General features: G+C 37.6%; 5 protein-coding genes across 5 annotated transcripts; 2 read left to right on the top strand and 3 right to left on the bottom strand.

Annotated features, from left to right (window-relative positions):
• Positions 1 to 1,577: 1,577 nt before the first annotated feature.
• LOC146164771 (terminal uridylyltransferase 4-like) lies at positions 1,578 to 37,457 on the bottom strand. The gene is made up of 31 exons (XM_083380822.1): positions 37,421 to 37,457; positions 37,270 to 37,332; positions 36,409 to 36,519; positions 35,686 to 35,883; positions 34,016 to 34,134; positions 33,130 to 33,258; positions 29,782 to 29,950; positions 28,491 to 28,634; positions 27,488 to 27,654; positions 26,348 to 26,485; positions 25,422 to 25,578; positions 23,881 to 24,092; positions 23,611 to 23,733; positions 22,286 to 22,508; positions 21,714 to 21,787; positions 21,585 to 21,640; positions 20,529 to 20,722; positions 19,826 to 20,016; positions 18,845 to 19,006; positions 18,118 to 18,321; positions 17,456 to 17,530; positions 16,478 to 16,624; positions 15,571 to 15,738; positions 14,895 to 15,036; positions 13,812 to 13,892; positions 13,372 to 13,498; positions 13,077 to 13,122; positions 12,559 to 12,602; positions 11,428 to 11,634; positions 10,550 to 10,752; positions 1,578 to 3,283 (listed from the first exon to the last, which is right to left on the bottom strand). Exons 1-31 carry the CDS (start codon positions 37,455 to 37,457, stop codon positions 2,946 to 2,948), a joined length of 4,449 nt encoding a protein of 1,482 aa, XP_083236948.1. The 3' UTR covers positions 1,578 to 2,945.
• A 161-nt stretch (positions 37,458 to 37,618) lies between these two features.
• LOC146164770 (uncharacterized) lies at positions 37,619 to 40,132 on the bottom strand. The gene is made up of 5 exons (XM_083382818.1): positions 39,840 to 40,132; positions 39,489 to 39,610; positions 38,887 to 39,099; positions 38,211 to 38,265; positions 37,619 to 38,052 (listed from the first exon to the last, which is right to left on the bottom strand). Exons 1-5 carry the CDS (start codon positions 39,995 to 39,997, stop codon positions 37,887 to 37,889), a joined length of 714 nt encoding a protein of 237 aa, XP_083238944.1. The 5' UTR covers positions 39,998 to 40,132; the 3' UTR covers positions 37,619 to 37,886.
• Positions 40,133 to 40,592: 460 nt separating this feature from the next.
• Positions 40,593 to 48,012, top strand: LOC146164769 (zinc metalloproteinase nas-7-like). Its single transcript, XM_083380821.1, has 6 exons — positions 40,593 to 40,611; positions 44,333 to 44,419; positions 45,130 to 45,264; positions 46,462 to 46,622; positions 47,294 to 47,456; positions 47,885 to 48,012. The coding sequence occupies exons 1-6, from the start codon at positions 40,593 to 40,595 to the stop codon at positions 48,010 to 48,012; spliced, it is 693 nt and encodes a 230-aa protein (XP_083236947.1).
• A 3,790-nt stretch (positions 48,013 to 51,802) lies between these two features.
• Positions 51,803 to 55,933, top strand: LOC146164768 (hematopoietic prostaglandin D synthase-like). Its single transcript, XM_083380820.1, has 4 exons — positions 51,803 to 52,031; positions 52,645 to 52,847; positions 55,125 to 55,226; positions 55,751 to 55,933. The coding sequence occupies exons 1-4, from the start codon at positions 51,896 to 51,898 to the stop codon at positions 55,931 to 55,933; spliced, it is 624 nt and encodes a 207-aa protein (XP_083236946.1). The 5' UTR covers positions 51,803 to 51,895.
• Positions 55,934 to 57,701: 1,768 nt separating this feature from the next.
• LOC146164767 (hematopoietic prostaglandin D synthase-like) lies at positions 57,702 to 58,459 on the bottom strand. Its single transcript, XM_083380819.1, has 2 exons — positions 58,324 to 58,459; positions 57,702 to 57,955 (listed from the first exon to the last, which is right to left on the bottom strand). Exons 1-2 carry the CDS (start codon positions 58,457 to 58,459, stop codon positions 57,702 to 57,704), a joined length of 390 nt encoding a protein of 129 aa, XP_083236945.1.
• Between the last annotated feature and the right edge of the window lie 1,095 nt (positions 58,460 to 59,554).

The following is a 59,554-nucleotide window of genomic DNA, read 5'->3' as shown; positions in this document are numbered from 1 at the left end:
ACTTGGCTAAGCATGTCATCTTTTAAGTAACGAAAACCCTTGACATTTGTCAATTGACAAAAACTCTCAAACGTAAACCTTCAGGTTGTAGCAGCAATTTGTTTAGACTTGCTTCATAGCGTGATATTTAAGCAAATACGTAATCCCGGTGCTAAACTGCGTCAAACGTAAGAAATCCTCATTGAAAAAAACTAATGCTTTCTGTTAAACTGCTGCAATGAACGCAATATTTCGCGACCTCTGCCAAGTATTGCGTGGTTAAACCCATTGTAAAAAGTCATTAGACTTTGGCCTCAATCACCATCACAACATTGCTGGAAGGCTGTTTTTTTTTAAAGTATGTTTAGTATACGACCCGTGTGGTAGCAGTATTTGACGTCCAACGAAAGAAAACCTTGTTTGAAAAGTAAATCTCCTTAGTGTTCAAAGTGCGACAACAAATTCGATGTTTTACGAACTCTGTCTAAATTTTGCGTGGTTAAATATAGCCTGCTAAAAGTTTTAAACTCAAGTCTTTACTTGGAACGTTGCACACGTTCGGTTACAATAAATTTCATAACATGTTATGTTTTTTTGCCTTGGGCCTATTGTGTAGACCAAAGCGCTGGTCGTCCCTTGACTTATAAGGATTGAAATTAATTTACTCTTTTCACACGATTTTTTATACACAGCAACAAAATATGTAGCGACATTTATCGTTCCAGAATTGCTAACAAACGCCTTAAAAATTAAAGTTGCTCACCCGTGACCGGTTTGCGACGGCGCTCGCTTGAGATGCGAGACTTTCTCTTATAGAAAGAAACAAGTTTTTTTCTGTCTGGGAGCACACGAGTTTCTTTCTATTTCTCCCACTTGCTCGGCGACTCGCTTAAAAGGGAGCAGAATGAGCGACGTTGCTCTGTCTGTGTCTCCCAAAAAAAGCGAACACGCAGCCGACTGTCGACTCACAAACTTTCCTTTTTATTATGTTAAATTTACATCGTCAGCCTATATATAATTTTACGCCAAACCAAGAAGGTAATATATTTTTTTAATTATTATCTACTTATTACTTGTAACAAATAAGGATGTCAAATGATATCGGATCTGGTCGCCACTTGCCCTATACTATACGGTGGTAGCGGTAACCATCTGATACCAATTTAATTCAGGAATTTTACCCATGTTTTGCCACCTAATGAAAAAATTTTAAAACTTTTCCAATATTTTACGTTTCAAAATTAGTAGGTTAACAACTTAATAACTAAACTTCTTAACGCGAAAGTAAATATTGGCTGGATAACCTTTCAACATTTCAGGCACATCTATTCTGCATATTTGAAGATATGTAATGCGGTAGTCTAGCGATACTTTTTGTCCAAAATCGTGTGTCAGAATACAAAGTCAATCATCGTAGAACCCTACATGCAAATTTAAAATAAATATATAACTTAAATAATTATGCATAGCTAGGGAAACACCGTTCCAAACTGTATTGCTATTGTATCGTGACCTTTTGCAAAACGCGTTTAACACAGATTTAAATACTGGCGGCCAAAATACATTTTAACAAAAAGAGAACACACAACACTTTGCACCGTAAAACCAAGTTTTTATTTCCCAACGAAACATCGCCGCGCTCGCGCGCACGCACAGGTTTAGAAGAAACGCATAAAAACCGACCTAAATTGTGTAGAAAAACGACCGCGACTTGAAAGGAGTGAACCCGGAGAGGCAGCAACCACGCAATACTGCTACCGCACTGCCAACTTCCGTTAAGTTTACTTCGTTTCCGACGCATAGCTGTGCAACGCACCGGGCCCGCTTAGATTATCAAAGATTTTCTCCAAGGCTTGATGTACCTGGTTGTTTCACCTGTCGCAGGAAACTAAAGACACCAACAACTTGTAGCACTGCGGTTAGACCGCATGATTGGGCCTGGTATATTGCCCCACAGAGGTGTCGTGCGAAGGCAATCTTGCTTTTTTGCCAATGCTGTTTCCATACCAACTCTCCACCAACCAGCGGAAAACGGCGAGGAAAAGTAAAAGAATCACTGCAAGGAGCAGATAAGAGAACGTTTTGATAATGAATTACGCCATGCCAAAGTTAGGTCCTTCTTTACTGGCAAAAAAAGTCTTGACTGGCAAATTCTCGTTTCGAGGTCGGAATAGACAATTTATAATTTTATCAATTGGCGGGCTCTGGCGCCGTTATTACATGTACCACCTTTGAAAATGGTGATTAAAATTAAATTGGGTACTGCGTATCCGTTTATTAAGGGACCGCAAAAATTGACGCGCACTCGTTGTCGCGAAACGTAAAAACTAAAATCCGGCCAGCAAAAAGCGGACGTAAAAATTAAAATCCGTTTCGTTAAAAAAGCAGGGCTGGGCAAGAAAAAAAGGGAAGTTTTTTAATCACGTCGAGCGCGTTTTCGACAGCTTCAACGAACAGGTTTCGCGTTTGCACTTGTTTTTACTTTTGCACGGGTATTTAACTTTTTACCTACCTACGCTTATTACGCTACGGATAAAGCAAGCTGACGGACAAAAACGTGGCGACTCGTCTATCTATCCCGCTGTCTAAAGGACCTTTGTCTGTTTTGCGCCTGAATTTAGCGGACGTGAGACAGACTTGTCAACATACGACGAAAAGCAGAATAAAATTTTGATGAAAACGCAGCCAAATGGTCCATCGCGTTATTTCGTTGGCGTTTCCGCTAAAAAAAGGTTAATTTCCGGGTAAAAAAGAAGCGGTACTATCGAGCGGGCCAAAATAACGAACGTTAAAACCGCAAACAATCACTATTTAGAGTCCCCCACCCCCTGTTGACAGCAAACGTTGCGTCAACTACGCGTTTTCGTGATAGAAGGGACTCGGGCCAAGGTAACGAACTTTAAAACCGCCAACAATCAGAATGCAATGACCCCCCTCCCCCCTTTGGACAGCGAACGTTGCCTCAACTACGCGTTTCCGTGGTAGAAGGCACTCCACTGCGTGTTTCGCGGACTCTGCTGATGTCCGTAGCCGAGCGGGAAATGAATAGACGAGTGCTGCTGCGGGGAACCCCCGTCGGGACTACGGCCGTACGGAAAAGGGGGAACCAGCCCGGGTGAGAACGGGGACGGCGGCGTGTGCTGACTGTGGTGGGGGTGATGATGGGGGTAACTGGGGCCACCGGCGGCCGGAATACGCAGCCCCAGGCCTAGGATTGGGGCGGCGGGGACCACGGCGATGGAGGGTGAGTGTTGTGGGCCGAAGTGGCTGCGCGGCGAAGGCGGCTCCGAGTTGCTGCCGCTCTCTGTGAAAATATATTTAAAAATAAAGAATTGATGCAGCTTACCATGAAAAACAAAATATTTCTGTTGAAAAATAACTATGTTAAAGTTGACGTGGCAAAAAATAAGAAAAAAACTTGCAGATTTATAAAAAAAAAATAATTGATGCAGCCTTCCATAGAAAAATTAAAAAAAATGTTGCGGCTTTCTACAGAAAAATTAAAATAATTGTTTCCAAAAAATATTAAAAAAAAATTGTTGCGGCTTACCGTAAAAAAAATGTTGAAGCTTGCTGTTAAAAAAAATATTGACGCGGCTTTCTGTTGAAAAATATTAAAAACTGTTTTGTCAGAAAAAAACGACAAAAACTTTGCAGCTTTCTGCGAAAAAATACTGGAGGAAAAATTTTTGCTGTTACAATCTGTGGAAAAGTTTTGTGAAAATCAGTGTTCCCGACAAGCTCTTTTTTTCACGGAAGTACGCAAGCAAAAAAAAATATTAAAAGTTTTTTTTTGCTTGAATTCGACCTCTAGTCGTCTCCTGAAGCCCAGTTTGTACCTATTTTGCAAAGATTAGCACATATAATACCTTATGTACCCCATTTTTGCTTAATGAAAGTTTCAAAAAAGTGCCCAAATTAGTTTTTTTCGAGCTACGTGCGGACAAAAAAGTGCCCAAATTAGTTTTTTTTAAGCTACGTACGACCAAAAGTGCCTAAATTAGTTTTTTTTGAGCTACGTACGACCAAAAGTGCCCAAATTAGTTTTATTTGAGATACGTACGGACAAAAAAGTGCCCAAATTAGTTTTTTTTGAGATACGTACGACCAAAAAGTGCCCAAATTAGTTTTATTCGGCTACGTACGGACAAAAAATTGGCCAAATTTATTTTATTTGAGCTATACACGGCTAAAAAAAGTGCCCAAAATAGTTTTATATGAGCTACGTACGACCAAAAAAGTGCCCAAATTAGTTTTATCCGAGCTACGTACGGACAAAAAAGTGCCCAAATTAGTTTTATCCGAGCTACGTACGGACAAAAAAGTGCCCAAATTAGTTTTATCCGAGCTACGTACGGACAAAAAAGTGCCCAAATTAGTTTTATCCGAGCTACGTACGGACAAAAAAGTGCCCAAATTAGTTTTATCCGAGCTACGTACGGACAAAAAAGTGCCCAAATTAGTTTTATCCGAGCTACGTACGGACAAAAAAGTACCCAAATTAGTTTTATCCGAGCTACGTACGGACAAAAAAGTACCCAAATTAGTTTTATCCGAGCTACGTACGGACAAAAAGTGCCCAAATTAGTTTTATCCGAGCTACGTACGGACAAAAAAGTGCCCAAATTAGTTTTATCCGAGCTACGTACGGACAAAAAAGTGCCCAAATTAGTTTTATCCGAGCTACGTACGGACAAAAAAGTGCCCAAATTAGTTTTATCCGAGCTACGTACGGACAAAAAAGTGCCCAAATTAGTTTTATCCGAGCTACGTACGGACAAAAAAGTGCCCAAATTAGTTTTATCCGAGCTACGTACGGACAAAAAAGTGCCCAAATTAGTTTTATCCGAGCTACGTACGGACAAAAAAGTACCCAAATTAGTTTTATCCGAGCTACGTACGGACAAAAAAGTACCCAAATTAGTTTTATCCGAGCTACGTACGGACAAAAAAGTGCCCAAATTAGTTTTATCCGAGCTACGTACGGACAAAAAAGTACCCAAATTAGTTTTATCCGAGCTACGTACAAGCAAAAAACTGTTCTAATTAGTTTGCTTTAAAAAGTTGTTCCTAACTAGGGGAGGCGCTCCCCCTAAACAGAGCGCCGGCAATTTCTCAGGGCGTCGCAAGTACTGCTATAAATATTTTATTTTATGTGCAGTAATGTTAATGGTTATATGTTACGTCTGGTGTGATTTCTGCCTATATTGGTGTCTTGTGTTTTACTTTGAAATTACACGCATGTGCAGTTTCACCCGATCCGTCAGGAATTATTGCAGTTATAAGCTGTTTTTAACGCTTAAATGCTGTTTTTAACGCTTAAAAGAGGTCGACAACCTACGGCCCGCGGGACAGATCCGCCAATATAATTCATCAGGCCAGCCGCCTCTTTGACAAACTATTCACGAGTCCATTTCATATACTTTTCGACTATTTTAACTATACGTGAATGCAAAAATTTGATCTTTGTACTTCCGATTCGTGGAAGGCTGCCAAGTGCGTCGAGGACAAACGGAAAACGTATTAACAAATATTGGACATATCTTTTTTAACATTTTTTTTTATTTTCAGCAAAGTAATAAAAACTTGAAATTTAAAAGAAATGCCAGTATACCAAAAAAATAGCGCTCGCTTCGCTCGCCTTCTACTTCAAGGTTAATACACACTCAACTAGATAAATTATTAAGGTTATCGCGTTTCTTTAAAGTAGTTTTATTACACTTTTCATTAGTAGTATGGACGACGACATGTGGACTCGAATAAAAACCAAACAAGCGCTATTTTTTCGCGCTTTGCGCCAACACTTTGCTGCCTCCTTGAATGTAATTAAACACTTTTTTTTAAGTGCCAAAAAAGATCCAAGGCCCGTCTGATTCACAGTGTTGTTCTAACATTTTAATAACACGTTTTCTCATTTTGTGTGGCCCGCATAGACCTTGCTGGGTTTGGGTTTGGCCCGCGACTTGAAAAAGGTTGCCGACCCCTGGCTTAAAAAGGTTAGGACTTCCTGAAGATAAAACTTTTAGGCTCATTGTTTTCGTAAAACAGTGTACAATGCAAATTATAATATATCCCCAAAAAGCAAAGTTGCGTGTTGTGTCAACTAAAGGAGTAGGTTAAATTTATGTCAATATAAACAGGAAAGACGCGAAGGCGAATTTTTTTTTAAATTAAAGTTATCAACTTTAGAAAAATGCGTAACCCGTTTAAAACTTAAAAATGCTTACTGATAAAACCGCTGCACCAGGCGCGATAATTAACTTGGCCATTAGGCGGTCACACCGCGCTACGCTTGACTAAGTCCAAGCGAAATCACGTCAAGCGAGCGCAGTTCTCCAAATAAAGCGATATGTGTGGGAGAAATTAATTAGGATGATTGCGACGCCTCTCGTGCTCTCCCGCGCATATTGCTGCTCTCCATTTCAACGAAAACATCCGTCCGATGGACAAAGCAAGTAAAAAATAATTAATTCAAGAGCTAATAAAAAACGCAGTTGCGCGGATATTAACAGACTAAAAATAGTAAAGACCAAAAAAAAAAGGTCTATCGCGTATCCAATTTGGGCACTTTTTTTGTTGGAAATTTTGGGCACTTATTTTCGGTTTGTGCCGAGAATTTTGGGCACCTGCGCACATGGTAAAAAAATAGAGGGAACACTGGTGAAAATCATGCTGGCAAGTTTAAAAAAAAACTACAAAAGTTGCTGCTACATTCTTAGAAAGATATAAAAAGTTGCTGCCACGGTTTGTAAAAAAGCTGATAAATAAAGTTGCTGTAGAACTGTTAACAACAACAAAAAAAAGTCAAACGTCACCGCCTGTAGAAAGGGTGATAATAAAGTCGGCGCCCCTTCGTGTATTAAGAGTATATAGCGGTTCTGCCTCTGCAGCTGACCGGCGTCGCGAAAAGGTGAGAACTATGCTTTATCGCAAATGCAGCTGCCTGGTTCTACAAGTAGCACTATAGTCATTGGTGGTCATACTAGCTAGCAACATATGGGGTCTGGAGAAAATCAACAGTGACGTTGATAGGCGTACTGGAAGGCAGACGGACTCAGAAGCCGAACAGGCGAAGATAAAATGAGTGTATATTTAAAGTTCAGATAAAGATAAGTGGTGGAGATGTTATAGGCAAGTTTAATTTGATTGTTGTCTACAAATATCGCTATATGCAAGAATGCTATATGGCAAGAGGAGCCCTGGAATTTGTTCGAAAATATTAAATAATAAGTTTAAAACCCTTTGAAGCTTTGAAATTGACATTTGCAGTACAGTTCACTACACTGTTTTAAAAGCATGAAAAGCAAACCTGTGCCTGTCTAATGAACCCATTTTTTTTACAGAAACGTAAAAACCGCAGCAAGATTAGCACAAAATGTTGCGAGGCGACCAAAAAACTATTGATAATAACACTAGCAACATTCCTTCCAACATCCTACAATACATCGACAGCTTTGACCTTACTGATTCGACCTTCAGCTCGAACGTCCTGACCAACCAGGCCGAGATCCGGGTCACCCTGGTCTGGAAGCATCCCGAGCGCTGGGGTGGCGCGGGGCAGCCCCCAAATAGAGAAGCTCAAACAAGGCTACTTGAGCGAAGACCTCGGTTGAGGTTAGCGCGCGGAATACCTAGGAATGATTTTCTAAACATGGCAACAGCGCCGGGTGGCGGCGAAACTGCAAGAATACGTTGCCCGCTGTCGGGCGATCAAGAGCTGGCTTTTTTTGAAGGCGGGGGAGCGGAAATACGCGGGCAAAGGACGGACGGATGCGGCGACTACGATTGCCCGACGGAAATGGAAAGCCACAGCGGCGACGAGTCGACCGTGTCGGTTTCATCGCTCGACAGCGCCGCTGGAGCTCAACGAGCAACACGCGAAAGCGCGATTCCAGAGAAAAGCGACCGAAGCGACGCCGCCGTCGTTGAGGAAACGTCGGGCGACAAAATCGACCAAGTTATGCGATCTTTGAGTCCCATTCAAGAGGCGATCACTTCCAACGCCGAGACGGAATACAGCTCCGACACGACCTACGAGAACGCCTACGACGTCGCCCCACGTGACCCGCCTGACTTTGTGGATGACGTCACGCCTCCTGCGAAGGTTACGTCACGGGCTGACGTCACAGCGGGGTCGCCGAGTAACGAGCGGCGGGTGTCGACCGGTTTCGTGATGCTGAAGCCGAAAAAGACCGAAAAGGAAGATTTGCCTTCTTCAATTACAGGTAAAAGTAAAAAAAAAGTAAAAAGTATTGCAAGTTATTAAATAAGGAGTGGAGTAATTTTGGGTAAAAGTAAAAAAAATATGAAAAGCATTGGAAAGTTATAAGAATTTTAAAGTATATATAAAATGTAGCATTTTAAACATTTCAAATATATCTTTATTCATTTTTAACATTGGAGTAATCAAATAATCAAGAAGTGACGTAAGCTTTAAAAACCTAAATATTCACAAGATATTCAACTTTGATCCAAGTAAAGCAGGCATGAGATTCCCACATGCCAGAAAAAAATGATTGACAAACAGATTTTTGTTCAAAATAATAACGCGCGAGGTTTGAACATTTTTTCAGTGGCCAAACGTTGCTCCGACATCCTAAACTCCGGCAGGTCAAGTGTGATGTCACAAAGCCAAGGGGGAGAGTTCACGTTTGATCGAGCGAACGAAAAACAACTGGTGGAATTGTACGAGGTCGGTTTGGATATGTAAAGAAATCTAAATATTTATTTTACTTTAATACAAACATTGGGCCTTTTGAGCGGCAAATTCTAGTTTGGCGACTTTGTATCAAAAAATGCGAAAAAGAGAAATTGTGCTTGGATTTAGTACATCTTTGAAACACATAGGATTATTCATGAAAAACTCGAAGACTTTAAACTAATTTAAAAAAGTGGCAATATTTCGAAATTATACAGCCTCGGTCATAAATCGAACTTCTCTTATTTTGTCCAGAACCACATGGATCGTCTCGTGGTGGTGCGAGCCTCAAAGTTCAGAATGTCGCAAGGAAAGCTGCAAGAAGCATTATTCAAATCTGGGACAATCGACCTTTGTGACGTAACGGACGTGTTTTATGACGAAGTGGTCATGACCAGACCGGCCTACGTCATTCAGGTAAATTAAATTCCAGAAGGTCTTAGATTTTGTTTAGTTTCGCATTTATAAGTTTGTACTAAATATAAGGTTGAAGAACAAAAGATTTATAAATTGCAGTATATGAAAACGAAAGCTAACTTCTTACGAAAAAATATAATGCAATTTTGGTCCTTTTCAATTTACCATAGTTATCTTACTTTTCTCAGTAATCAACCAAAACTAGCATCTCCTAAAAATGGCGATCCTCAGGTGTTATTTAATTAGAAATCAAACACTTCCCTGAAATACCGAAAAAAACTCTTGAAACAGCTTAACTCAGTTTCAGGCAGAATCTGTTATTCGAAAGAAAATCCTGATCAATAGCCCAAGTATTGCGCAATACGTTCAACTTTAGCAAACTTTATGGAAAAAAAATTGAATCCTGCAATTTAATATTTTGCATCTGGTGAGTTTCAAACCACCTCGTAAACGTTCGCCCCTCTAATGCAACTTTCACCTCGCAGTTCAAAGCAGGGCGAGAAGAAACGGTTGCAAAACTCACGTCGACCGATACGGCGGGCGGATATCGAAGCCTGAACCCGGGTGACAATAAAGAAGATGACGTCAAGATGTCGCGGCCCCAAGTGAAGATGATGGAAGTAAAGTGGAGAAAGCAATTCGTGTTTCAATGAAATCACAAGAGTAGCGCAAAGCGGGATTTGAAGATGAAGTTAGAGGTCGGACAGTGAAATGAAGCCGGCTCGGAGTTTGATTAGGCGAACGAGGTTTAAGTGTTGATTTTATCGCCTGCTCGTGTTGTCTGGTGTATATTCGCACACCCTGTCCTCTTGAGATTTGCAGTCATAGTTTGAACATATAACTTTACGTACGTCTGTTTTAGTTTATCACAGTCGGCCAGGTTAGCTCGTAAACTCGTGTCGTATGTTGAGATTGTATGCTAATTTCTTGCGCTATCCATAATGAAGTTTAACAAAGCAAGATAAATAGGTAATGGATATTTTTGCTATTGTCAGTATGTAACTGTGTTTCCGCTGTTTATAACTTCTTCAGTTTGCATCAAATAATAGTTTAGTGCGTAATTCGTAAACAGGTCAAATGATTTGATGTTTTTTAACGATCGAATAACAAAACTTGGAAATCTAGGGCAAGACAAAATGAATGCAAACCTGAGCGGATAAATAAGGAGTATTTAAAATATTAACTGAAACATCCTAAGAAAAATACGATAATAAAAATATTTCGCCTGATAAACCGACGAAACTACAATTTGAGAGGAGAAATGAAACTGAAAATAAAGCTGAAGGATGTCTTTAAAATAAATTCCGACTATTCAAATATTAAAAACAAACATAGGGTTTTTCAAAGACTTTTCAATAACGTAAATCAAATCAAATACCTTCAAAGACTCAAAGACTTTGTGGCAGATCTGAAACTAGGCAGAACAATCAACATTTAAACCGCGTTTCTCCTTACCGGACAATTTGCGCGCCCTTTCCTGTGCCGAGTTGTGGAAAATCTGAGACTCGACCTGCGACAGGGTGCTTATCTTTTGGGGGGAACTCCCAACGGCGGGGTAGCGCTGGGGCCTCGCTTGGTTCCTCATATGGGGGCCAGGGGGTCCGTTAAGGCGCATCGGCTGGGGCGAGAAGGGAGACCATTGGCCGGCAGACACGGGCCTGAAGTTTAAATATAACAATCTTTTTTAAAAATGCTTAGAAGTACTATGGCGTTATTACGTCACAATACCCAACTCCTAACTGAGCTGACAAATATATTTAACACGAGGATAGCCAACAGAATGTTAAAAAACCAATATATGCAGGGCCCAGTCAGAACAGGAAACTTGTGTACTTTATTGAATTTTACATTCCAGAAAGATTGTTCACTGTTGTAATGTCGATGGTTATAATATAATGAATGAGACCTACTATATATTTTGACGTATATACTGTTTCATTCGTTTGTTTTTAGTTAAAATGTATGCCAAAACTGTACATGTGTGTCCAAATCAAAATTCAAAATTCATTACTGTAAACAAAATCAGACTTATTTAGATTTATTTGTAACACTAGTTTGGTATGTGGTATGTAACTTGCTACTTATAAAAAAAGTAAGTTTAATGGTAGATATTAACATGCTTCAGGAATTAGATTGAAATTGGAATCACAAGGATGCCGCCGGAAAAAACAGGATTAGACCAAAAAGATTCAAAACAAAGACATATAATAAGACATATATCAGAATAAGGCCTATACCCCTTAGTGCCATGAAACGATTTAAACGTCACTTACTCCACCCTTGAAATCGCATGTATATATTGCTGCTTAAAGGTGATTTCCAACATTACCAACCTCGATTGCACGTTATTTCTGGGCGGAGTTGCAATGTTCGAGTCTGGCGATTCCGGCACGCGAAAACCTATACTGGGCGACGGCTGCTTCTGTTGGTTGGGCGTCGAAGGTCCGCTGGAATTTTTGCGGGACCTCGACTTTCTGGCGGCGTCTTCGCGGGCTTGAGAGTCCTGAATTCCGGCGGCCGAAGACTGATTCGGCTCGAGTCTATATGGATGAGAAAAGACAAGCAGTGTTGTAGTGACTTTTGACTTAATTGACTGGTTTCGATGACTGGACTCGATTTTACTTCAGCGCACTTTAAAAACTGCTTTTAAATGAATTGAATTGAATTGACGGGTATTTTAGGTAAAATGACTTTTATTGAATTGACTTGACGGGTATTTTAGGTAAAATGACTACTTGACTTGACTTGACTCGAGTATTTTAGGGAAAATGATTTTACTTGAATTGAATTGATTTGAGTATTTGACGTAAAATGACTTTACTTTGACATAAGTATTTTGGATAAATGACTTTACTTTCACTCAAGTCATTTCGATAAATTACTTGTATTAATCTTAAGTGTTTTAATTTGAAAACATTTTTCGTGAATAATTACAGTTTATTTACCACAAATTTTAGAAGTAAAAGTTACGTGCAATTAATTTCGTTTGATGTGTTTACCCCAAAAAATATTGCTTGGAATGGATTTATTTTTTCTTACTAAACTAAAATGTTAAAGTTTAACATTTCTTTAAATTGCTAACGACTTAAAACTGCTATGACAACAACTTTGAATTTGGATTTGGACTAGGACTTGACTTGGTAATTGTTGCAACTGACATAAATATCGCTAAGGCGCACACTTATTGGAGAGACAAAAGAGATAGATGAGATCTAAAATCTAATTGGAAAATTTTAAAACTGTGTGATATCAGTGCAAAATTATACAAATCGAGGTTTAACTTAACTCAACGATTTAACTTCACTGGACGCTGATTTAAAAAAAAAGATTTTTTCGTTAAGAAAATTTGGAGGGTGAAAAAAGAACAGCATACCGTAAAACTAGCAAGCTGCAAAAAGTACTGCTTCTTACTACTGAAAATATAGGTTTGTTAAAGGCATTTTGTATCGCAACATTGAACTCACACAAGACGTTTGTTGACTCTTCCGTTCTTATGCTCCGCTGGACTCTGCGAAAAACAGAAGAAAAAAACAGTCAAAAACTGCGGCAGAAGTACAAAGATAATCAAGATTTTCGATGAAACATAGCCGTGATAGCCCACTGCACAAACCCACAAGAGCAACGTAATGGCAAAGGGCCGAAAGAGGCAAACTGTGTGAGATGACGGCCACCTCACACCTAAAATTCCGTTTCCACACGAACTGCCCAAAATTAGGTTGACTCGTTATAATATTTGAGGGACAGTCAGAGGTTTAGTTCGTGAACGTAAAAAAGTAAAAATAAAATAATAACACTGCTTATCAGGATCAGGTAGATTTAACTCGCCAATTGTACAATTTGCCATAAGACGGCAGACGGATTTTTAAACCCAAATTAATATTTTTAAACCTAATTTATAACTTCCAGTGCGGTCTTAGTCAAAATGTTTAGCATTGAAATACCCACTTCAAGTAAATAATGTTAAGCAAAATGCTGTACTAACCTGTGCAGTTGATTGATCCGAAGACCCGTTTCGTCTGTTTTCCATTCTGCAACCAACAAATAACATTATAATAAATTGTTATAGATGATAAAAACAAAGATTTTTTCCTAAAAGCGCAAACTGCATTATCGCCCGTTTCTAATGCAATTTCCGTGGGGAAAAGGTTAAAAGCTAAAAAAGGGTGGAGAAAAAAACTGTAACTTGCAAACGTTACGATAACAGTTTCGTTTTTAAGCCTTTCGTATTTCAATCAACTTTCAATTCACTAACTTTGGTTTATAGAGCTATCTCTTACCTCCCAGGAGTGTGTTGTTGCCTTCTCGGCATCGGGGAATTCCGGTTGTTGCCACCGCGCATTCCCATTTGGGGGGAGTCCGAATTCATGTTCATGTGACGGCGGTTCGGAGTTCTCTGGTTATTACCTGCCAGGATGGACGGAGCTTTTTTTTTAGTGCAGTCCTTAGCATTTAATTGTATAACAGCTATATAACTTTTCGTCGTCGTGATAAACGTCAAGTTTGGGTGTTCAAGGGCATTAAGACGCTAGAAAAACTAAATCGCGTGTATAGTGTTAAAATTCAGCAGATACTTCTTGTAGTTAAGCGTAAAATTCTGACAATATATCAGAACCAAAACTGTGCCAAGCAAGAATAACCGAGCACTAAATAAGATTATTTATCGGCGATCAACTGCAGGCAATAATCAGCAAACAGACAAAACATCTAGGTTACTCACCGCCGCTGAGCACCGGACAGTCCTTCTTGATGTGGCCCCTTTCTCCACAGTAAAAGCAAGTTACGTCGTTCATCGGGTCTTCTGCAAATTTCAATTAATTAATATTATTAAAATAAGTGAAAAAAAACTTTAGTAAATCAAAGACGGATTTTGATCGCAGTAAGAATGGAAAATCACGCCATTTACCGGGCATGAAACTGTTTTTTGGTAAATCTTTAACAAATTATTACCTTCATCGAAATTAGTAAAAACACAGACAAGTTACACTGGATGACTTCGAAAAAGCTTACCAAAAACAGTTAGTTGTTTCAGGACAAAAGTGGAAGCAAGGCTAGGCTAGAAAAACAATTCTAGCTTGTGGTGAGGGTCGAACTCACGGCCTCCGGCCAAGCGGGACCGTCGCTCTATAAACTAAGCTACGCAGGCTACGTGGTATCTGGTAGAAAAACGATCTTAGCGCCGTTGTCTGCTGCAGCCTGTTCGTAGATAAAACCTCAATTGAAGGAAGGGTATCAACAGCCCGTGTTCAGTACTGGTATGGCCGGAGTTCGTGAGTTCGAAAAAGTTAATTCCAGACAGACATTGCTTGAACTTTATTCCGATCAAGCCGACTGATTTCGATCTTTCCGAAGGCCTACCGGTGTACTATATGTGTGCCTTTATAGTGACCAGTTAGACTCAAGGGCTTGGTCACATACTACAAGTTGTGAATATAGACGTTTTGCAATAAAACATGAACACCCATATGTGCATGTTAACCACTGAGATCTAGTCCTTCTGAAGCTGCTTTTTGACCAACGATTATGGCTTACGTATCATTAGTACACCGAAAGCCATTGTAGACTCACCGAGTCTGTCGATCAATGATGCAAGAAGGGCAGACTAGAAAAACAACTAGCCTGCAGTGAGGTTCGAACTCACGACCTCCGGTCAAGCCGGGACCGTCGCTCTACCAACTGAGTTATGCAGGCATAGATTCGGTGAGTCTGCAATGGCTTTCGGTGTACTGTAGACGTTTTGGTCACATACAACTAGGTCTTTACATAAAACCTATATAAAACGAAAATAGCATCTTTCTCCCACCATCATTGTCTGGATCGCGTCTTCTTCTCCTGCTCTTCGGACAGGTCCTCACAAAGTGTCCGATCTTACCGCAGATCCGACAGCATCGGTCGTTGGGCGCCTCCTCGCCGTCCATCAGAACCTCCGCGTCGAAGAAGTAGTTCTGCGAGGAAAACGAGCAGGATTAAAGCGCGGAACAAATATTAAAGACGAAGTAAAAATATCAAAGCCTATAAAACAGAAGTAGGTAGCATTTTTAACGTATTTTCAAAACGTATACATACTTCTGTATAAGCTTTGATTCTTACTACGTTACTACAACGTCCACCAATATATTCTAAAATATCAAAGAAAAAAGTAGAAGGTCACAAGGAGACTTGCTTCTGGAAATTATCGGCTACTTTTGAGCATTTGCAAGTAGGTGTCCAGTCTATCACCGAAGCATTTGCATGATAAAAACAGCATATCGGTATTTTTTTTGAATATTGAGAGGTATTGGAGTCAAATACAAATAAATGTAAAACTATGACGCAATATATCGGTAATAAAAAATAGACGCGGGGGAGAACACTTGTGAAAATTAACTCGAGAAAAATCGACTCTTGAACGGTATCTCGGCCATTTAAAAATGTTATCACAATACTTAGATTAAAATACAGGCTTATTAAACAACACTACAATCAACCCAATGCCTCACCACTTCGTTCAGCCGGTTGAGTTGCGCTTTGGGGGCGGTCCCGAAGTGCTGTCGCGCCTTGACGAAGACTCGCATGATGAAGTTGGTCATTTTACGCGACACGCCAGCGCCCAGGTTGTGGTTCAGGTCGAACGGGTCCTCGATCGAAATGAACTTGGAAGTCCATTCCTAAGCAATATTAAAAAATGAACTTGGAAGTCCATTCCTAGGCAATATTAAAAAAGTGGTATTTGATTTTAATCTAAAAAGAAAGTTTGGGCGGTAGATGTAATACTGTTGATGTTTGGGGGAAATGGCGCAAATAATAGAAGACCAAAATGGCTTTACTAATGTCTAGTGCAGAGTAGATATATTTGGGATCCAAACCAGTCGAAAATATACTTGGCGTCCACGTCTGGATAAAAAGTAATAGAAGTCACATTTTTATGGATTCAATTCATACAACTATGTGAATTTAGTTTATATACGGCTGTCGGTGATGCAATTATTGTTGAAGAGGCACACCAACTACAAACATAATAATAATCAGTCACTACCTAATATACGCAAATATTTTTATGCGGTAATGCTATATTTTTCAAAAACCGTTAAAGAAAATTACAAAAATTTAAGACAAACACAAAATAGCAGTTTTGAAACGTTCTAATGTAAAATCAACAAAACTGTTAATGAATTGGGAATTTCATTCAAAACAAAAATACAATAAAGATAGTACAAACTCGCGCTCATTCACTATTTTCTGCAAAAAAGCGGTCGGTATATTGTGGACTGACGAGATTAAACCTTTCAAAATCCAGTTCGCTTTAAAAATTATTATATTTTTTTTATTATTTTTTTCATCAAACGACCCTGGTAACACAACACTGTCAGCAATTTTCTAATTTTCAAAATAACGTGAACATCGAACCTTCTCGAAGGTGGTGAGCGGCTTCTTCTGACGAATGCTGATCACGTGCTTCTTGAAGTCGAACTCCTCGGTGTAGAAGCGCAGCATTCCGTGCCACAGTTCTCCCACAGTTTCGCTGTTGCCTCCCAACTCCGGCCAAACCTCTTCCTTTAAATGGAAAAATTGGTATCGCGTTAGCTGGCGTCTCTCGGGGTGCAAGTGATCAATAGGTTTTCGAACTACGACTAAAGTATACCAATTGAAAAATCTTAAGTTTGCAAACTCCAGTAAAGTGCAGGATTAGGCTTTTTTTTCTTCTAAAAGCAGTGGTAATCGCGCACCACATAGTGCTTTTATCTAACGGTGCGCGTACCACCTGAATGTGTTTTTATAAAACTATAATATAAGAATACCCGATAACAGATCTTGTCCGATACTCGATAACATATCTTAAAATTAATATGAGAACTTCAGCCCTGATTTGCGAAAAAACGCAGCGATTTTACTTAAAGGTGAACCTATACAGTAGGTTAAAAACTAGAGGTAATTATACATCAACGCTAAAGCAAATTTTGGACCTAATAACCTGAAAAAAAAAAGTACTTTTAAACGATTCAATTTAATCTATTTGCAGGTTTAGGAAAAGTAATGACGTCATTGGGTATCGGATCGGATCCCGATACTTGTGTTCAAAATATATGTTATCGGAATAAAATGTCAATTATCTGATGGTTGCAGTTAAAAAAATAGGAAAGGTCACAATCTCGTGAAAATACAGAAACAAGTGTATAATATAATGACCTGCTCCATGAGTCACGCCATACTTTTAGAAAGCATTTTACTTTGCTTTTTAAACTTTGAGCTTTATTGTTTTTATATACGCGTCAGCGGAACAGTAATCGCCAAGCAGAAACCTGCTGCCATTGCTTTTGAATTCCATAAAGATACACCTTTCTTTAGAAAACATATCACGAACAAACTTTAAGTGAAGGTCCTTACCAGTTTGTTGATGTCGCCGTAGAACCAGGAGTTCCAACCGTCGACAATTTCCTCTTGATTGGGATTGGGCCCGAGCTTAAGAAAACGAAAAATGTTACGTCACAATCGCTGCTTTTCAAATAATGCTAAACTGCGAAGGGTTAACTTTACGATGTTAGTTGAATCACGACATGAAACTTTTTTTATTGTCTGCAGGAAATTAGAGTAGCAAGAGGCATTTGGAAAGGAAGTATGAGTTCAAAGATTTTTGTTCTCGACAATCACTCCAAATTTAAAGCAATCTTTATTCTTTTAAAAGGGTATTTATTCTTCTAAAAGGGTATTTATTCTTTTTATCCTTGTTCCATTTACTCGAAATAAGAGGATAATAAAAATATTGAGGTAAACCGAGATATCGGTTTATGTTGGGACCGATATATTTTTTGTCACAAGAGACATCATAAAACACGCTATATGATTAAATAATAAAGCACACACCTAAAGACAATAATGATGACAGATAATGTTGAAAAAATTCACTAAAGCCTAATGTTGAAAAACCAAAAGACTTATTCTACTTGCGGACCCTCTGAAACTGCTGTACGGATCCCAGTTTTGGAACCACTGCTCTAAATTGAAGTGACGTTTAATAAAACCGATTATACACTATAACAACCACCCACCTGTTGTAGCACTGGAAGCACGGGTCGCTCTTTTTGCTGCAGGTAAAAAATCACCATGAGTGTGTAGGCGTACGAGGACAGTGAACCGCGCGACGCGTCTCCGATGTGACAGCGCTTGACAAAGGCCTTTGTGACGTAGCCGAGTATGCGACAGCGCTCGTCGACGTCGGCGTATGCGGACAGCATTAGTGTGTTGCGCTGTGCCTGAAAAGAAACGTTTTTTTAGGACAAAAACAAAAACTTTTGAAACTCCAGTGCAGTGATAAAGTCGGGGTTTTTTTGTAGTTTGTTTACGCCACGAAATTTAAAAAAATATTTTTTTTTCGTGGCGTAATATTTAAAATCGGCTGGTTTCAAAAAATGAAATAAGATTTTTTTCTAAATCATAGAATTTCAGACTCCTGACGATATTTTATAGTAAAACCATACTAGAAAAAAACGACTTAAGTCTGGGCGATACTTACGGATCGTTTTTTTTTAGGTTTTACGGATTTATCACTTTTTGGATATTCCTGCCCAATAATTATTATTGATATTAATGTGTTATATTGGAAATTTTGTTGAAGAATCAAAACTGTTTGTAAACCGTAATTACTTGCTGCCAACTTGTGTACGTTGATGTTTAAAAAACACTTAGTGGGTTAATGTTTAAAACACCCAGCGATGTGGCCCAACCATTTAATCTAAACCATCGAAATCTAAAACAACATTAAATAAAAACACTTACCAGCAGGTTGTAGAGGCTGATGTCGCCCTCGAGTCTTGTGTCGAGGTGCTCGAACTTGACGATGGGCACCTTGGCAGTGGTGATGGGGAGAATGGCGCGGAGGTCCTGGCAACGACGCAAGTATCGCGTCACCTCCTCGATGATCGACACAAAGTCCAGGCCCTGTGTGACATTGAACATTATTTTTGGCATTCTCTAGGGTGTCGTTTGATTTTGCGACTGTAAGACAAATAGTAAAACAGTTCGCTTTTAACTAAAGTGCGCCACGGATTCTTACTTCTTGCGCAGTTTTCTTAAATTTTGCACGCACGGAAATTATGATGGTCGCATAATAAACCGTTATTTTGTCTGGTTGAGTCAGAAGTCAGAAACACCGTAATAATATTTTAATAGACTTAAACTAAAAGCGGTGTTGAACAAGCATGAATAGGTTAACAGAAACTCAGTGAGTGCACTGGCAAATTACAGATTTTTAAATGTTAATTGTTGAATGTTTGGGCCATTTTTGAAGTACACTCGACTACAATATGTCGTGCAAGTTCACCAGTATGTATAAAAATGAGCATAGTTTTAAAAAAGTATGAGTTTGGGACAGTTTTAAAAAGCAAGGGTCCGTATGCTAACTATAATTTTTAAAAAATGGTTGGTGACTAAAATGACAACTCATTAGCGTCCCTAAAAAGCCACAAGAAGGAGCGAAATAATATACGAGTTTATCGATTTTAGCTTTGTCCCGCTTGTTATGTCTACAACCCAAAGTGGCAAACCAAATAGCAGGCGCAAGTTATAGTTTGTTTTTGTTGGCGAGTGTTTCAAAAAGTCTATATTTCTTATGAAACAGAACCCACTTATTTTTTACAGACTTTGGAACAGACCTTGCACAACTATCAAGCATTACGACAACTGCACAAAGCGAAACACAGGTTGTAATTTTTCGCGACTGAACTGTAAACATTGCCAACCAAACAACAATTTCCGCACCTGGCCGTCGCGGTTATCATCGAACGTGAGGCAAATATCGAGGTCGCTTCCCTTGAAGCCGAATCCGTTGCGCGAGGACCCGAAGAGCTGCATGACGCAGTGGCTGTTGAAGGTGCGCTGAAGGTAGCGGCTCAGGTTGGTGCAAATCTGCTGGCGTCGCTTCACCTCGTCGGCGGTGGGACGATACATGCCTGACGGAAAGCAAACATAAGAGAGGTGTTTTTTAGGTAATGAGAAAGCAATCGGGGCTGGAACAACGGTCAGATTTGCCTTTTTCTTCAGGAGTTAAAGTTAGCGTTATATACCAGTAATGATCAATAAGCAGGAAAATATTGTATTTAAGTTACGAGTTAAACGCCATTATTTTTGTTGGCAGCTTTGATTGAAATTGGAGCCATCATTTTAACAATGTAAGATTGCGAGACTTAGGGTTTCTCTGTGATGGTTGCTTTATTACTAGACGCGTTTAGTCCAAATTAATTACCTACCAATATTTTGTTGTAAAACAGTAACCCTAATTAATTAAAGAATTTAAAAGCCGGAAATACAGATAACAAACTTATTTTGCAAAATGTAAATGGAAAAGAAAAACCCATAATTCGACAAAGAATCGATCACAGTAACATTAACAGTATAGCTAAACAGAATACAAGTGATTTACCTTAAAAAACGCGCTTTACGCAAAACACGGTCCGCGACTTACCCATAATGGCGCGGCAGACCCGGTCGAGCATTTCCCGTAGCTGGGGGGTCATGGGGGCCAGGGGTTCCAGGTGATGCTGCTCGATCTCGTCGGGGCACTTCTCCCGGGGATGTCCCTCCTTCTTGCAGAGGCCGCACACCACAACGGGACGATCTCCACCTGTCAGTGTCTCGCGCGTGAACCGGTACTCACCCCTGAAGGGCAAAGCGAGAATGTAATTTTTTTTTAATTTTTTTGGTTTCACCAAAAACAGCAATACGGACAATACATTAATGAAAGTAGAAACAGTTTTTTTTAGTTCGGGGAAAGACGATCAAGTCGTGAATCACATGCGAGTATTTCTAGGTTCTTAAACTGGGGTCCATGGACCCCCTGGGGGTCCGTGAACTAGTTTTAGGGGGTCCATGAAGGCCTAGTTAAAAAAACTAGTGTATATTTAAAGCACTTTAATTTAAAATTAAACGGTTTTGGAATGAACGTATAGTTAGACTCCATTTAACTTTCACATTTTTCGGACCGAAATAACAGAGTCATGAAGTCTATTTGTTTTGTGACGTCAATTTATGACGTCATTTTGGAGCATTTCCTGTCTACCGGGGTCCATGCAAAGCAAAAAAAAATTTTAAGGGTCCGCGGTAAAAAAAGTTTAACCCCTGTTCTAGACGCTGACCCCTGTCTGATTTTTACACAGTTGCTATTCAAGAACTCAAATTTTAAATGAACTAAACATTATTTTTTACACCAATTGTTTTGATTCACTGTTATACTGTTAACCGATTAGCAAATTCAACATAAAATGGCGGGAACTGCGTTTTTACTACTAGTGAGCAAATCGCCTATTATATGCAGGCCGTTTACATTTGCTCGGTTTGCAAAATGAGATATTTCTTTAAAAAAATAAACCTTTTACAGCTAGCATAAAAAGAAACGTTACACTTTATAAGGCGAGAAAAATACAGTTTTTGAAGTTTAAAAATTTGTAAGACAAATAGAAAAAACATTTTTTCCTTCACAAAACATATTAAAGCAGATTGTTCAAGAGTCTGTAAGACTTACAACAACGCGCAGCCATCAGCTTGTGTTGTCGAACTGTCGGTGTTCGCTTGAGTAACCTGAATAATTGAACAAAAAATAATAATAAACCATTTAGCTATACATGGGAATATGGGACAACCTCTAATATACCTGGTCGTTATTACTTTCACTGCAATCGGTCGAATGTACATCGTCATTTTGGGGTGAAGAACTCTTGTCCGCAGCTTAACACAAAACAAACGACAATGTAACGCAAGATAGCTTTCTATCCTATCCTAATTGTACTAAAAAAGTTAAATTCTGTTTCAAAAAAACAAAATTATAATTAATAAATTATAAGGTCGAGTAACAAGATTTAAACAGTTTTCTGACATAATCAGTTAAAACAAACTGTGATCAATTTGTTTTGAGAAAAATTGATTCAAAGCAATTTGTTTTTTGGCATGTTTAATTTAGCCATCAAGCTGAAACTTTTGTATGGTAAAATTAATCAAAGCGCGATTCTTAGGTATGTAATTGTTGTGTTATGTCTAAGGGCGTGACATTGTCAACTTCTTCTTTTCTAATATATTTCATAAAATTTCGTGGTTTTATAATAACAAGTGGGTCTCTGAAAATCTGTAATTGGTCACTTTTTGACCAGCGGGTTAGTGGTTCGCTAACCCTTCTAAATAACATCGGAATGTAATTCAACAAAGCAATACAGCACAAGTTTAAGGTACCTATTTCCTCCAGGGACATTTTTACAACGTCGGCCACCAGACTGACCAGCACCGCTTCGACGTCATCGCAAGCACCGGGTGACGTCACTGTCGGCGACGGCGACTTTTCTGTGACGTCACTTTTCTTTTGAGCAGCTTTCGCCTTAGCGGCGGCTTCGCTCGGGTCGGCATGGAAGTAGATGAGGGCAGCCTTGAGTCGAGCCACCATATATGAGAACACGTTCTGGGAAATAAAAAATAAGTTATAACTCCGTCAGTAGTGTTGTTCTAATGCAGAGGTTCTTAACATTATGAAGCATCAATTTAATTCTGCAAGCTTTCGACAACCCCAAATTTTCGTAATTTCGTTAGTAGTAGTGTTCTAAAGCAGTGGTCACCAAACTACGGCCCGCGGGTCTAATAATCCGGCCCGCAGCACATTTACTTAATGAAGATAAAATATACAGATGAAATGTCAGAAATGCAAATTCAAAACCAAATTTTGGTGAAATTTTAATTTAAACGACATTTTATTAAGGTTTTCTACAACATTTCTTTGGGATAGTGAATCTTTATAGGAGAGGTTCTTGACATTTTAAAACCCCTATGTTATTCTGCAAGCTCATGTTGAAGTCGAAGCCCAAAGTTTTGCTCTTTTTCCTATGTTTTCGGCACCAAAACGGGGCGGATCCAGGATTCTTGTTTACGGGGAACATGAAGGTACACCCAGGGATGACGTCAGAAAGTTACGGCAAACATAACGTCATTGAACAAGCAACCGAACCAATGCTCTAAAATTTAGTCTTTTAAAACCGCCTTTGGCTTTACCTACCAATGTTGACCTTAACCCTAAAGGATGGTTTAAACTTTAAACTTAAACTGGGGTTTAGCGCGAGATTATTCTACTTACATCCGGTAATATCTCGCTGTAAGGGATAACACATCGGTAAAAAATGAAGGTAAAGGGTAGCTCGAAACCGTAACTATGTTCGAGTATTTATTAAAATTTTCCTAAACAGTAATAATTCAGAGAGTTGTACAGAAAGATATATTTCTATTCTGTTCCTCAGTCTAAATTTTTTTTTAAATAAAATGTTAACAACTAAATAAAAAATAGCCTTTTGAATGCGAGAATTACTTATAGATTGCACAAGAAACTAAACCGGCAGAAAGAAAACTATTTTACTTGTATACAATAAGAGAAAACTATCCAGGTTTGCTTCAGTAAGAACACAACTTAAATCCAAGTCATATCAAGTAAAGTAGCTTCGCACGAATACTCAAGAAGATTAAATCATTTAAAACAGAAATATAACATTAGTAAAGTCAATAATGTTAACATGTACCTGGGAGCTCATGGACCTACAGAGGTTCCTCTTGGTGGAGAAGGGATCGAGGACAGCAACCCTCTTCTTTCCCCAGCTGCGCTCCTCCCGCCGGATGTCACCCGAGTGCCGGATCGAGATTATCTGCAATAAAAATAACAAAAAAATTTGGACAACTTTTTTCCTACTTTACGTGAACGTTTTTTTGCCATTATTACCGTTTGAAAAACTTAGTTGTCTAATAAATACCTTAAAAAAAAATTTGATTCCTTTCACGTTACTTGGACTTACCATTTCCTCGACCGGATATTCAAGCGCGTAGAACTTTAGCATGTCAAGCCACAGGCGGGCCAGGGGGATTTCCCTGCCCCTGCACCGACCCATCAGCTCCACGGGCTTGAGTTGGGCGAGCTGGGGCGCGGGGTCCCGGGTTTTTCCCTTCGACGGAGAAGTGCCGCTTTCGTTGCGAGACACGATGACCGAATCCGGGTCGGTATCGGAGTCTGCAAACAAATCAAAAAGGAGAATAGAAAAATAACCTAATATAGTTAAAAACCATTATTACGGAAGTAGTGCTTCTCAATTGTTATTCGTCCGAGTACCACCACAGGGTTGCCAAACACTTTTATGAAAAAATAACATTTAAAAGACTGTTGCGTATTTTTATAATTGTTGTTTTACCACGCAATTTACGCTTCACTGATTGCGTGTTGTCGCACCATTGATCGTGATGTTGTAATCGTGGCGCTACTGTAAAACGTCCTCGCATTAGGTAGTTTGTTTGTACTCGTATAGTAGACATAATTAGCAAATCTGAGTACACAAGAAAGACTTTCAAAATAAAATTAACAGGTTTCCAAAAAAATCTTGCCTTTGCGACCGCACTTAACATACAACTTAATCTGCACACAAAACAAATTTTAACGCATTTTTCACAGATTCGAAGAGTTGGCAACCCTGCACCATGCCTATTTAGATAACACTATGCACCCCACTATCCCAGCATGTAGCTACCCTTGTAGCTACATCTTAAACGTGAAAAGCATACCGGTTTCTAAATGCTATTTTGTTACATTGATAAGCAACGAAGAGGATTTAGGGCAGCAGTTCCCAAACTTTTCTAAAAATTCTGCCCGGTGGACCCGTTGTAATTATTTTAATATTTCGCGGCCCTATAAAATATCAAGGGTCAATCTTGCAGTACATTAGTGCAGTCACAATTCTTTCTAATGTAACAACTTTCTAAATAATGCAAACGACTCGCTGATAGTAGGTAGTACAGCATAATAGATACTTTATGATGTCACAATAGACATCATAAAACAAGCTATATGATCGAATAATAAAGCATAACTAAAGACAATAATGATGACAAATAATGTTTAAAAACAATCGCTAGTGACTAATGTTGAAAAACTAAAAGCCTAATTCTTCTTGCGGACCCTCTGAAACTGCTGTACGGACCCCAGTTGGTCCGCGGACCCTAGTTTGGGAACAGGTCCAGATCCACCTTAAATAACTCCGAAGCACTGGACTAGTGATTAGCGTTACCCATTTGTGGTAATTGTGCTATAAGAAAATGAATTTCAATCAAATTGGCAACTTAAAAATTGCAAGGCCCCATCGCATTATAAAACAAGAGAAGAATAAAATTATTATTTGCAAGCAAATATTCAATTGGAATTGAACAGACTGTGCTACACCGTTAATTCCCACATCTGTTTCTATAAATTATCTTGAGTATATGAATATGAACTTAACACGCAAAATTCATTTGCCGCCTAAACCCAGAGTATATTAGAAAAGCTAGCTTGAAAAATGAACTAACTTACCACTGTCCTCGGTAACGTCATTTGAGCTGATCGTAGGGCGCCCTCCAGCGGCTGGCGGATGTGTGGGAAGGTACCACAAGCTGTCGCCCTTGCGCACCAACTGTGAGCAGTTCATTGACTTGTCGAAAATCTCATTCATGTCGTGGTCGGAAATCACCTGGAAGAAAAGGCGGATTAATGTAGGAAAACGAGGCTGGACAGACGTTAAAAAAGGCGCTTTGACATATTACTATTTAATTAATTATTATTCGCGGTTGCCAAAACATCAAACCCCACTGTTTATCAACGGAGTTCAAATAAACCCTTAATCAGCACTTGGAAGAAATATGTTTCGCTAATAATGTCTAGAAATTTTGACCGACTACATCCTCATTTTTCAGTTACATTATAGCTTCTAATAGAGTGCTTCCCGAACTTTTTACAGTGTGGCCCAAATGTTAGTTTTCTGAACAGCCCGCGACAAAAGCAAGGAATGCTAGTAGGAGTACAAAACATGTTAGTTTTAAGTGAAACTGGGCATTTCTTAGCAAACAGTTTAAAATGTTGGGAGTTATACTCCACTGACCTAAACAATAACCTATTCAGCTTCAATATTTTTCCATAATAAATTGAACTAGACTTGCGTTGTTATACATGATTTACTAAAAAAGTGACCATAATACCGCCAAAACTGTTTATGATGTAATAATTTACTTCAATAAGACGAAACCAAAGAAATGTATTTGATGCCACAATTCAGTCTATGCTGGGATGAAACGAACTGTTGTTCATAGATAAACTTACAACGGTCAATTTTGGAAAGATTTCAATGGAACCTGCGCGATCCATATTTTTACCCTATGCGATCCATGTTTTGATCGCGATAACTACCGATACTTTGGGAAGCACTGTTTTAATAAAACAAAATAATAGTTCGACTGATTCACCTCGCGCAGTACAGGCAAGTATTCGTGCTTTTGCATGAAGAAGATTGCCATAATGACGAAGGCGTGCTGGGGCATCGAACCTTCGTGCTGGCGATCCAAGCGACAGATCTGAGCCCAGCTTCGAAACACCATCGACAGCTGTTGGTTGAAAAATATTTATATTTATTATTATTCAGCCGTAGGTTTGCCGATAAGTGGACACAACATTTTCACGTTTTTTTTTAACTTTTGGCCTATGATTTTTTTTTAATTTTCAGCGAAAATTACATTGTCCACATATAACATGCAGAAAGTGGAACATATCCCCCGCACCTAAATAGTAAGAACAGCTATTGGTTGAAAAAATTTAATGAGACTTATATTTAGCCGTAGGTTTGCCGATAAATGGATTCAAGGCATACAACGCAGCATTTTCACGTTGTTTTTTCAACTTTTGGCCTCCGATTTTTTTTATTTGTGTTTAATTTTCAGCGAAACATTGTCGACATTACATCAAGAAAGTGGAACAAATCCCGCACCTAAATAGTAAGGTTATTTAACCAATATGTTTTTAAGGGTAAATTATGGCCCTTTTGCGTATTTTCCAAAATTTAAGTTTTCAAAAGTTTGAAAAATGGATAAAAAATATTAATCCAATATATATATATATAGTAATACAATTTGGTCTAAATGTTCTACAAAGAAATATAGAATTTTTTAACAAACAAACCTCTATATTAAATTTATATACAATACATATATAAAAGTTATTTTAAAGACGGGCACACTCAATATCGAGAACGTGCAACAAATCCCGCATCTAAATATTAAAGTTATTAAGACAATGTGTTTTTTAAGGGTAAATCGGAATTTAAGTTTGCAAAAGTTTATAAAAGGGCAAAAAACTATTAATCCAAAATAATTTCGCCTTACAAACAAGTAAGACAAATACCGAAAATGATTTTTTAACAAACAAAACTCAACGTCAAATAAATAGTTCAAAAAAAGATTTTTTAAAGACGCGTACACCATTTAAAAAATACAAAAACGAGTTAAAAAATACCAGGCACAAAACATTAAAAATAGGCCCAGGCCAAACCAAAGACAAAACACTCCCCATTTTTGTATTTGATATTTTTCAACAACATTTTTTTCACTAACCTGGGCGACTCTCGGGTCAAGAGCGGCGTAGAAGCGCAAGAGTCGGGTCGTGTTCACCGCGAACTCATTCCCGGTGCTGAGTCGGATTTGGAGTCGAGTAGTCGAGTCGGTGAACTCGATGCGGGGGATCTTGGCGCGAAAATCCGGGTTCACGTCACAATAAACACCTGGGAAGGAAAAAAAACGAGTTATAACTGGAAAACGTCATAAGCCGCTCGTCAATTTATCTGGTTAGGCTTTGAAAAAGTAGCAATGACCGCAAAACTGTTTTCACAGTGATTTACTTCAGTTTATTTCAACCTGTTCTCATAGTTATTAGGGACGTCCGATTATATAGGATCGGAGCCAATGCCCGATACCAAGCAGTAGTATCGGTACTCGTCTGATACTAGTGCGGTATGGGTGTCTATTCGATAATTACAGCCATGATATGCAATCCAAGTAATCCAACATAAAGATTCTACCTTTAAAGGTGAATTTATAAAAAAAAACAAAAAAAACAATACAGGTTTAAAAGGTTAAAACGTGGGGGTAACTAAACTAAAGGAATATTTTCCTTAATAACCCGGGAATATTACATTTGAACCTTTAAATTCATCTATTTTGCTTTTTTAAAGAAAGTAATAATGTCATTTGGTTTCGGATCAGTCGCTATACTTTTTGTTTAAATTATCGGGTAACGCCGACGGTATCGGATTAAAATGTATCGGGCATTCTTTTTTTAAATAACAAATTCTGCCGGCAATTAACCGATATAAAAACATAAAAAATACGGAATAACTTAAAAATGTATCCTGGAAGTTGGGAATTATATCGGATCCGTTCTGTTTCATACGATACAATAATAATAATATTGCCGAGTTGAAAATGACCTAGTTAGAAAAAAAACAGCTTGTTTGATTTGATTTGAACTTAATAATGAAAGGACTGGTTCAAAGGATTCGCACAAATGGTAACGGTATGGAAACAAAATATCGCACAATCCCAACCATCTCCTCCTTACCTCCAGAATGCTCGAGGATGTCGAGGACACGGAGGAGGGCGTTGGGAGCTCGGACGCTGGAGGGATACTGGAGGTCCACGTTGATGTTGCTCGTCTTGAAGCCGAGACCGCTCAGGGAAGAGCCGTACATGACAACCTGTGAACCTGAATGGAAAGGTACAGAAGAGTGAGAAGGGTGTATTAAAATGACACTGGTTTAAAGGAGTACAATGAAGGATGCACACACATATGTGTGTAACCCATTGTCATCTAGCCCTTCTGAAGCTGCTTTTTGACCAACGATTACGGTTCACGTATCATTAGTTCTCTGAGCCTATGGAGCTCAGTTGATAGAGCGACGGTCCCGGTATGACCGGAGGTCATGAGTTCGAACCTCACTGCAGGCTAGTTAGCCTGCCTTGCTTGCATCATTGATCGACAGATTTAGTGAGTCTGCGATGGCTTTCTGTGGTTTAAAGGAGTTTGCCACATGGGTGTTTCTAAATCCAACTCAGGCAAAATTTGCTGACTCCTTCGAGTCCAAAGTCCAGGTCTGACTATACAGCCCAGTACTTACCTCAACACCTTACTAAAATGCACTGAACACACAGCAACTCAATCATAGGGATGTCAAACATTCTCCCGCCCACAATACTAGGGTGGAAAAAAGTCCACCCTGTGCTGTTCCATCTTTACGATTGACAAAAGTGCTGAATCGGCTTCGCACTTGCTACTGTGCATGCGCACGTCAGTTACTCGTGTCCACAGTCCCGAGTGTCGAGCTGTTTTTCTTAGGGGGGAAGTGAAAATCGGTTCCACGGGATGCAACAGGTTACGAACCACTGGCTTATAGTGTTTATTAGAACGTACATTTCTAACAGAGCATCCCCACAACCAGTGTACTTCGCCGAGCCTATTCACCAGAGATAGTTAATCTCTTGCTTGCCGCAGGCAAAAACCAACCTCGCAAAGGTCTCTGTGGGTCGTGACGAATTTTAACTGACAAATCTGTATTCGTTTACGGCGCTTTTGCGAAACTTCCATTGTTAACAATTGCATTCTTCGGCAGGCATACGCCTTTAGGCTAAAAAATCTCCAAGTTTACCAAGTTGGAAAAGGCAAAAATATGACAAATGGCCTCTTACACATTTCGTAAAGAAGGTCGGATAATATTCATTTATTGGCTGTAGGTTGCCCACCACTGCTCTATACAATTCAACTTCCGTTTTATAACGGAAAGCTGAGTCACAACATGCACGTGTACGTAACAACTAACAACAGCAACATACAAAGGCGCGCGCGTTTTGTTAACCTTTAAATTTCTTTTGAATCAGCTGATCGAGGTTCTGCACGATTAAACGCCGCACTTTAAGGTCGTCATCGGTGAGCACCGAGCCGTGAAGCACTTGGTCCACCAGGAGTCGCTGCAGCGCGTCGATGGCGCTTTGAGGAGGAATCGTGATCTGACGCAGCATTTCGTCCTGTGTGAGTCAGCAAAAATGAGATTTAGGTAAACCTGACCAAAGACGGTTAAATGAACGTTATAAATGTCCGATAGTAAGGAATTTAGTCCGATAACATTTAACCCTATAAGACAGTGGTACTCAACCTTTTTTTCACCGCGCACCACCTCGAGGTTCTATGATCTTGTTGCGTACCAACAAAATGTCGAAAAACTCAACTTTACTCAAAATGTATATAGGATTATTAACAGGGGTGGATTAGCTAATTAGCTAGCCGGGAAATTTCAAAACAAATGCGGCCCACCTCAATAAAGTTTCTCTTTTTCAACTTGCAAAATACTGGTAGTCAAATTTTGTAATTCTTTGTTGTTTTGCTATGATGTCATAAAAGAAATTTGCATAGATGTTCCGGAAAGATAATAATAGTTCCTATCGTTAAAGAAGCATAAAAAATTCAACTGTACAATCATTACGATGAATGTATAGTTTACAATAAAAAAAATGCTTAACCCTTTAGTAAAACTGTAATTTTACTTCAAAACATACTGCGTACAGCGTACCACCCAAAATGACTTCGCGTACCACTAATGGTACGCGTACCACAGGTTGAGAACCACTGCTATAAGAGGTTGGCCAAGGTGTCGTCCTGGGGTCGGCGTGTAGTATTTAATAAAGAAAAACTTAATAAGAAAAAGGTACTATAAACTAAAGTTTAGCAGTTTAGACGAGCAAAAGCAACCTCCAGTCTTACAGTGGCGTTTATGCGGCTTTTGCTGCAGTGGACCTGTGGTGTTTATGACGTCACCATTACACTTTTCACTTAAAGAATAAACGTAGCTTCAGTTGAATAATATCTAATAAAAAAGTAATGGAGGCTCAAACCGTAACTTTAGCTTGTTGTGCATACTTAAATCCGGACACTTAAGCCAAATTTTGATATAATCTGTCTAGATTTTTTCCCAATTTTAATTTTGCCGATTTTAAAATGTGGTTTGACTCTGATTTATGTATGATACACTATAATTGGGGGGTCGCGCAAGTTATCGAAAATTTAAAAGGGACAAAAGGTTGAGAAACAAAGCTTTAGCATGAAGAAGCCTAATAACCTTCAGTTGTAATTTTTATTTTTAAGAGAAATTCGCGTTATTTAATTAAAGGCAGAAATCGCCCCGTTGATCACGAACCGAGGGTGACATGCTTGATTGCCTGTATTAATTTGAATTCGCATCTAGTATAGAACGAGTACCGATGCTACCACTTAGTAATGGGGTGTTGGTTGCGAACCGATATTACACGGCATACCTAGCAGATACTAAAGCCTCGATTATGTCAAGAGCAGCACTCGAACCGTTTTTCATATTCTGTCGAGGACAATTTGAAAAGTTTGATGATTTCCTGTTTCTTTACGAGTCTTAAATGTTTAACTTAACTGCTATGGTGTCAGGACTGGTGACAGGACAATATCGCTCATATGCATGATTAAAGGGAACTTTAAAACAAATATATTACCTACTGAACGGTTGATATTTACCATCAATAAAACGAAACAAGTTCGAGACGTAGGGAAAAAAACAATAAAGTAGGTAGCATTGTAAACGGTTTAAATATCTCTTTATAATGTTAATTAGTGCCTTTTCACCATGTGGAAAATCAATAAAGTGATATTCGAAACGTTCAAAAGCCACCTACTTCTATATTTGGCTTTATATTCTTATTACGTTAAAACCCACAACCATTATGCTCCACAATTAGGTTTAAAACAGTGGTTCTCAACCGGGGGTCCGCAAAACGTTTTCAGGGGGTCCACGAAAACTTATAATATACCATTTTTAATTTAATTCACGCTATGAAATAACTAACGCTTGATAACATGCCTAATCACAACCTTGGTAAGTGCTAAAATCACAGTGTAACATGTTGTAAATCGCATGGCGTGTGACAGAACACTTTCATTGTGATGTAACACAATAGATTGTAAAATGGAAGGCAGAGGAATTACAACAGTTCATATGTACTGGATTTTGATTTATGCTATCATTCTCAAAGATGACGTCTAGCATTGTCAAAAGCACAGGCATACATTTTAAGACTGGCTTCGGCGATTCAGCAGCAGAAATCGCTTAAACATATCATAAAATAACTTGGTGTTGTGTGTTACTTTACTCAACACAAGGTGCACTAGCCAGACATACTGATTTACTAAAAAAAATTAAACGCAGATATGACACTAGAAATATGTTAGGGGTCCGCGACCATTTGAACTCATCAAAAAGGGGTCACCAGTACATAAAGGTTGAGAACCACTGATTTAAAAGAAGGATGTATAGTTGTATACCCCATCAACGGATTTACAGTGATGATTTTTTGCGGTTTAAGTTTTATATACATTAAAGTTAGAAAACGTAGGATCAAATCATATGAAACGGATTGCTGTTTTTTTGTGGCGACTTTAAAGTTGTAAAAATATACGGTGTGGAGAGATTTGTAAACGCACAGGTGTGCAGTAAGGGTGCATTAGCGTTCGTATGTTTGCGTAATATACCTATGCGGTAACATTAAAAAAAATCGCTAAAACTATCCCTATTTAACAATTAAATTATCAGTAAACAAAAAAGATCGATTCGTGCCATTCTCAACCATCACCTTACCCTCTTGTCCTGATTTTTTCGCAGTAAAAGACGGACATGGGTAAACTAATAAACGCGGCTATAGGGCCATTAAGTCGGGCTCAACTCCTCTGGTCACACAATTTTAGCCAGTGGTGTTTGTTTAGGGCAGTACTTCCCAACAGGTGGATCGCAAAGCATTTCTAAGTGTTACAGCTTTCTACTTAATCGGGAAATTGTTGCATTATCATAACGTAAGATTTAAGATAACAATTTAACAAATACGTAACAATTAGATGTGTTGTGTCGCATTAACTCATTTTTTAGTACGTACGCCACTAGCAAAGATGCAGGTTTTATGTAACTGTTAATCTTATTTACGAGTAGTTGAATTTTAAAGTAATTTATTTGAACTCTCTAATTTTGTTTGATTCGTTTTATAGTCACAAAATGAATAGTTTTGAGTTTTCCCATGGATTTGTTTTTCATTCGTTTGGTCCAATATCTCATTGTGGGTTGCACAATAAAACTTGCATTAAAAGTGGGTCGCGAACTGAAATACGTTAGAAGGCACTGGTATAGAGGCCGCACCTGCTTTCTTTCTTTCCAGAGTTTCTTGTGTCGCTTCTCCTTGATGTGACGGTGCGCCAGAATGACGCTGTCCAGGTGGTAGTTGCACAACTTGCACAGGAACTTGGCCGCCGGAAACTGAGACGACCTCTGCAAAAAATCAAGACGTTGTCGTACGGTACGTAAACTGTGTATGTGGCGGCAGCAAGCGCAAATCACATTAGGAACACATGCGGGATAACAAACCTTATTCGGTTAAATCAGGCAAATCAACGAATCAATCTGAAAAGTATAGGAGTGAAAAATTCTCAAACGTACAACTCGCACCTTTATGAATAAGTTATGCGTTAAAAAAACGTTTAAGTTTAACAAAAGCCAATTAAGCTTCAACAGGACTTTCATGAAAGCGGTTATTAGCAAAATATTTCCGGCACACTTTAGTTTTATATTTTAGTTTATATAAAGAAAGTCTAAATAATTGGCTAGATGTAGTAGCTAGTGCATTTGTAAGATCAAACATAAACTTGGCGAGTGGAGTCACAAGCAAGTCTGCAGAGTCAGAGCCGGAACCAGGATTCCAGTAAGACTACCAGAATCCCGAGTCCGAAGTGCGCAGAACCAAATTTGAAACTGATAAGCTGCAAACTGTAAATTGGATATGGTGTTTTTCAATCACGATATGTGAGTAGAAGAGTTTTATGCTACCCTTATGAATGGATTGCTGCATGTCAATCTTATTTTAGATACGTAAATAGGTGGCATACACGCTGTGGATACATGGTCAGAATCGTAACTCAAATTCTTTGGCAAATTTTGTCAGAGGACTTGACTTTATTTTTGCGACCGAAATCGGAATCTGATTGTTTTGTAACCGAGTTCGCCCTGGTCAAACTAAACTGTAAAATACCTTTTCCAGCGTAAAGACATAGTCCTTGACAAGTCTGGTTTCGGCTTGTTGCATTCCCATTTCTTCCAGCTTGGCTTTGTCCTCCACTTTGACCGGCTTTTCTGGTTCGCTTTCAGCAGCTAAATAACATTCGTAATTTGTGATTACTGCATGATACTGTAATTAAAAATTGCCAAGATTCAGAATTGAACTTGGAATCGGACAGATTTAGTTTTACCTGGACAGACATGACTAGAGATCGACCGATATACCTTTTTTGACCGATACCGATTTAGTTTTATATATCTGGAAAATGTTTAAAACTTGAATTAATTGAAAATAAAATCCAAATAACGTCTCAGTTAAACCTTTATTAATTATTAAACTATTATTTTGAATATTAACTTGGCGGATGCTAACACTCAAATTTTTTTGATCAAAAAATGGGTAATTTGTTTGTTTTACAGTTAAAATTAGATCATATTTTCATACTAAAATATCGGTCAAAGTATCGACCGACATTTACCGATACCATTATATCGGCAGAATCCAAATATCGGCCGATATTTTCGGTAAACCGATATATCGGTCTATCTCTAGACATGACTATAACTTTTCCCTATAGTAAGAGTAGTCCCGCCGAAAGTTGGTTTACAGTACAAATTGTGGCCTCAACGACAATTGGAACAATGAAAAGATGTCAGTATCATGTTTATGCAAGGTACAAACAACGCAGCATTAATCTAAGTTGGTTGTACATCTAGTTAGCTTTGGTCAATCTTGCTTAACTAAAAGTCTTTTGGGGGAAGAGGGCATTTCAGAGGTTTGAGCGTGTGCCAAAAGGAATTAGAAAATTTTAGTTCGAAAATGCGTGAATAGGTTTAAAAATGTGGGCTAAACAGGTTATATATTCTGTGTGGTCATATGGGAAGCACAATAGGTCACTACATCTGTGTGTTCTGCTAATTGCGGGATGACGTTTGATTGTGTTTAACACGAACTCCGTTGGGAATTGTGAGATTGGTAACAAAGGATTTACTCGACATTTGACATACATATCGTAAAATCTTTGTACGATAGTCGTACCAGCTGCGCAACTATATGAAGCGTTATTTATTTAAGTAATGGTAACATAAAAAGAAGTACAAGACAGGAGGGGAAAATTTCTTACTTTTGAATTATAAACAGTCACATTTGTTTTTTTATATTTTACACAAAAACAATAACTATATTTCCCTCAATAGCCAAATTAGTACCAGAATCGTTTGTTCTTTACCATTCGGATTTCAGATAGAGCATTTTATTCAAAAGAAATAAATACAAATAGCCTAAATACATTTCAGTATACTTTATATGTTTTTTTTCACACTAAATGCAACTTGATAGCCGCTATATACCAGTGGCCACAAGTCAACAAAAAACAACATGGAGACATTGCAAATTACAATTTAAGTAAGGATATAAACGTCCGGACTTTCCGAATATGAGTGGTGAATCACTAATTGCAACACTCGTGACATTTATAGGATAAACTGCACCACTAAATGAATACCAAACCGGTAATTATTACAGTCTCAATTTAATCGGGACTAACCAAATTTTGCAAAAAAATTGAAGACGGCATAATACCAGGTTGGTTAGGGTCTGATTAGAAATGTACAACAATGTGCAGTGTTTGACATCGATTATACCTTTATCCTTAACGTCCGAGTCGGTGGCATCAGTCTGTCCTGGTTCACTGGACGTTTTATTTGCGGCCACCGCTGCTACAATTTCGTTTCCAGCGGCTGATTTCGGTGTCGTTCCTGTGTTGGAAGAAGTGCCCGAAGTCTGCGCACTTTGAATTGGCGGAGATTTTGTTTCTGCAGCCGACGGGGTTTTGGTACTAGCTGAAGATTTACAAGAATAGTATATTTTAGGTAAAATGAGCTAAGTATCGCTGCAGCCTTGGGAACATTACAGGGTTGCCGAAGAAATTCATGAAAAATATTCAACGACATTCAAAGACAATTTACAGCTTTTTAAAGACCTAAAAAGCTCTACGTTTTTTTTTTAAATAATTTATGATTTTTGAAAAAAATAAAAGGTTTTACTACGACACTTTCTAAACATATAACTTGCACGTAAAATAATTTCAAAAAAGGCTATTCATGGACTTTTGGAAAAACAAAAAATATGTGGCAACCCTGACATAAAGTTGTCCGAGCAGAACCGGGTTGGATTTGAATAGGTTCTTTAAAGCAAGCGTCCGCAAATATTTTTTGTTGTGACTAAAATATAGTAGTCCTTACGGCAGGTAACCTAAATATTTCGCCAATTGTCTTTAATCCAAACGTTTTGCAACGTTAATAGGCCATAACAAAGTAGATCACGTTTGGTTTTTATCGTGAAATAACAAATATTTAATTTGTTACCTTGCGAAGGGGAGTTCGCCAGCTTTGCATTTTTGTTGACAAGACTTAAAATGGTTTGGCCGGGTGTATTCGATTGCTTGTTATTCGCATTCAATTGGGTTCCAGAATTACCTGTAGTAAAAATAAAAATGTTGTCTACTATAAAAGCTTTTTTTTTGATTCCTGTTTGGATTGCAAAGTAAAATACTTCATTTTAAATCAAGATGTTGTCTGTGAAAGTAAAAACCTTGCTTACAACCAAGGCAAATAAATAAATGATTTGTCAACAAATTATATACTTTTACGGTTATAAGATTTGTGTTAGAAGTTGAATTGTAAAATAATAAAACTCATTGAAGGTGAATCTTAATGGTCTATGCAGGCAGAACAGGGGGCATTAACCTGCAGGTTGTGTGAGTCATTACATTATCAGTAAAAGTATACAAAACAGGCATATTCAATCTGAATTCGGTTGGTTAGTTAGTTAGTTACTAACAAGTAACTCATGTGGTAAACATTTTGTATTGGCTGACACTAATAAACCAAAAAAAAATACTATCTGTAGTCTACGAAAGGCACCCCTATAACCTATAGAACAACACACATTGTTCCTAGTTTAATAAATGCTATTCAAAAAAAACAAAATTACCTAGCCATGTTTACATTAGTGACACAACAATACACAAAGCGTGAAACCAAAGTTTCACCATGTTAAATTACCATAACAACTATGGCATTAAAATATGGTTAAACAGATTTGAACTTTGTACTATGTAACAAAAACTGTCTTTAGCAGGTTTAACTGCATGAGCAGGTGAAAATGAATAAAGGAAAATGTGTCAACAGTTTTATTTTAAATCATTGTCTGTTTACAGTAAATACCTTGTGGATTTGACTTGTTTTTCTTTCCTCTCTTTTTCTTTGGCTTGTTTCTTGATGTTTGCTCTAGAAGTTAAGAAATGTAAAATATTAGTAGGCTAAACTACATGTATAAAATTTGCAATTATTGGCACAAAGTTTAAGTTAAAAATACCTTCACCTTGTGGATTTTCTGGAGAGTTATTGACCATTGCTCCTGCTGTATCTTTGGCTAAGTTTAAAACAAAGTTTTCAAAAAAGCGATGCATTTACGCCTTTCTTTTTATATATGGCACTACTCACCCAGACACTTAATAGTGACCACCAATGTTTGTTTCTTAATTACCCAATTTTCTATTTTTCTATGAATGCTTGACCTCTAGGTTTAACTTAAAAACCTGGGTAAGTTAAACTTCAAAAATATGTTTGTGAGATCACAAAGGGGTCTTTTGGGTTAAAGATTTACTTATTGTTCCTTTAGGAGACAAAACGATTTAGGACAAAATCCATGTTTTCATAATGCTGAAATTAAACGTTAAATTGCTTGTGGAATATTTTAATACAATTGGTGGACTTTGATTCAGGCATCTTTTAATCTACTGCAAAATAGGAAGGTATTTTGCTTTTTGGCTGTCAATTAATCAGGTTGGTTGTACTTTTCTAGAAGATATGAACTGAAAACTTGCCATTGTTTGAGAAGCTTTTACATTTCTAGCATACACCTTTATCACTGAACTTGTAAAACAAAAACACAAACCTTTTGAATCATTTCCATTCTTGGGTTTATTCCCTGAATTGGTTTTACCCCTGACAAAAAAAAACAACTGTATTAAGCAAAAAAATTGTAAAAATAAAAAAAAAGTTTGTCTTGGTGATTTTTTTACATGGCAGAATCATATGAGATGGTACATATATGAAATAAATTATGTTATACCAACTCATTTTATTGCAAAATTAAGATTTACCTGTAAATATTTTCAAGTGAATGAGTTGATTTGGTTGCAGGTGAAGGTGTACCATCTTAAATCCAAAATAAAAAGCTATTAGAAATATAAAATTGATGAATAAAGTCAATAAATGAATATATAAATAAGCAACCAAATTGATACTTTATATCACGAGTCGGGAACCTAAGACCCGCAAACTGGGCAAGAGGCCATTTGCCATATTTTTGTCTATTTTAACTAACTAAAAGTAAAAAAAATGCTCTTTCGCACATCTTGTTTACATGTCATGTATGTTTGCATTTTTGAGGAAATCCTTTCAGCCTAAGGTAGTGTAAATAACCATAAACTAGATTAATGATTGAATTTCTCCCATTCCCCTAAAGTATTTTTGGTAACACTGTTTATTGGGACCATGGATGACACTGTGCTGGCTTGAATTTTTACATAAATGCATGTTATTGTTTTCAATGTAGGCTATTGGATTCATTTTCAAATTCAATATACCATAGTTTCTGCCCCTGTTTAACAGTTGCAATATTAAATGCTTAACTACACAATTTTATGAGTTAAAATGTATTACAGGCCTCCGACAAATGTTGCTGTCCCCCTGCTTTATGTGAATTTAATATACACCTCAATTTTAGGAATAAAAGCCTAAACCAATGTTTAGCTAATTGATTTTCCAAGAAATAACCTGATTTCATAGAGCGATCATGGCTTACGCCGTTCGGCAACCCATTATATACTGTATCCTGATAAGAATTGCTTGAAGTCTGCCTTTTTCCACCATTGCCCTGATGCCAGTCGTGTTTCTTTTGATGGCGTTCAGGAGGGCCATTGTAACCTGGGCCACCAGACTGGGAAAATCTTGGGTTTGGTCGAGCACCGATTGGATGGTTTACAATTCCTAGATGCAATATATATATAAGAAATCAACGTTTCAGCTTTATTAGTAGAATTTAAAAAAATGTAGTTTTGTTGTAAAATGCATTTGACTACATATTTTGTACCCAACAGGCTTTCGCAAATGTATTGAGTCAAGATAAATATATATACATATAATATTGGAGGCAGTCAAAAAAATAAAAAAATAAATATAGCGAGCACAAGCAATGAGCAACTTTTTAGTAAACCCAATGCATCATGTTTCCAAAATAAAAGTTTAGCTGTTTCAATCGTTAACAACCTTTAAGAACCTCTGATGTCATGTAAGAAAAGCACATTAATAGATAAGCAAAGGTAAACTTACATGCCAAAGAAAAAGTTCACCAATGTCTTTTACTGTGAAAAGCATACCATTTTTTGATTGATGATGCATTCTGGTAGGGTCAGGTGGGGTGCTGAATCTTTGTTGATTGAAACTGTTGATACCTCCACGGCCTGAATGGTTTCTTGCATTTCCTTCGTTATTGGAGAACCTAGTACAACACAAGCTTTGATATGTTACTATAATGTAAAGTTTAATGCATAAATACAAACATAAAAGAAACAATTCATACATTAAGGCTAACCTTTTAAAGCAATTGTGAACACCTAATATTCTATGTAAATAAACAAAACACAGCGCCGAAATACTAAAAATCTTGACTTTAGTTTTTAAGTGACAGAATACATATTTTTTTTTAATTTTTACTTAAATGTACCTACTTTGCATTTGACTTTGGCTTTTTTCCACTTGACTGGGGTCTCCCATCACTAGCAGTGTTGGTTGAAGATATTTTTCCAATTTCGCCAGCCAATCGTCCTGCTGTTGTACATTGAATAATGCTGGGGTCATCATGCTTTAAATTGGAGTGGCTTGACATCGTACAGCAAAGCTAGCATTCAGTAATATGTAAGCTAGATTGTCACCATGGTTATTTGGCTACTGGAGAATATTTTACCAGTACATTAAATGGGGCACGGTGCCCAGCAAAGATGTTAATTGCAAACAGACAAAGTTAACCTGAAATTGTACAAACATATTTAAAAAAAAGTAAACTTAGCTAGTAAAAATCAAGACAAACATATTAAGTTGAGCAGGGGGATAGTATGAATATCATGGTAGATATCTCAGTTTTGCAGCACACATGAGGTTCGAATTGTAGCACACGTCAACCTTTACTGAAATTAGATGCGCAATTAACTTATTCAAATATATATACACACAAATTTATTACGGTTTCCACCTGCCACAGAACCTGATTGCAATTGAGTTCCTTTCCGCTTAAAATTTTTGGCACTGAATACTTACCACATTGGGCATTTGAATTTACAGGAAAAAAATATCGCTTTCTGGAGTAAAAATGATAGAATTTTGGGGTTTAATTTCAGCAAAATGTTTTTTGTGGGAAATTTGGCAGTCACAAATATTTAATGCACTTGGGCAATAGAATGTAGACTTGACAGGAAGCCTTTATGATGAACCTTATTAAAACAGGTAAGTATAACAGGTAAGGCAAGACAAAAACATATAAAATATTTGCATTATATAACCTAAACACAGCATCTGCCTTTAAAAGACAAATTAAGTTTTTTAATGATTTGGATAAATTAATTACTATACCAAATAAAATTTTGTCGCTGGTCGCCATTTTTTCATCCTACCTAAGAATTCACCACATTTTCATCCATTTCTATTGCCATCATTGTTTGGCTTGGGTTGCGATAGAGTTTGGGTAGGTTAAGTATATCATTATTAATTTCTTCCCAGCAAATTCATGTTTGACAACTTGTTTCGTTACTGTAAAAAAAAGTAGTAGGATTCCAGCCAACGCCAAATTTCATGGCATTTTTATGAAATATTGACTCCTGTTAAGTGTTTAACGCCAAGTTTTTTACTCTGACAATGCTTTTAACAAAACACTTGTTTTAGGTTATAGTATAACTAAATGTAGGGTTTACACTGAGGTGTGACCAGCACCCAGAGTGTTTTTGGCGCATCATGGTGAATTCTACTTAACACATCTTTTATAATACGGCTTAAATTACTGTATTCTTATCTTGTGTTTTAAGATTTGTGAATACATACTCAACAAGACATGTTGACTGAGTGAAATAGGAAAGGTATTTTAGCTTCCTGCTCTTTGGGATCAGTCGAGACAAGAAACGTGTAGAAGACTTATAGGCCGCCGCAGACTCTCATTAAACGCTAGTTACATCTCTCAATTAAGGTAGGTTCACACAGGACCCGTTTTGCTTCTGGCATTAGCGTCCGGCGCAAAGCACTAGTGTCGTCCAGAGCACTAGTGTCGTCTAACTGAAAGTGTTGAAGTTTAAATATTTCAACTTTCGGCGCTCGTCTAGAATCCTACCACAACGAACATTATTTTGGTTAGGGTGCCGGTTAGCGTTTGGGTTTGGGTGAGTCCAGTAATAGTGTTAAACAATATTACTTGACCTACCCACACCCAAACACTAACCGACACCCTAACCCACATATTATGCATTGCTTAATAATCATTTCAACGTTGTGGTAGGATTCTAGACCAGCGCCCAACTTTCTGCAACAGAAAGTGTTGTTTAAAAACCTTTTACAGTAATGCAAGACGCATCTGGTGTGACCCAACCGTTACAATTTCTGTAAGACATTTTATATGATCATTAGAAATGTAGGCGCTCTTTCACTATTGTACATGAAAAGTTATGCAAAAAAAAATAATAATAATACCACATACCACAACGCATATTGTTTGGGTTAGGGTTAGCGTTTGGGTAAGGGTGGGTCAAGTAATATTTTGTTTATTATTAATAATATCTTGACCCACCCTCAACCAAACGCTAACCCGCACCCTAACCAAAACAATATGCGTTGTGGTAAGCGGCATTTGAAGAAAATTTTTTTTATTAATTTTTACGTACAATAGTGAAAGAGCGCCAAAATGTAATTGGTTAAATTGTTTCACTACTAAACAATAAAAACTATATTCAACACACAAAACGTAAAGTTTCCGACAATGCAGGTAGCAGGGGCGTGGTGTCAGATTAGATTTCACTATGAAAGTAAAAACTAAAAGTTCTACTTTGTCAAATCAAGTTTTGGGCGCTGGTTTAGAATCCTACCATAGCGTCCACTTTTTTAATAAGTGTTTTTTTAAGTTGCCTAGTCTACCCAAACCCAAATGCTTACTCACATTCTAACCAAAATAATGTTTGCAGTGCAAGGATTCCGGACCAGTGCCCAGTTTTGTTTTACATGCAATCACAACTTGGTTTATATATAAAGGTTCCAGAATCTATGGTTTTACAAAAATAATATTGAAGAGGCTATTCATCCGGACACCAAAGTAGTGGAAATCGACATATAATCACGTATTGGTGCAACTTTTGAAGAGCCATCCGGTTAAATAGCCACTCACAAAAAATATATTCTTCATATTTTTCAATAAAACATTTCACTGCATTCAACCGCCCGACGTTATCTTGCACTTAACTAGTTGAATATTTTTTTAAATACAATGACGGAGAGTTAACAGTGCACTTTAAAGGTTTAACTTCCCTATTTTAGTTTTATGATTCTTGGCAAAGCCGTAAATTGCAAATCGCAAATGCGCAATTTTGCTTCACTTTTTGTTTAAGTTTACTTTAAAGCAGATGAGTGGGGCGATATTCGTCTTCATTCCTATGAGACATCTGTTTTCCCGAGCCTTTATGAATTTATATTCCGTTTATGCTATTGACTTCAGGAGTACTGCTTTATGGATAATTTTCAGGGAGTCGAACCGGAACCGAACCGGAACTTTATGAACCGGTTTTGAAATAGCGATGGTCGAACCGGAGCTGAACCGGAACTTTTAAATTCCTCCAAACCGAAACCGGAACTGAACCGGATTTCGAAAAAAACCTTGAACCCGAACCGAACCTGAACCGGAAAAGTCAAACGGTTCGAGTCCCTGTTGTAAATTGTCTTATGTACGTCACTATATTTACGCAAAGTTAACTGCTTTGTGACCCGACTTATATTTGGGAATCTCGCTTTTTCGGTGTGACCATATGGCTGTTAGTCTTTTCGGACTGAACCCCGGCTACAGCATTTGCACACAGAATCCTGTTGAATATCACGTGCGGTTATTTGTATTGAATCTACTCATGGTGATGTTATAAGGAATTTTTACAATCCAATTCTTTGTTCGTAGGTTTAGGCAAAAAACTTAAGTAAAACTTAGAGTACCGGTACCAATAATTGTTTAACATAACTTAATAGATTTGTACTCAAAATGTATCCTAAAATTCAATAAGTTCATCAATGTTTCTATAGAACAACATTTGTTCATTTTATGCCTAAGAAAATCGACCTAAATTTATATGGTTTTAATTTGGATAGCTTTCCGTGGGGTAGCCCAACTAAACTTTGGTTCAACACGTCGTGTTAACAAATATTGCTGTAATACGGCCCGCTGTACTGTACATATTCAGTTCACATATGTTGAGGAAATGCTGAATACCGTTTGTATTGTTTTCCGTGTAACCAGCATACTAAGCTGTTCTCATGAAAACCGGAAAGTGAGATTTTATATAGTTTTAGAACAAATCGTTGTTATTTGAGTTTAGAATACCTACACAAACCTATTCTGACGCTGTTCAAAAGCAACTTCAGATTGAAACAATATGAAGGTGATTTTTGTATTGTGGTGCTTGTCAGTCGTTACAGGTTAGTTAAAGAAATTAAGGCATTTAACATAATAAAAAGTATAACTTTTTTGCAAGGAATATACGGTACCGGTACGAATAATAAATAATAAACAACAACGCTTTAATTTTTTAATTTTGTTTTTGTTTGAGAAGCCCTACATCTTAATCAATCAGGTTTTCGGACTGAACAAAACATATCCAACATAGTCGTTGTTTAAGTTTATGCCTTAAAAATCTACGGCGCAGGGGTAAATCAAAGACAGACATATAGTACCGTATGTCTGGCCTTCCTTTATTTAGGTGCTATATATAGTATAAAATTATTTGATATATTATATAACTATATAGCAAAATAGATAGCAATCGCTCTTCTGGTGTAAAAGAAGTATAAACCGACGTTTCGGCAGCAGATACCAGCTAACCTCATCAGTGTTAGGTATCTACCCATTGATATGTTGCTTGTTGAGGATAACTCTCTATATATATGTTTGTAGCAGTTCTTTCTATTTATTTTGTTTTTTCTTATTCAGTGAGTCTGGCTGACGCAAAAACACCAAACTGCTTGCTCCCGCGCTGCGCCTCAAGCGGATTGTTTGAAGGGGATATTGTGGTGGGCAGTAAGTGCTGTAGCTTCAGGGTTATCACAGCAGCTGATATACCGCTAGGTAGCACCCTGGTATAGCGTTGTAATGTCTTAAAGTGACCTCTGCTCTTTCGTAATAACTTGACGCGACTTAAGACTTTTGGGTAAACCAATTGACTTGACTAAACAGCTTTTAAAACAAATATTTTGACTTTAGACTCAATTAATTTATAGCGTTGTAGTAATGTCTTCACGTGCCCTTAAATTGCTCTTTTTTTAATGACCCTGGCGCAACTTTAGACTGTTGGGTTAACCAATTGACTTGACTATACAGCTTTTAAAACAATTATTTTGACTTTAGACTCAATTAATTTGTAGCGTTGTAGTAATGTCTTCACGTGCCCTTAAATTGCTCTTTTTTTAATGACCCTGGTGCGACTTTAGACTGTTGGGTCAACCAATTGACTTGACTATACAGCTTTTGAGACAAATTTTTTTGTACTCAAATCAATCGGAATAGAATTATGTCAAAAACTAAAAAGGTTTAAAGCATTTTTTATGCGACTTGAAATTAAATGTGTTATGGCAATTAGCCTACTTGGTTTGGGTTTTATTAGTAATGTATTTTTGATTTGACTTGCTTACCGCGAAATCACTTAAAAATAATTTGTTTACAACAGTGATCTGGTGTTCATATAATTGAGTCTAAAGATAAATAAATGCAATTTCCTGCAATCTTTGCAGAGGGTAACATCGCCGAGATATCGGCTTTGTACGGAATTGGAAAAGCACCAAACGCTGCGGCTCCCAGAAACTACCGTCCCTGGCCTAAGAAGGGAAACTTTGTTCGGATTCCATACAAGTTCACCAAAGGCATGAGTGAGTTGCTATAAACAACAATCACTATTTGCCATAGACAAACCGACGTTTAGAATCGCCCTAGTTGCTTATTACTGAGGCGAATATTTATTGACCTAAAAATGAGAAATTTTGACCTAAAAAATTAAAATTTTGACCTAAAAAATTAAAATTTTGACAACATTTGACCTAAAAATATATTTTTTTGACAAAATCTTGACCTTTTATAAAATACATTGATTAAAACAGCATATTTTTGTGTTAAAGTACTGCATTAGTGTCTTGGCGTTGTCAACCACACGTTTTTGATGTTTTACTGACGTACGAACAAAACAAATCAGATATTTTTTCGAGTTTATTCAAAACTCATGAAAATGCTTATTGTTATGTTTGTCATTTAAAAAAAGGATTTTAGAAAATTGTTGTGTAAACAGTTGAAATAAGCCTACAACTTAAAGATAATTTCAAAATTTTAGCAAAAATCTAGTTATCGAAAAGACAGCCAATACTGTTCAATACATTTGTTTTCAAAGATAAACAACTATAATGTAAAATCAAAGTTCTAGCTGAGCATAAAAAGTTCTAGCTGAGCAATGTGATAAAGGCCTGGATGTTTAATTCTGCAAGCTCGCGTATACCATATTTATTTTGCTCTATTGAAGACATAATACAGTAAATATGTCGTTAAATACAACTCAAAACTAAATTTTCTCAATAAAATTTTAACTAAACAATAGTTGACTATATAGTGTTTTTTAATTTTGTAAACTAATTCTGTGTATTTTTAATCGATTTTAAATTGCAATAATTTTGGCAAATTTTGACCTAACATGTAAATTTTGACAAAATTTTGACTTTTTGACAACAAGTCAAAAAATATTTGCCCTACTTATTACTTTCTGTTTTTCAAAAGCTCGGTATTGACCTACGGTACATGCGATTTGAGCTTAATACGACTGTGAAATAAGGATGCCGCCAAAGCGCAGCTTCTCATTATTGGTGTGACATGAATATTGGCGTTTTCAACAAATTAAAATCGACTATACGTATAGAAAGGTCAAACTTTTCGTTTTTTGGCTACTGTTTAACACATTCACCTTTTTGGAGCGTTCCAACAAAAAATGGCGCTGATCCATAAAACACAACACGAAAAGAGAAAAAATGCTGGCGAAAACGCTTTCGGTCACGATAATCCGTGCTCTATCATCTGAATTTAAGGTCCCTTGAAAAAAAGAGCGATCCGAGCGGGTATTAAACGTTTCAGAGAAGAAACCTGCGTGAAGTTTATCCGCAGAAGGAAGAACGAAGAAGATTACATCAAGTTCATCGAAACGAGTGGCTGTTCGTCTGAAGTTGGAAGACAGAGAGGTGTGCAGAAGGTAAAAATCAACGCCTTTATCGCATACATTTAAGCTGTCGCTAATAAGTACGAGTTGTTTGCGGCGTAAAGTTGGTAATTGATAGTGCTTGATGCTTAGCATGCAAGCACATGCTTAACCGTCGATTTATAATTTCTCTGTTTTAAAGTTATTCTGAAAGTTACAGCCAGCTTATACCTGTTCACTTAACATGTTGTATGGGTGTTTATTAAGTTACAGTGTATTGTATAACCTAGTAATGCTATGACTTAACTGCAGGTAAATACCTTGACTTGATTAAGGTCATTTGCCAAAATTACTCGACTTGAACTTCAGTGACTTTATGCAAATGACGTTTATTAATAAAAAATAAATAAAATGTTGTTATTTTTTTAACTTTGCGTCAAAAAATCGCTTGCTACTAATTTCGTTTATAGTTTTTGTGATGTGAAATGTTGCTTGGAATGAAATATATTTAGTACTAATTTTCAAAGTTTAACATTTAATTTCGATATCAATGTTTAGGAATAGACTTGCGTAACTAATGACGTGGACTGGGGCTTAATTTGGGTGGCTTGGACTTGGTCCGTAACTTAAGTTATTAAAAAAGGTTTTTTTATAACAATGTCATAAACTGTATATAGTGCGAAGTTTTTGTTTTGGGTTAGAAAAAAAATCGAAACATTTTGCAGGAAAATATAATCAACTATTTGGTTAAGGTGTCAGTAGCTAACGGATGTGAGAGGCTCGGCACAGTTGTTCACGAGCTTATGCACGCAATTGGATTCTGGCACGAACAGTCACGTGATGACAGAGACAATCACGTGATAATCGTTTGGAAGAACATTCCGAAAAGTAAGTGTATTAATCTTTTTTAACAATTTGTTTTGACAAAGATTTATAAAAACTCCCTAAATTGCGGATATTCCAAGTTGAATGACTTGGTGTTTACTGTCTTAAAAAGCCTCTCTACATGAGCGTGTTAGCTGACCCGTGTCAGAAAGCGCGCGAATGCCTACAAAAGCGCGGGAAAACGAATTGGTCTACATCAGTGGTTCTCCGAGTTTTGTTCATATTCCTCCCTTAAAGACTCAAAGACTGGTATCCTTAGTGTACAGTAAAACTTTATAGTCACCACCCTTTTCGACGTTTCGTCCTGTCGTCTCTTAAATTGCTATAACGATACTTTTCAGATGCGGCAACAAACTTTGGATTTAAACATCTTTAAATCAGTGCCCATATGAAGTTTTACATTGTCTCTACAAGAATGCCTTGATTTTCAGGAAGTAGGTTCAACTTCAGGAAACAAGAAACGGAGTCTTTTGGTTCTCCTTACGACGTAAATTCGACGATGCATTACAATTCCTACGACTTCTCAATCAATTCGGGCCCGACTATCACTGACCTGTAACTAAGCTTGTATTTAATTTGTATTTTTTACAAAGTTAAGCTACAGTAAATTTTCGGAAAGAAACCTGATGAAATATTTTTTGCGTACAAGCTCTATAGGCTAGTGTACAGCTCCTTGTAAAGTTGTATTTAAACATTGCATGCCAAACTCTGAATTTACATGCGACTGTATAGCGATTTGTATTGTCTGTAAACCAATTTATATGTCTATGTTCGCGCTGCTGTTTACAAGAAGGAACACAAAGTTTGCTTTGGCCCTACAATAAATTTTGGTTCGCGAGGACCATGCTCGGAATAAAATGTATTTAAAACAAGTAGACCTGAATAGAATAAAAAAAACAAGTAGACAATGAATAGATTAAAATCAAGTCAAACTACTTCAAGGAGAAGGCGCCAAAGCGGTTTTAATCATAGTCTTTTATTCGAAGATATTTATTTTATTTTTTCCAGTTATTCACTAAGACTTCGTTTAGCCTTAAATTACTCCCTAAAACTGTCCAAGTACCCCAGGGGGTCCCCGGACCCCATCAGTGTAGGAAACCCTAATTTACATTTTGTACAACCAAATAAATGTTTGAAAGACCAATGTTCCATAAAATTGCACGGTGTTTATACTGGCGAAACCCGTGTGTACTTTGGATCCGCCGCAACATCTTAATTAAAGTCGCTCCAATGTGCTTCTGTTTTTTCTTTTTAGAGACGGAAATCCCCTTGAAACACAACGTGACGATTTTTCCAGCGAAGATATCAAGCAAATCAATGCTAAATACAACTGTACCCTTTCAATATAATGTACATTTTACACTCTTTTTATCTTAAATATAATAATCAAGAAAATCTCGTGGATGAATGATTTACTGAAAGAAGGGCGTAACCAGGTTGGGTGGAATGCGAGGCAATGGCTACTCCATACTGCATTTTGGGGCTCTTTCAACTACGTAAATGGCAGTCTGTATTATGTTTCGAAGTCGGTTTTAATAAAATCGTTTTAGTATAAGGCCGCGCCAGTGTCTTATCCTAAAATAAAAGGTTCGGGCAACAATACGATATAGAATAATATGTTATTACCAAGGATTCATATTAGCATATCTTAAAATAATGTAGGATCTATGAGCTAAGCCGAACAAGAAGAAGAAGAAATTAAAAAAGTATATGCTTTATATTTGAAAATAACTTTTCTTTAGCACGCGATGCACCTGGCAACCTTTCAAGGCGCACCGTTTTTTAGGAAGCTATCGATAAGTAATAATTTGCACAATCCGATAATAGTTTTGTATTTTTCTACACTTTTTTTAGCAAATCGATAACATTTTAACATCTTTGTATTGCAGCTGTTGTATTGTAAGCAACCTAACCAACGTAAAACGTTAACAAAATAAACACAGTGCTATACACGGTTTCCGGAGGTTACTTATGCATAACGTCATAAAGTTAGTTAAAAACGTGACGTTATGCTCTTACGTAACACTTTCAGACATCAACTTTGATGGTAGCATATTATTTTACAATCATATATTGTCCAATCAAACCATTTTTGCTACTATTTAGCTCTTCTTTATTATTTCAAAGGGCTTTATGTGTAAATGTCCATATTCGATAATCCCAATAAAATATTTTGTTTCGATATGCCGTAGCAGACGAAAGCTATAGTGGCCTAACGTTCCATTAGAATAATTGCTCTTCTAAAGTCGCTTTTTGACCAACGATTTGGCGCCTAAAAGCGCTAAAAAAAGAAATCGGCCAAAAAAACACTTGGAAAGACGCTCGTGCCCGTTTATTGTCGAAAAACCTCATAACAACAACACACTGCAATAAATTTCACTGCAATAAACTAGCTGTTCTTAAACTGGGGTATTGAGGAGGTTTAAGGGGTCCGCGACTTTTTTTAAATTTCATTGACTATAAAAATGATTTACATCAGCCAGAGCACATCTTCTCATTGAGTAGATTAATAATAATAGCAAATCTATTGGCATATTTTGTAAATAGTTTATTTTTAGCCTGTATAACTATAGTTGCTAGGATGTTACAGTAAGCTCATCACAGAACACAGTAATATTTTAATGTATTTCGGGAGGCCGGGTGTCGAGCCAGGCTTTAATGTTGGGTCTTAGTGCAACCGTCTTCTGTAGTGCATCCACTGCGGGAAAATCTTCTACTGTGGTACCGAATTTACCACTCATGATTTCTATGAGCGCGTAGATGGCGACGTCAGCGGCAGAAAACTGAAAAATATGTTTTTTTTATATAACTTAATATCGAAGAACATTTGTTTAATTTAAGCATCAATTTTATTATTCTTTTTTTAGTCAAATACATTTATTTTTCAAAAATAATTTTTGCGGCAATGTGATGCTGTTGGATTTAGTGTAGGCTAACGTTATCCAAAGCATTTTAAATCCCATTTTTAATCCTAGTTGATTCGATGCCTAACATCGCGACAGAACATTGCATTATAAATACTACCCAAGCAGTGATGAAACGAGTCATTTTAAAATCACTTTGAAGTCCCTTTAAAGTTTTTCATAGAACAACTCCAAGTCAAAGTCAAATTCCAAGTCATAATAAGAGCAATTAAACTCTCAAGACTTCATTCAACCAAAGTCATTTCTCCAAAAAACTTAAGTCAAGTCATGTTATTTTGCCCAAGAGCGTTAAGTCAAGCCATTTAAAAACACTGACATAAGTGCACTTAAGTCAGGTCATCAAGTCATTGACTTAGGTCTTTACAACACTCCTACTCAGTAGGCTACCTACCTAATTGGTTAAATAAATTATTTGGGTTTGACTTTACATATCCTGTAATGTTTGTACGCCACTAATTAACCCAATAAATAATAATTTTTTTATGTGGTGAATAAAAGTAAGAAAGTATTGCAATTAAGTCAAATCGGTATTTGACAATTTTGTAGAGAAATTGTTGAAATTAAAACAACCAGGATGGTTCTTAACATATATTGTACGATTCTATACATATTTTAACAAAACCTAACATACTTTAAATGTAACACTTTATGTTTGGAAAGTGTGCAGTGGAGGTATTAATGTCGCTATATTAACCTTTTCGAATAGAATAGATCATAGTTAAACACGCCATTTTCGTAATGCCGCTTTCACGCAGACTGTGGCGTGTTACTCTGATTGTGGTTAACCATTAGGCAGACACACGATGCCTATGACGAAGATCTCACGCTATCCGTAACATTACTTTTTGGTTTACTATGATGATAACGACATTTGTCTTTTATAGCCGTGGGCTACAACATGAGGCTACGGTTTAATAACATGTCACAACGTAATGTACGATGATGAAGAGCCTATAGCATTATGGTTTGTTTCAATTTGTTTAACCAGACAAAATTCAGGTAGACTTCGTACAATATCGAGGTTATTGTGGGTGTAATTAATTTTTAACAATTAGAATTAAACTGATAAATCCTCTATTTAACCTTGGCAACGCCGGGTATTTCTTTTAGCTTATCATATTTGTGCTAAAAGTGTGTTTTCCTGGTTTGCTAAACTGCTACAGGATTATCGGCTTAACTTCCGGAAATCTTGCAATATCGAAATCCCAGCGCACGAAGCTCGCTGAGGTTGAAGTTACTAGGACACGTTTTTTGCACTTATGTGGAATCAGTTATTGCCTTATGATTAAGACTTCTGCGCCTGTTATGTAATGTGTCACGAAGTAGTGCAGTTTTGGTAACTGTGCGTGGTCGAATTCGGCTTAGTTCTGTTGAAAATTCTTCCGCTGTTACAGATGCTCACGCAAATTTGTTATATCGTTAATATTAAGATAACGCTATTCGAGAATTTGAAAATTGCAGGGAGTTTATAGTCTTTGTTGATACAACATTCGGAATAGTTCAAAATCAACAGTCGACATGCCTTCCTATAAATTGGTGTACTTCAATGGTCGAGGTCTTGCCGAGATGTGCCGACTGCTTTTTGCCGAGGCCAATCAAAACTATGAGGATTTTCGTATCAATAGTGTTGCCCAATGGACTGAGATCAAAGAACGTAAGTAATCGTGTACATCAGACAGTGTTTCTCAACCTTTTATGGATAGCGGCATCCCTCAGAAATAACAATAATTCGCGGCACCCCTACAAGATTTTTTCGTTGGTAATTCAGTATAACGTTACAATAAACGGAACTGGAACGATATAATTGATTTATCTAATCTTTACAAAAATAGTTGCAAGAGTTGAGCACATCAGGTTCTTAAAGGTTCTCAAATATCTCTCGGTACCCTATATTTAGAAATAGCACCCCAGGGTGTCGCAGCACCCCGGTTAAGAAAAAAACACTGGTTTACATTAATTTTAACCTAAAGTGCCAGCGGGCGCTATTTTTTACCAGGGGGCGTTTCGACGAATTGTGTCAAGGGGGCGCGGCTCAAAAAACCCTGGTCTATATAGTGATTCGTGTAAAACGACATAACTTTGATGCACACTTTCTTACAACTATAAGTGTTTGATTAAGCTATTTCACTTTAAAAAAGTGATGGATCTGAGGTTTTATAATAGCAGGCTATCTTCTGCATTTCGGTTTCGGTGTCACAGAGAACGCCAACCAAAACCATGGCCATTACTACTTTTCTCGTGCTTGACTAATTATCGTTTTACTGCAGAAATGCCATTCAAGAAGGTGCCGGTTCTTTTTGTGGACGGAGCTCACATAGCAAACTCGCGAGCCGCGTTTCGCTTTTTGGCGCGCGAATTCGGCTTGGCTGGCAGCTGCAACATCGAGCAAGGCAAAATCGACGTTTGGTTGGAAACCTTCTCAGAATCCTTTCTTGAATTTCCTTACACGGAGACCGATCAAGTCAAAAAGGTTGTGTTGGAAAAGCCACGTGGCTACTAATAGGCAAACAGTACGGTGTGCAATTGTAAGATGTCTAAGATTGAGTTTCGCATAGTCCCATATCGCGAAGTATATACGGTATCGAGGGATACCTGTTCAACAAACAGCAATTCAGTGGTGTAATCAGGGCTGCGGAGTCGGAGTCGGACTCGGGACTCGGAACTCGACGGAGTCGGTTTGTTTCGCCGGAGTCGGACTCGGGGACTCGGGTAAGACCACGTAAAACTACCCGAGTCCCGAGTCCGACGTACGCATGCGCAGTATCAAATTTTAAAACTGTTAAGGCGGCAAAATGTAAGTTGTAAATGTGTAATAGCAAATGGTGAAATATTGTTAAACTATGTAATGCGCGCGGGTGGATGAATTATGACATCAATATGAGTGGATTGCGAAAAATCCACCTTAATTTAGTTGCGTAAATGGTTAAAATACAATAGGGCTACCATATTTTCAGCGCCTTAAAAAAGGACATTTTCTTGCCTGCAAGTAAAACGAAAGTAGAATTGTTAGGTTTGAGAAAAACGTGCCATATCCAAGTATTGCATTCAGCTTCGAAATTAACACGTTCTTTTCTGAAACACGGATACTTCTGGCGAACTCATCAGTAAACAGAGTTTTCCTTTTCAGCATTTTAATGTATAGCTTATATTTTGCTTTATTGTTGTCTAAATTTAAAGAAAGCGTCTGCTGAGAACCACCTGATGCCATAGACAATTGGTTCCTAATCTTTTTCAGCCGTGTCCCCCTTGGTAATTTTCCCATGCCTTGCGCCCCCCCTCTCTACGAAAAGCACTTCGGCATTTTTAATCAAATATCACTGAGACAACTCGTTAATAATGAAGTTTGTCGTGGGTCGCGCAAAGCGCGAAAAAAATTAGGTTTAATTGGTGCTAAACTGTAAATTCAGGAGGCTTTTAGCATTGGGCACACAACAAATTGCTCGTGCACGAGTTGATTTTGACAAACGTGTTGTGAGGGCATTCACTCCACAGTTGTAAGCCAGCGATGCCAGCGCAAATAAAAATGAAAGCGCACAAATTAAACTTTGCGTTATCGTGTTTCAAAAGATGGGATAACACACAACAACAGCAGCAATATTGCAAAAACATTATCGATTCGCGCGAAAAAGTTTGAGTCCCCTGTTGCTAGCCTGTTATCCAATTAAATAAAACATGGATAAAAAATAGTTCGAACGGTGGATGAATTTTATCGTTTATCTATAAGTTAGCAAAACTTGAAATAGGGCCGTTATACCTTCAATGATATGAAAACATGCAATGGCACTCAAAGAGACTTTGTGCTAAATAAAGTTAACATATAAGTAGAAAAGATTCGCGCCGTGCGCGAAAATTTTTTGCCGTTTTAATGTTAAAGTTGGTCAAAACAGAGTTTGTTCAGCGCTGTAGGAGTGGTGTACAACACAGCGAAACCATTGGAATCATTGCAAAAATTAAATATTAACATAGAGCTAGCGCAAAAAAGTATGAGAAACTAACTCGAAATGCGAAAAAAAGTGGACATTTGGACATCTTTGAGCGTCCTCGGAGGACCATTCAGTTTTCTTAAGAAAAGAGGACAAATCCTCCTAAAAGATGACGTATGGTAGGCCTATACTGTAGAGTCTTAGCTGAACTCCGGACTCGACAAAATCTTACATTTGGCCGGAGTCGGACTCGGGACTCGGGACTTGGGAGTCGGACTCGGGTTTATTTTTTTGGCCGGAATCGGACTCGGGAGTCGGACTCGGGTTTATTTTAACCGACTCCGCAGCCCTGGTTGTAATAATTTAAGTCAGTGCCCTTGATTCACTGTTTTTTCAATTAACTCAAACTTACTAAAGTCGTTTCGGAAAAATAACTTAACTTGACTCCTGTCTTTTGAACAAATGACTTGTGTTGGACTTTTTGTGAGTTATTTCTTATAATCAGACCAGCTAATAATGACTTGACTGGTACTTGATTGGGCAACCAATGTCAGGGACTTAGCTTATCATTTTTTGGAAATACTTGACGGGGACTTACATTGTTTTACGAATCAATTGTCTGAGACTTGAGTCGTTTTCAAATTACACTGCCCAGCATTCTTGGTTGTAAATATTATGCATCCTGTTAACTTTGTTTAGCTTACGATTTACTCGTTTTGAGCAAGTTTGGCTCTTGCCCCCGTAAGAGTCTCATTGCGTTACGCGCTGAGCTCGATTTTGAGTTGTTACTCTTCAAACGTAAAACAACTCCTTATATCTGTCAGGCAGAAAAGATCAAAGAAGTTATGGAGAAAATCGTGAAACCGAAGTTGAGCCTGCTAAACGAGGAAATCAAAAAGACAAGAGGACCTTATATATTTGCAGAGGTTAATATCGCGACATTGACACCTCTACTGCGCACTTTCCAGACATGAAGGGCAATTTAAATTTATTCAGGAGGTATTTAGTGGCGTACAAACAAACACGGTAATTTATTTAACCACTTAGGTGTACTGAGTGGCAGTGTTGTTATGACTTAAGTCAATGCATTGACTTAAGGGCACTTACGTCCAATTGTTTTTTATAAAACTGGGTTATTTATCTTAACTATTGCACAGAAAACATTTTACTTACAACATGATGCGTTGAGGTTATTTTTTACTTGATATTTTATCAGTTATAATAGTTAAACATTTTATTTTTATGACAAGGACTTAACAAGTTGACTTGTTCTAATTATACCTTAACTGGGACTTGACTTGTTATTTATTTGAAAAGACTTGACTCATACTTTATTTTATTAACACCTTGACCGTGACTTAACGTCATTAAGTTATATAAAAAATAATACAATTATTAAGCAACCTACAAAGCGGGTGCGACTTTTCTAAAAAAAACTATGATCTCTTAGTTTTCCGCCGGAGACGTCGCCATCTACGCGCTCATAGAATTCCTGAATGATAAATTCGGTACCACAGTAGAAGATTTTCCCGCGGTGGATGAACTACAGAAGACGGTGTCGCAAAGACCCAACATAAAAGCCTGGCTCGACACTCGGCCTCCCGAAATACATAAAACTAATACTGTTCTGTAATTAGCTTACTGTAACATGCTAGAAACTATACTTATTGTTTTTCTGGCTTGCTCTGCTTGCATCATAGATCGACAGATTCGGCGAGTCTGCGATGGCTTTTCGGTGTACTATTGATACGGAAGCCGTAATCGTTGGTCATAAAGCAACTTCCGAGGGGCTAGATCACAGATGTTATTAAACACATATGTTGGTGTGTGTCTTTCATTGATTGATACGGACTGATGATCCCCCAGTGTGAAGTTGCTTGTACTAACAAAATGTGCAAGTATTGGCGCATGGTTGTTTCTCGACTCGCTCCTCTCTGAGCCTGCATAGCTCAGTTGGTAGAGCGACGGTCCCGGCTTGACCGGAGGTCGTGAGTTCGAACCTCACTGCAGGCCAGTTGTTTTTCTGGCTTGCTCTGCTTGCATCATAGATCGACAGATTCGGCGAGTCTGCGATGGCTTTTCGGTGTACTATTGATACGGAAGCCGTAATCGTTGGTCATAAAGCAACTTCCGAGGGGCTAGATCACAGATGTTATTAAACACATATGTTTGTGTGTGTCTTTCATTCATCTTTTCAAATAAATAACAAGTCAAGTGCAATTCCAAAGTCAAGTCAAGTAAAGTCATTTGAAAAGAGTTACTTAAGTGCACTTAAGTCAAGTCATCAAGTAATTGACCTAAGTCATCATAACCCTGCTACTCAGTACTTACCTAACTCGTTAAATAATGTATTGGGGTTTGACTTTACATATCCTGTAATGTTTGTACGCCCCTAATTAACCCAATAAATAATAATTTTTTACAAGTAGGCTATGTGGCGAATAAAAAAAGAGAAAGTATTGCAATTAAGTCAAATTGCGGTATTTAGAATCAATGTGAAATTTGTAGAGAAATTGGTTAAATTAAAACAGCCAGGAGGGTTTTTTAACATACATAGTAGGACTCTATATATCTTTTAATAAAACCTAATATACTTTAAATGTAACACTTAATGTCTGGAAAGTGCGCAGTGAAGGGGTCAATGTCGCTATATTAACCTTTTCGAATAGATAAGGTCCCTTTGTCTTTTTGATTTCCTCGTTCAGCAGGCTCAACTTCGGTTTTACAAATTTCTCCATAGCTTCTTTGATCTTTTCTGCCTGACAAATAAAATGAGTTGTTTTACGTTTGAAGAGTAACAATTCGAAATCGAGCACAGCGCGTAATGCTGTCAACTTTCACAGCGGCTAGAGCCAAATTTGCTCAAAAAACGAATAAAACGTGAGCTGAGTAAAATCAACAGGTTGTACAATATTTACAATCAAGGGTGATTGGCAGTGTTGTAAACAAGTAATTTGAAAAGACTTAAGTGTCAGACAATTGATTTGTAAAGTACTGTGTGTCCAAGTCAAGTCCTTTCAGAAGTAACAAGTCAAGTCCCAGTCCAAGTAATCGGTTGTCAAGTCAAGTCCCAGTCATGTCGTTATTAGCTCGTCCGATTATAAGCATTTACTCACAAAAATATCCAGCAAGTCAAAAATTTGTACAAAAGACCCAAGTCAAGTTATTTTCGATACATCAATACCCCGATACTTCGACAAGTATGAGATTGCTCGAAAATTAATTAAGAGCAACAAAAAATTACCATATAGGCATTGCACACCGAATATTTACTAGCTTATACTTTACTCAACCTTACCTTTATATTGGCTAACTTAATTCACTGAGTGTAGCAAAACGTATCAGATAAAAACAATGTGTTCAACATTGGTAACTGACCGATTTGTGCAGTTAAGTATCACTTAAGTAAGATAAAAGTAAGAGTAGCAGCCACACAGCTTTTCCAACACAACCTTTTTGACTTGATCGGTTTCCGTGTGAGGAAATTCGAGAAAGGATTCTGAGAAGGTTTCCAACCAAACGTCGATTTTGCCTTGCTCGATGTTGCAGCTGCCAGCCAAACCAAATTCGCGCGCCAAAAAGCGAAACGCGGCTCGCGAGTTTGCAATGTGAGCTCCGTCCACAAAAAGAACCGGCACCTTCTTGAATGGCATTTCTGCAGTAAAGTAATCATTGGTCAAACGTAAGCACGAAAAATATTCAATATTCTGGGTATCGTTTGGCGTTTTGTATGACACCGAAATGCAAGAGATAGACTGCTATAGCCTACTGCATATAAAACCTCAGATTCATCACTTTTTAAAGTAAAAGAGCCTAATCAAATATTTTATTGTGTGAGTAGTGTTCATCAAAATTAAGTCGTTTGGCAGTACCACACTATACAGACCATGGGTTTATGTAGCTTTTGGGGCAGCGCGCCCTTTGCCAAAGTGTATTGAAACGCACCCTCGTCGAAACTAGCGCTCCGTGGCTTTTCAACCCGATTTACCCTTCGAGTTTAAATTGATGTACACGATTACTTACGTTCTTTTACCTCGGCCCATTGGGCAGCACTACAGATACGGAAATCCTCATATTTTTGATTGGCCTCGGCAAAAAGCAGTCGGCACATCTCGCCAAGACCTCGACCATTGAAGTACACCAATTTATAGGAAGTCATGTCGGCTGTTGCTTTTCAACTATTCCGAACTATTGTAGGTTATTAACAAAGACTATTAACTCTTGGAATAATATTATCTAACAATGAACAATATAAAAAATTTTTGTCAACATCTGTGATAGCGGCATACTTTTCGTCAGAGCGGCTAAAATGCTATATTCGGCCACGCACAGTTACCAAAACTCAAAACTGCATTACTTCGTGGCACATTACATGACTGTCCAATAAGTCTGAAACATAAGGCAATACACTGCATCCGCATAATTGCAAAATACGTGAGAGCTTTCTCCCTGATTTTTAACTCGCTGATTCACGATTTGAATTACAAGACACACTCTCCAAAAAAAGCAATTGCATCTAGCCAATATCAATCAGGAAACAGGATCTTTTTTGTTTGTTTGTGGGGTTCCATGACATTTTTTAAGAGATGGTGTCACAAAATTACGTCAAGACGTGAAGTCACCAAAATTGACGAAACACCACTTAGCACACATGTTGTTTGTTTTGTTACTGTTGTAGGTTGGAGAAGTGTTACTTTTAAAAAGGCAAACCCTTATATAAAATAATATTTTTATAAATAAAACAAGATGTGACCTGAAAATAAATTTAAGCCTGACATAATATTACTAAAAAGTCATCATTTTTAATTACTGAAACACCAATATGGTATTCAGCGATTAAAATGAGTGTGAAGTGAAATGTCATTGGACTTTTCCAAGCGCGATCCGATTTCGAGAGTTGATCTACAGTTATTTTGTTAATAAAGCGTCTATACTCATCGAAAAAAATTCACTAAAAATAATTAATATTTTCACTAACCTCCGGGTAACCGTTTAGGTTTGAATAGTGTTTGTTATCCATTATATCTTACGCACCACCGTTATTGACGAAGCCCTTCTATTCGTTGAGCTCTTATTTATATAAGAAACACAAAACAGTAAGTAAATCAAAAACAAAAATGGTTAAGGCTTTCTGTTTGACTTTTCATCATTTATCATAACCTGAATCATTTATCATAACCTGAAACTTGGCAGAAATTTAGTTTTTGTCCTGCCATATTAAAATTCATACTTTTTTGTAATGCAGTAATGGTTT

The sequence above is a fragment of the Ascidiella aspersa genome, chromosome 2 (genome assembly GCF_963924565.1).
Source record: "Ascidiella aspersa chromosome 2, kaAscAspe10.2, whole genome shotgun sequence".
Classification (NCBI taxonomy): Eukaryota; Metazoa; Chordata; class Ascidiacea; order Phlebobranchia; family Ascidiidae; genus Ascidiella; species Ascidiella aspersa.
The sequence above is the reverse complement of the archived record's forward strand: the minus strand, read 5'-3'. Positions and strand labels throughout refer to the sequence as shown.

Bases quoted from the DNA above. Each gene is read 5' to 3' on its own strand.
- LOC146164771 (XM_083380822.1), bottom strand. From the start codon at position 37,457: ATGGTCAATAACTCTCCAGAAAATCCACAAGGTGAAG. The intron at 22,509-23,610 runs GTACATGTTAAC...TTTATTTCCCAG, and splicing joins GTAGGTCCATGAGCTCCCAG to AACGTGTTCTCATATATGGT. The intron at 3,284-10,549 runs GTAAGGAGAAAC...ATATTTTCACAG, and splicing joins AAGGGCGCGCAAATTGTCCG to AGAGCGGCAGCAACTCGGAG.
- LOC146164770 (XM_083382818.1), bottom strand. From the start codon at position 39,997: ATGTCAAGCCACTCCAATTTAAAGCATGATGACCCCAGCATTATTCAA. The intron at 39,611-39,839 runs GTAGGTACATTT...GTGTTGTACTAG, and splicing joins AAGCCAAAGTCAAATGCAAA to GTTCTCCAATAACGAAGGAA. The intron at 38,053-38,210 runs GTAAATCTTAAT...TTTTTTTGTCAG, and splicing joins TCACTTGAAAATATTTACAG to GGGTAAAACCAATTCAGGGA.
- LOC146164769 (XM_083380821.1), top strand. The intron at 44,420-45,129 runs GTAAGTGCTGTA...CAATCTTTGCAG, and splicing joins AGGGGATATTGTGGTGGGCA to AGGGTAACATCGCCGAGATA. The intron at 46,623-47,293 runs GTAAAAATCAAC...AACATTTTGCAG, and splicing joins GACAGAGAGGTGTGCAGAAG to GAAAATATAATCAACTATTT.
- LOC146164768 (XM_083380820.1), top strand. From the start codon at position 51,896: ATGCCTTCCTATAAATTGGTGTACTTCAATGGTCGAGGTCTTGCCGAG. The intron at 52,032-52,644 runs GTAAGTAATCGT...GTTTTACTGCAG, and splicing joins ATGGACTGAGATCAAAGAAC to AAATGCCATTCAAGAAGGTG. The intron at 52,848-55,124 runs GTTGTGTTGGAA...TATATCTGTCAG, and splicing joins AGACCGATCAAGTCAAAAAG to GCAGAAAAGATCAAAGAAGT.
- LOC146164767 (XM_083380819.1), bottom strand. From the start codon at position 58,459: ATGACTTCCTATAAATTGGTGTACTTCAATGGTCGAGGTCTTGGCGAG. The intron at 57,956-58,323 runs GTAAGTAATCGT...ACTTTACTGCAG, and splicing joins ATGGGCCGAGGTAAAAGAAC to AAATGCCATTCAAGAAGGTG.